The sequence below is a fragment of the Hyperolius riggenbachi genome, chromosome 5 (genome assembly GCF_040937935.1).
Source record: "Hyperolius riggenbachi isolate aHypRig1 chromosome 5, aHypRig1.pri, whole genome shotgun sequence".
Classification (NCBI taxonomy): domain Eukaryota; kingdom Metazoa; phylum Chordata; class Amphibia; order Anura; family Hyperoliidae; genus Hyperolius; species Hyperolius riggenbachi.
In genome coordinates, this window is record NC_090650.1 from 164,261,235 (window position 1) to 164,333,323 (window position 72,089).

The following is a 72,089-nucleotide window of genomic DNA, read 5'->3' on the forward strand; positions in this document are numbered from 1 at the left end:
GCCCGTGGAGAGTGATGAGGTGTGGAGGTGCTTGAGGTGCTGTTCTGCATGTGCTGCGAGTGTGCAGGGCTCATACCTTGTTTCTGGTGTCTTCCCGCGTTCTGCAGCCGGCTACCTTTCGCACTGCCCGGGGATGGGGCTAGGCTTTGAGTACCAGGACCTGATTCGTCGTTAGTATGGCTGTTGCCAATTGGTGTCTGCGCGCCTTTCGGAGAGCTCTGCGGGGTGAGCTTCGGTGACTTTACTCCCTCGCGCCCATTTTGGGAACCTGGTGTGAGGCGGTTCGTCTTGCTGGGAGACGCTTCTATGGGGCCGGAGTGTGTTGGCGGCTGGTTCTCGTTACCGGGAGAGGGAACGGAGCAGTGGGGGACACCATCCGGATCATAAGGAGGAGATCCGTTGTCCGCGGCGCGAGGGCCTCTTTTTGTAGATCCGCTTGGCGCCTCAGCCATGCTGTCTGCCTCCTGTTCTTGGAGTCTTCTTTCGAGCGGGCGAAGGAACCGTCTGATCTGGGAGTGAGACGGCTTAATCTTTTTAGCTTTGCTTCCCTTCTTTTTGCTGCTGCCCATTAGCGAGTTTGGTTCGGGTTTGAGCTGTATAGCGCCGTTGTGGTGTCAGGGCTGCGGGAGCTCTCAGTGGAAGCGTCCTCACACGGCCATTAGCAAGCCACGACCCTCTTTTTTTTTTATTTTTTTTTTTATATCAATTAAGGCCCGTGTGTCACCTCTGAAACATTACAACCAAATACTACCAATATAAGTGTACTAAAAGAACATGCCTCCTATGTGTTTTGTTCCTATTACTTGACCTTATTGCTAATCCTGCCCTATTCCAATAATCTACACACCCTGAAGTGAAAAACCTGCCCATTATAGCTGTCATACTTCTTGCCCCCTAATCATCTGCTATAAAACAGTTTAAATCTAATTCTATATTTAACCCCTCAGGCCTCATGGTCCTCATATTAAAGATCCATTTGGTTTCTAGCTTGGAAATTTCCCTAATCTTGTGACATCCTCGCCAATTGCTGGATAATTTTTGGATGGCACTAAAGTGCATAACTGCTGGGTTAGACCCATGTACTTCCATAAAGTGTTTAGATACACTGTGACCCATCACACCTTTTTCTATATTTTTCACGTGTTCATTTATCCTGGTTTTTAGTGAAAAATTCCCAATCAAAGATTTCATTACGTGTGGAAGTACCCATGCGGTCTACCTCATTTGGTGTCCGTGCAGACTCCAGTATATCGGCCGCACCAAAAGGATGCTAAAAACCAGGATAAATGAACACGTGAAAAATATAGAAAAAGGTGTGATGGGTCACAGTGTATCTAAACACTTTATGGAAGTGCATGGGTCTAACCCAGCAGTTATGCACTTTAGTGCCATCCAAAAATTATCCAGCAATTGGCGAGGATGTCACAAGATTAGGGAAATTTCCAAGCTAGAAACCAAATGGATCTTTAATATGAGGACCATGAGGCCTGAGGGGTTAAATATAGAATTAAATTTAAACTGTTTTATAGCAGATGATTAGGGGGCAAGAAGTATGACAGCTATAATGGGCAGGTTTTTCACTTCAGGGTGTGTAGATTATTGGAATAGGGCAGGATTAGCAATAAGGTCAAGTAATAGGAACAAAACACATAGGAGGCATGTTCTTTTAGTACACTTATATTGGTAGTATTTGGTTGTAATGTTTCCGAGGTGACACACGGGCCTTAATTGATATTAAAAAAAAGAGGGTCAAAAGAAAGGGAGAAATTTTTTTCACCATGTTCACCGGGTTATTAGTAAGGAATTACATGGGGTCAATATTACGACCTATAGGGCCATGGGCAATCTATTTATCATAATTTGATAGAATGATGCTCGTCTGTCACTTTGGGAACAATCATGATAACAGAGATGAATTTTGGGTAGGGGGAATAAAATTGTATAAAATTGTACAGAATGGGATAATGGCCAATATGAGGGATAAGGGGTTGTAGTCTGCCTCCCATTAGGATTCACATTTTTGTTCTTATTTAATTGAATTGAATTTTCACAATTCTAGGTATGTAGAGTAAACTTGTATGTAAAGTATAGTAATGGAGATGATAGGGTATGTATTTTAACAATAATTGTTATGGTGGATCTATACTGGGGGAATTTTAGATATATGAGCAAGGTTTTTAATTGACACACCCCCGGGCCCAGCAAATGATTCAGGACATTAGGGCTGTGTAATGGCGCACGACCAATTGAATAAGACTGCCGCTAAAGCCTATTGGCAAATGGTGGTGGATTAAAGTTCAATAAGAAAATTGTCCACGGGAGGACGCCATGATGCCGGAGTCCGATAGGGCGACGTCACCAATAGCCGCGAGAATACCGCCAGTCTCCAGGAAATATTTGCATAGGAGAGGTATATAGCGTCACCACACCCGACCAATGGCATGCCCCTGATGAGTCTTATGACGAAACCGGTAGGGCGGGGCCTCAGGCGCGGAGTGTGGAGACGCTAAAGGAGGAACACGGCGGTGAGGACGTCCTATTTTATTATATGCGCATTGAATCTTTTACATTGTAAGTGCACTACTTGTGATTTTATTTTTTATTAAATACGGAGTTCTGCTATGTTGGCATGTCTCTGAGTCTTAAAGGTATCACCATCCCGGTCACCAAAGTGATGAAAATGCCATACTAGCTGGTCAGCATGAGGATCAGCCATTACGGTTGGTGAGCGAGCAATTTATTCATTTCTCACAGAGGTGTGGACACTTGTGGGGAGTCACACGTGGAGTTTGTTCTGGTATATGGGCTTGACCAGTCAAAGCAGTATCACGCTATGTTATCTTTATGTCTCTGAGCTTAATCCAGGAGGAGGTTGTCTGGATGTGAGGAGCTACAATCATACTATGCCCATTTGCTGATCTGTGATTCAATTAGCTACGATTGCTGGTAAGAGTATTCTAGCTGGAGGAGTGATCAAGGGAATAAGAGGAACAGTCTCTGGAACTTTTTGTATTATAAGGATATTTTAGCCTGACAAGATACAAGATACAAGATGGATTTATTCGCCAAGTACGGTGGTGCCGTACTCGGAATTGCTTGTGGTACACACGGCTTGGACACGTACATAATGACAGTTATACATTTTACATATACACGGTGACAAATTACACATACTAATAGCATTTACAATACATTAGGGGCTACAGTATCACATACTAGCAGCATAACAGTACGATAGCATCTCTGAGATATTGTGTGTTAGAGTGCAGACGAGAAGGCGGAAGAGCAACACTGAGGCAAGTATGCTGGATTCAGGCTAGGACGGAAGAGTCAGGGGTCGGTGTTGTTGAGCAGCAGAACTGCCTGGGGGAAGAAAGAGTTCCTGCGCCTGGTGGTCTTGGATGGGATAGTTCGGAAGCGGCGGCCGGATGGGAGGGGCTCGAAGAAGCGGCTGCCAGGGTGGGCGGGGTCGCAGGAAATCCTGGTGGCCCTCTTCCTCATCCTAGCCGCGTGGAGGAGATCGAGAGGTGGCAGGGGCGATCCGATGATCCTTTCCGCCTCCCTAATGATTCTTTGCAGTTTATGCCTGTCACTGGCCGTTGCACGGGCGTACCAGACGATAACTGAGGAGCAAAGAATAGACTCCGTGGTAGCGATGTAGAAGCTGGTCAGCAGCTCCCGAGGCATGCCAAATTTTTTAAGTTGGCGCAGGAAAAATAGCCTCTGCTGTGCCTTCTTCTGAATTTTGATGGTGTTCTGTTCCCACCTTAGATCAGTGGATAAGGTTGTGCCAAGGAACCGGACCGACGATACTCTGGAGACTTCGGTCTCGCCTATGTAGACTGGTGGGTGGGGGGGGAGGGTTCCTCCTGAAGTCAACAATCAGCTCAACAGTCTTTGTTGCATTGAGGACCAGGTTGTTGTTCTCGCACCACTTGCAGATTCTCTCTATCTCCCTGCGGTATTCCCGCTCTCCGTTTCCGCCGATGAGACCGATGATTGTTGTATCATCAGCAAATTTGATGACCTTGATGGAGTCCAAGGCGGAAGTGCAGTTATTGGTGTACAGGGAGAACAGAAGCGGGGACAGTACACACCCTTGAGGTGCCCCTGTATTGGTAGTTCTCACGCTGGAGGAGCAGTTACCGAGCTTGACCTGTTGTGTCCTGTCTGAAAGGAAGCTCTTGACCCATGCGTGAAGTGTGGGATCGACGCCGAGCTGCGCCAGATTATCGACCAGGGTGTCTGGGCAGATCGTGTTGAAGGCTGAGCTGAAATCCAGGAACAGGATTCTGGCATATGAGCCAGGCTTGTCAAGGTGCTCCATGATGTATGCCAGGCTGATGTTTATGGCGTCCTCTATGGACCTGTTGGCCCTGTATGCGAATTGGAATGGGTCTAGCAGTGCATCAGTGGTGCGTTTGAGGTGAGCGAGGACTAGCCGTTCTAGAACCTTCATAATGGTAGGTGTTAACGCCACGGGTCTGAAGTTGTTGAGGTCTGTGTTACCTGGCTTCTTTGGGACTGGTATGATTGTGGACCTCTTGAAACAGGAGGGGACAGTACCTTCCGCTAGTGATTTTCTGAATAGAGTGGTGAACACTGGAGCCAGCTGATCCGCACATGTTCTTAGGCAGTTCGATGACACTCCATCCGGGCCTGAAGCCTTCCTGGGGTTGAGCTTGCGAAGCAGCATGAGGACTTCTGGTTCTTGGACTGCAACCGGTGCAGTGATGCCTTGGTCTCCCAGTGAGGAGGGTGCCGCTGTCGTCACCGCTGTCATCACCGACCCCCAGGCCCCTAGTTGTTCGGGCTGACGCTCGAACCTACAGTAGAACTCGTTCAGTTCCTCAGCCAGCTGGGTGCTCGGGGTCACCAGTTGAGGGGGGGGTTTGAAGTTAGTGGCCGCTCTGAGGCCTTGCCATACCTCCCTCGAGTTGTTGGATTGGAGGCGGAGACCCAGCTTGTCAGAGTAGGCTCTCTTTGCAGCGCGCAGTTCCCGTTTCAGGGCATACCTGGCCTCCTTGAACTCTTCTTGGGAACCAGACTTGTGCGCCTGCTCTTTGCGTTTTCGAAGCTGGCGCAGCTTGTTGTTGAACCAGGGCTTGTTATTGGGGTAGGCCTTGAAGGTCTTAGAAGGGATGCACATTTCTTCGCAGAAGCTAATGTAGGAGGTGACATTCTCTGACCACTCATCAAGGGTGGGTGCCTCCAAGGATGACCAGTCAGTGCAGTCAAGGCACGCCTGCAGCTCCCACTTGGCCTCTTCCGTCCACTTCTTGACAGACTTGACAGTAGGCTTAGCGGTCTCCAGGAGCCTCGTGTAGGTGGGGATTAGATGGATTAGGTTGTGATCGGAGTTCCCCAGTGGGGCACCCTGGCTGGCCTTGTATGCATCCTTGTGGACTGTGTAGCAGTGGTCCAGGGTTTTGTGATGCCTGGTGGGGCAGGTGATGTGCTGCTTGTAACGGGGCTTCTCCTGGCGCAGGTTCGCGTTGTTGAAGTCGCCCAGGATGATGATGAGGGCCTCTGGGTGGGCGGTCTCCCACCGTGAGATGCTGTCGCTGAGTACTCGCAGAGCATCCTTGGTGCTAGCGTCGGGTGGGATGTAGACTCCGACAAGAATAAGAGATGAGAATTCCCTTGGGGAGTACTGTGGTCTGCAGATGACGGCTAGAAACTCAACTTCCGGGGTGCAGGCCTTGCTGAGAATGGAGGTGTTGGTGCACCAGGTGGTGTTGATGTAAAAGCAAATGCCCCCTCCTTTCTTTTTCCCAGAGAGCGTAGGGTCGCGGTCCGCGCGGAGAAGGTCGTAGCCTGGTACGCTCAGGGAGAGGTCGGGGACACATTCACTCAGCCAGGTCTCTGTGAAGCAGAGGACCGGGGTGCTCCTACCGATCGAGGATTTGCTGCTAAGTAGTAGGAGCAGCTCATCCACTTTGTTGGGCAGAGAGCAAACATTCGCTAACAGGATGGCAGGAATGGAGGAGCGGAGGCCCTTCCTCTTGAGTCTCACGAGTGCTCCTGCTCTTTTTCCTCTGTAACGAAATTTGTTTGGGGCATCTACGGCTCTGTTCGTGAGATATTTGATGTGTTCAGTGACTATGTCCCACATGGGCTCGCCCTTTGGCAGGATGTTTCCGATGATGGGTTCCCATTTCAGGATCTCCTCTCTAGTCAGGGTGGTGGTGTTCTGTGAAGCTGACTCCCCTCCCATAGCTATGAGCGCTGTGGCCTTAATGGTGGTTCAGGGCACAATGGGGATGCAGCGCCCGTCAGGGACAGGGAGCCCTGGCAGGGAAGGTGTGGGGTGCCCTGACTAATAGCAGGAAAAGTGCAGCTGGGTTCCTAGGGGCCGACAGGTTGGGCAGCGGGGCACAGTTGTGTGACCTGGCAGAGCTAAGGGCAGCACGTGAAGGAGGAGGGACACAATATACAGCAAAAGATCAAAACACAGCAGTTATGCAGGCAATAGCTCAGGGAACATAGCAGTTACACAGCAACAGTCCAGCAATAGTTCAAGCAATGGATTGAGGTATGTAGCATTATGCAGCAATAGATCAGCGGATTATGCGGCAATAGATCAGCAGTTTTACAGACAACGGAGCATAGGTTGTAGCAATTATGCCAGCAGAGGATCAAGGCAGACGTGCAAGCGGTAGTTCATAGTGTGCAGCGGTTGCCTAGGCTGTCTGTGCAGTGGTTTGCAGTAGTATAGGTTATTAGGAAGATTAACAACACGTGGCTTGATTGCATTGTGGTTTGCAGGGGAACACTTTGTTTGTTACTGCAGGGGGACATTGGATATCCTGTACATTGTGTCTGTTTCCACAGGCTCAAATTAATACATTGACCGAAGCTGTTAATCAGAGAGTTGTACCACCGGTGCCTCCCTCACCTGTCCGTGAGCCCAAGATGGCTCTTCCTGAAAAATTTTCTGGTCATAAGTCTGATTTTAGTAACTTTAGGAACCAATGTCTTTTGTACTTTGAAATGAAACCCGTTTCATCAGGTTCAGAGTCACAACGGGTCACTTTCATTAACCCCCTTGGCGGTATGAAAAATACCGCCAGGGGGAAGCGCAACAGTTTTTTTTAATTTTTTTTTTTTTTTTATCATGTAGCGAGCCGAGGGCTCGCTACATGATAGCCGCTGCTCAGCGGCATCCCCCCAGCCCCGCCGATTGCCTCCGGCGATAGGCGATCAGGAAATCCCGTTCAAAGAACGGGATTTCCTGGAGGGCTTCCCCCGTCGCCATGGCGACGGGGCGGGATGACGTCACCGACGTCAGCGACGTCGGGACGTCATTGGGAGACCCGATCCACCCCTCGGCGCTGCCTGGCACTGATTGGCCAGGCAGCGCTCGGGGTCTGGGGGGGGGGGGGGGCCGCGCGCCGCACCGGATAGCGGCGATCGGGCGCGCGGCGGCGGCGATCGGGGTGCTGGCGCAGCTAGCAAAGTGCTAGCTGCGTCCAGCAAAAAAAAAATTAAGCAAATCGGCCCAGCAGGGCCTGAGCGGCACCCTCCGGCGGCTTACCCCGTGTCACACACGGGGTTACCGCTAAGGAGGTTAAAACACTGTTAAGTGGGGACTCACAGACCTGGGCCTACAGTCTTCCTGCAGGTCATGAGGCCTTACCAACAGTACAGGCTTTCTTTGACGCAATGGCGGTCATATATGATGACCCGGATGTGGCCGCCACAGCGGAAAGAAAATTAAAGAGGCTCCATCAGAGGCATGGTATGGTAGAGGATTACGCATCTGCGTTTCAGAAGTGGGCGGTTTCTTCTAGGTGGGAACATTACGCCCTACTGGACTGTTTTCTCTCGGGGTTATCTGAGTCAGTTACTGACGTTATGCTCAGCCACCCCGAGCCAAAGACACTTGATGAGGCCATTTCTTTGGCTGTTAAGATAGACCGCAGGGTACGTTACCATAAACAGAATAGGTCTCGTACTGTCTCCAGAACAGTTTCCTCTGGTCCTTCGATTTCGACTACCTCGGATGAACCCATGCAAATCGGTCATTCGAGGTTGTCAGAGGCTGAAAGATCTAAGAGGAGGAAAGAGGGGCTTTGTTTATATTGTGGAGAAAAAGGTCATTTCGTGCAGAGCTGCAGCAAGAAGGCGGAAAACTTCTCCGCCTAGGGTTAGTTGGAGGTACTACCCTAGGCGAACCTGTTTTGCCTCCTAAAATTTTGAAAATCCTGTTACCTTGTACAATATCATGGGAGGAGCAAGTTTTTTCTGTTCAGGCCTTCATCGACTCTGGCTCTGCCGCTGACTTTATCGATTTTGATCTGGCCTCTAAGTGGGGAATCCCCATTCTTCCCATTAAGAGACAAATGTATGTTACTGCAATAGATGACTCTCCACTTCAGAATAAACAACCTCTCTCGCAGACTTCTCCTCTTACTTGTCATATTGGGGTACTACATAAGGAGGAAATGTCGTTTTATGTTTTAAAGATGTCCACCTCTATGATTGTTTTAGGGCTTCCCTGGTTACGCCAGCACTCACCTCAAATTGATTGGAACATGGGGCACTTATTGTCTTGGTCTCCTGCCTGTCATGATACCTGTTTGGAGAAAGTCACTCTGTGTTCCACTGGGGTATTGGTAGAAGGGGTTCCTTCTCCCTATGCAAATTATTCTGATGTGTTTTGTCCCAAAGTCGCCGACAAACTCCCTCCTCATCGGGAGTTTGATTGCCCCATTGATTTAAGACCAGGTACTATTCGTCCCTGGGGGCATCTACAGTGGGTTGCAAAAGTATTCGGCCCTCTTGAAGTTTTCCACATTTTGTCATATTAGTGCCACAAACATGAATCAATTTTATTGGAATTCCACATGAAAGACCAACACAAAGTGGTGTACACATGAGAAGTGGAACGAAAATCATACATGATTCCAAACATTTTTTTACAAATAAATAACTGCAAAGTGGTGTGTGCATAATTATTCAGCCCCCTTTGATCTGAGTGCAGTCAGTTGCCCATAGACATTGCCTGATGAGTGCTAATGACTAAATAGAGTGCACCTGTGTGTAATCTAATGTCAGTACAAATACAGCTGCTCTGTGAGGGCCTCAGAGGTTGTCTAAGAGAATATTGGGAGCAACAACACCGTGAAGTCCAAAGAACACACAAGACAGGTCAGGGATCAAGTTATTGAAAAATTTAATGCAGGCTTAGGCTACAAAAAGATTTACAAAGCCTGGAACATCCCACGGAGCACTGTTCAAGCGATCATTCAGAAACGGAAGGAGTATGGCACAATTGTACACCTACCAAGACAAGGCCATCCACCTAAACTCACAGGCCGAACAAGGAGAGCGCTGATCAGAAATGCAGTCAAGAGGCCCATGGTGACTCTGGACGAGCTGTAGAGATCTACAGCTCAGGTGGGAGACTCTGTCCTTAGGAAAACTATTAGTCATGCACTGTACAAAGTTGGCCTTTATGGAAGAGTGGCAAGAAGAAAGGCATTGTTAACAGAACCATGTGGAAGAAGGTGCTCTGGTCAGATGAGACCAAAATGGAACTTTTTGGCCAAAATGCAAAACGCTATGTGTGGCGGAAAACTAACACTGCACATCACTCTGAACACACCATCACCACTGTCAAATATGGTGGGAGCAGCATCATGCTCGGGGGGTGCATCTCTTCAGCAGGGACAGGGAAGCTGGTCAGAGTTGATGGGCGGATGGATGGAGCCAAATACAGGGCAAACTTGGAAGAAAACCTCTTGGAGACTGCAAAAGACTTGAGACTGGGGCGGAGGTTCACCTTCCAGTAGGACAATGACCCTAAACATACAGCCAGGGCAACAATATAATGGTTTAAAACAAAACATATCTGTGTGTTAGAATGGCCCAGTCAAAGTCCAGATCTAAATCCAATCGAGAATCTGTGGCAAGATCTGAAAACTGCTGTTCACAAACGCTGTCCATCTAATCTGACTGAGCTGGAGCTGTTTTGCAAAGAAGAATGGGCAAGGATTTCAGTCTCTAGATGTGCAAAGCTGGTAGAGACATACCCTAAAAGACTGGCAGCTGTAATTGCAGCAAAAGGTGGTTCTACAAAGTATTGACTCAGGGGGCCAAATAATTACGCACACCCCACTTTGCAGTTATTTATTTGTAAAACATGTTTGGAATGATGTATGATTTTCGATCCACTTCTCACATGTACACCACTTTGTATTGGTCTTTTACGTGGAATTCCAATAAAATTCATGCATGTTTGTGGCAGTAATGTGACAAAATGTGGAAAACTTCAAGGGGGCTGAATACTTTTGCAACCCACTGTATACAACCTCTCAGGTCCAGAGCAGCTAGCCATGAAGGAATATATTAAAGAGAATTTGGATAAGGGGTTTATCCGTCCGTCCAAATCCCCAGCAGGAGCAGGGTTCTTTTTTGTACAAAAGAAGGATGGTGGTCTCAGGCCATGCATTGATTACAGAGCCCTGAAAAACATAACCATTCCTAACCGTTACCCCCTGCCTCTAATTGACGATTTGTTTGCGCAAGTTTCTGGGGCGCAAAAATTCTTTAAACTGGACCTGAGAGGGGCGTATAATTTAATTCGAATTAGACAGGGGGATGAATGGAAGACGGCCTTCAACACACCCGATGGGCATTATGAGTACTTGGTAATGACCTTCGGGTTGTGCAATGCCCCCGCAGTCTTTCAAGACTTTGTTAATAAAATGTTTAGAGAAGTCCTGGGTCGCTTTGTTGTCATTTATCTAGACGACATACTGATCTTCTCCAAGAACCCCAGGGAACATAGAGAGCACGTCAAATTTGTTTTGGAAAAATTAAGACAGAATCGTCTCGACGCAAAACTTGAAAAGTGTTTATTTGAAGTGCCCGAGGTTGCTTTTCTGGGATATATTATCTCGGTAAACGGTCTCTCTATGGATCCCAAGAAAGTCGCTGCCGTTTTGGATTGGCCACAACCTGTGGGGTTGAAGGCTTTGCAGCGCTTTTTAGGATTTGCAAATTACTACAGAAAATGTATTAAGGGTTTTTCTACTGTGGTCTCGCCTCTTACCAACCTCAACAAAAAAGGGGCAGATTCTTACAATTGGTCAGAGGAAGCCTGCAGAGCATTTGTACAGCTTAAGACACTATTTTGTGCCGCTCATATTTTACATCATGTGGACGTGTCCCGTCCCTTTATACTAGAGGTAGATGCCTCTGAGGTTGGTGTGGGGGCTGTGCTGTCTCAGTATTCGGGTTCACAGGGTCAATTACACCCATGTGCGTTCTTTTCTCGCAAATTCTCGCCAGCAGAAAAGAACTATGACATCGGTAACCGAGAGCTGTTGGCTATTAAAATGGCATTTGAGGAATGGCAACACTGGCTGGAGGGGGCAGAACATGTAATTACAGTGTATACTGACCATAAAAACTTGGAGTATATTGAAAGAGCAAAAAGGCTCAATCCTAGACAAACTAGATGGGCACGATTCTTCTTTTCACGATTCCGATTCATAATTACCTATTAACCTGGTCATAAAAACATTAAGGCTGACGCATTATCCCGGTGTTTTGAACCTGAGACAGTTCAGCCCTCACTCCCAGTGAACATCTTGCCAGACAAAGTTGTGATTGCGGCCACTGAACCCTTTGAAGACTTGACTGCCACATTGCAGTCTTATCAGACCGATGCTCCTGAGGGTAGACCTGAAGGGGTATTGTTTGTTCCTTTGCATCTGGGTCTGCAGATTTTACATATGTTTCATAGCCATAAGAATGCTGGCCATCCTGGTATTGGTAGGACTGAAGAGTTGTTATCACGTAGTGTATGGTGGCCTTCGTTGAAAAACGATTGCAGATAGTTTGCAAGTTCCTGCACAGTCTGTGCTCGTAGCAACTCTGCAGTCCCTGCCTGTGCCCACTGAGCCATGGACCCATATATCCATGGACTTTGTGGGGGAACTCCCGGTTTCTGACGGGTACACAGTGATTTGGGTGGTCGTCGACCATTTTAGTAAAATGGTACATTTCATACCTTTGAAAAAGTTCCCTTCAGCCCAGGAACTAGCGGATCTTTTTGTTAAACATATTTTTCGCATTCATGGAATACCTGTTAATGTTGTCTCAGATAGGGGAGTACAGTTTGTGTCCAAATTCTGGTGAGCTTTTTGTCAACATCTGGGTATGACTCTATCCTTCTCCTCAAGCTATCACCCTCAGACCAATGGCCAGTCTGAAAGGATGAATCAGTCTTTGGAGCAATTCCTGCGTGCGCTGTTATGTGGCTGAATCCCAACACGAATGGGCCAGATTTCTCCCTTTCGCTGAATTTGCTCATAACAATCTCCGGAATGCATCATCAGAGTTGTCTCCGTTTCAGGTGGTCACGGGGAAGTCACCAAAATTTTGTCCATTGCCAGCGACCAATTCTCTTTTCCCTGCTTTGGAATCATGGCAAGTAGCATGTAAAAGAATTTGGGCAGTGGTAAAAATTAATCTGGAAAAAGCTTCACCAGAGTGGAGCTTTGCTCCAGGTGACATGGTCTGGGTTTCTACGAGACATATAGCTCTGAGATAGCCTTCTGCTAAGCTGGGACCTAAATACATTGGACCTTACCCTATTGCTGAAAAAATGAATGAGGTAGCTTACAGAGTAGCACTTCCAGCTATGATGAAAGGAGTAAAATCCTTTCATGTGTCTGATCAAATCAGCAGTGTATGCGGATTCCTCACAACAACCTCCCCCACCCTCCCCCGTGGTTATTGATGGAGAATCAGTATATGAGGTAGAGGTGATTTTGGACTCGCGCAAAGTGCGTAACTCTGTGCAATATCTGGTTCATTGGAGGGGTTAAGGGCCTGAGGAGAAGTCTTGGGTACCGGATCATTGTCTGCATGCAGAGGAGTTGAAACGAGAATTTCATGCTTTACACCCTGAAAAACCGTTCAAGGCATGTCCGGAGTCCATGCCTCAGGGGGGGTAATGTCATGCCGGATATGGATGCGGATAGCGGCGCGGCCGCCGCTTCCGCATCAGGCATCACGGCGTCTCCCGCCGTGGCGTCTCCGGGCCTCCCACCAGCATCTGGGAGGTCCGGTCTGAAAGGTGGTGTGAGCGAGCATCAGGCTCGCGTGTGCACGGACCCCCACCGCACTTATGCATTGAGGAAGCGTGTCAGCTGACCTGGGGATCAGCTGACAATTCGCTGCTTCCTGATTGGCTGGGCTTCTGGGTGGCGCTGGTGAGTGCTCCTCAGTATTTTAGGAGCTGCCTGTCATTTGCTCCTTGTGTGCTGTTGCGAATACATTGTGTTAGCGCTCAGACCTTTGATAGCTGTAACTAGTAGCATTCAATACCATTGTATTACTTATTGTGTTTTGATCTCTGCCTGTTATTCTGACCATTCTTCTGCCTGCCGATTCTGTACCCTGCTTATCTGATCCGAATTCCTGCCTGATACCCTTGATTCTGCTCTCTGTCTCTCGATTTTGTACTCTGCCTATCTGATTGTTGCCGACCCCGACTCTGATATTGCCTCCTGATTCTGTACTTTGTCTGACCGACCCGTTGCCGACCTCGCTTGTACGACCACTCTCTCCCTGGTGATAGCCTCAGTTTCCAAAGGCTATCACTAAGGGAGTTCTCCTGATTATTGTTTGCACCAATCACTACACCAGTGCAATAAAGTTTACATTACCTGTTTTGTTTGTCTGCATTATTGGTGATACTGCAGATCACCACATAATCAGATATCTGTATACTTGCTGACACTACATCGTTACATGAAGCATGTAGACAGTGGAAAGTATGCTTCACTGCCATTGTTAATGCACACATTTTGCAGTAACACACTGCATGCAGTGTGTTGGGATGCTGCACACTGTTAGTCCACACCCCACTAAACATTGTATAGGTTTTACATTGCAATGTGATCTTCCATGTTATGGTGAATCCATTACATCTCACTGCATTGCCACACTGTTAATGGGGCCTTGAATAAAAATAGGGACAAATTTCTGTCCTCTCAATTTAGTTGATTGGGTTTTTCTTTGAGTGTGCATGCACAATGATTTTTTTTAAACATGTTTTCTTTAAATAAGATAGGTGGGTGGGAGGCTAAGCAGAAGCTTAACAAGGGTGGAACACGGGCACATGCATCTATGGAGCCAATGGCAATGATCTGAAAGTGTTTTTTTGGATTGTACAGAGATCCATTTGAGGAAAGTAAAGGTTGAAAGAAAAATAAATAGAAATTAAAATAAGTGGCCTCTTTCTGCCTAATAATCCTCAAGTTGGATAGTAAACATACTTGGAACACAGGAGACCGAGCTCTTAAAGCGGACCCAAACCAAACATTTTTTAAATTCAAAATATTTCGTTGCACCACTCTGACACATACAAAGATAAATAAACACTCCTTCAAGCCTATGAGCATTTCAGTGCATGCTTTTCACCCTTCTCTTTACATAACTAGGGTTATACAGGTGGCAGCCATTAGCAATACCTCCTTTGCCTGACACCTGCTACTCCACCAGTTTGCCGGATTTTGTCCCAGCAATATGAAAGGAAGGGAGGGGTTCCTTCAATAAATGTAAAATATTTTACATCTGTCATCATGCAGCTGAAAAAAAGGCTGCTATTTATTTTATTATTATAATTTAGAAAATAGATTTTATTTCTGAAATTATTTTTTTTATTTCTGAAAATATTTTTAATTTGGGTCCACTTTAAGGGAAACAACATTATGATTTTTATTTCCATGAGACTTCAACCAAAGAAAGGTTAACCTAGATAGAAGGAAAGTAGTTGAAAAGATTACAAAAAAAAAAAAAATTAAAAGAAAGAAAAGAATGAGAACAATAAGAAAAATAAGGTCCTGGATGACAGAAAAAAACCCCCAACAATAGCCCCTTGATCTTTACACTTTAGATGTTTATGTTTATAATTATAACTGATGTTTACACTTAACCCCCTTGCCGTTTCAATTATGTCGGCAAGGGGGCGGCGCAGCACTTTTTTTTTATTTTATTTTTTTAAAATCATGTAGCTAGCCTAGCGCTAGCTACCTGATGGCCGCTGAGCAGCGGCATCCCCCCACCCCCTCCGATCGCCTCTGGCGATCAGCGCAAGCAGGAAATCCCGTTCAGAATGGGATTTCCTGCTTGGCTTCCCCCGTCGCCATGGCGATGATCGCGATGATGTCACCGACAGATGGAGTCCCAATCCACCCCTCAGCGCTGCCTGGCACTGGTTGGCCAGGCTGCGCAGGGGTCTGGGGAGGGGCGGCTTGGCCCTGCGGGTGGCGGCGAATTGGCAGGTAGCGGCAGCGATCATGTACTACACACAGCTAGCAAAGTGCTAGCTGGGTGTAGAAATTTTTTTTTTGAAAATCGACCCAGCAGGGCCAGAGCAATCCTCCTGCGCAGGTTACCCGGCAAGGAGGTTAATCAGTTGCTCTCAGTTATAATTGAAAGAGAACTGATTTTCAAAGTAATACCCATGTTTTCCTATGGCACCTTTCACACTTAAAGAGAACCCGAGGTGGGTTTGAAGAATATTATCTGCATACAGAGGCTGGATCTGCCTATACAGCCCAGCCTCTGTTGCTATCCCAAACCCCCCTAAGGTCCCCCTGCACTCTGCAATCCCTCATAAATCACAGCCACGCTGCTGACAAACAGCTTGTCAGAGCTGGCTGTGTTTATCTCTATAGTGTCAGTCTGCTGCTCTCCCCGCCTCCTGCAGAACTCCAGTCCCCGCCGGCATCCTTTCCCTCCCTGCTGATTGGAGGGAAGGGACGGGGGCAGGGACCGGAGCAGGGACCGGAGCTTTGCAGGAGGCGGGGGAGCAGCTGAGACTGACACTACAGATGTAAACACAGCCTCACAGCGTGGCTGTGATTTATGAGGGATTGCAGAGTGCAGGGGGACCTTAGTGGGGTTTGGTATAGCAACAGAGGCTGGGCTGTATAGGCAGATCCAGCCTCTGTATGCAGATAATATTCTTTAAACACACCTCGGGTTCTCTTTAACGCGTTTTAACTGAAATCTTTTTCACAATGCACTGCTATGGAGAAGGAAAAAAACGCGTATCAACTGATTAAGTGTAAACGGGGCCTAAATGGGCCCTTGGTTTAGTGCCTTGTCATAAGTCAAGATTGCAGTTTTAGCAGCAAGTAAGTACAACACCAATTTTCTTTTCAAGAGTGTGGTGACTGTTACTGAGTAACCAGTAGTGGAAAATTACTGATTGTGTTGCCTTTTGCAAACCAGTGATCTCAACCTTAAAGGAGCGGCAGGAGGGTAAGAGCTCAAGGAAAATCCAACATGGCAGACTGCATTTAATGTTACACTAAAACATTAGTATTAACTCTGTTAGAGTCGTAGAATAAAGTATGCATTACCTTGTCAAACTAATGAATGAATTAATGTACCGGTATGTCCAAGTAGGGTTTTTTTAGGTGACGGATATTGTTTTAGTAAATAACATTTTTAATGAGAATGCCAGGAAAAAATAAAAGGAAGAAAGTGGTGTATTGTTCACTGAAACTCTTACAATATAATAAAATAAAAAACATATTTGTTTCTAAATTATTACAATTTATGATTATAGTTTAAATATATTTTATATTAGTAGTGCATACTTTTACAAATCATGCACTTAAATCTTGAGCCTCTGGTTATTAATATAAAACTAATGTTTTCTGATTTTTAGAATGTTGATTTCAGTTTCTGGCACTGCAGAAGCATGGTCAGATTCTGTTTACTTTCTCCCTGGTAAAAAAAAAACCTGAATATAAATTAACCTATAAATTAAAATATAATATATTACTGTGTATTCTTCAAATCAGCAATATACAATGTACGCAAGTGTTTCCTTGTGACATCTCCAGATCATGAAAGCTTCTGCTGTTCCCGGGGTATGATGAGAGTGAAGACCTATCTCAAATTGGTCTCAGGGGGATTGGTCTTGCCCAGTCAATTATTGTATGCTCTTTATTACCCCCTGATCCCTTTGATCTTCTACCAAAAATACATTTTTTAAGACTCACTTTGTTGCTTGTATAGACACTTGGTATCAGTTATATGCTGCCACCCTTTCTTGAGAGGAGTGTTTTATTTAGTAATTAACAGTGTATAGGGAAGAGGTGCTGTCATGTTGCTTCTTAAGCTGGAGGATGTGATGAAAGATGATATCAGCGATCCCATCCTTTTCACTTGTTTAGGATTGTCAGGATGAGAAATGTCAGCATTATGAAAGCACAGCTCTGCTCTTGATATGATAAAACCTTTCAAAAGCCAGCTCCTACCTATCCTTGTCCTCTTTTTCTTTTCAGCCCAACCCCCCCCCTCCCTTTCTTTTTCCTTTTCGCCAGCATTTTATTTATTTATCCAGTTTTATTAGATGGCAGTAATCGTTTTTTTTCCTTTTCTCCCTATTATGAGCCACAATTTTTGTTTTATTATATGTTTCACAACCTCTAATGCTCCACTGAAAATTACCTTGTTAAATGACAGCATTTCAAAGCCATGAGTTCTTTCCACCATCCCCTTTGAGGCTTGAAACAGCCAACAGACTGTAAAGAATAAATAATAAAAAAGTATTGATTATTTTGATGACTGTGAGATTCAATTAAGTATTAATTTTGCCCTCCAGTGGACCTATCAAGGTATTCAAACGGTAGTATTCGACTCAGCTAAATGCATGCTGAGTGCTCTAGTCCTAAATAGGGAGAAAATGTGTTTACCCACAGTATTTCAAGAGGAGTGCACTGATGCACAGAGTCCAATATTTAAGTGCTGTGCAAATTAAGCCTCAGTGACAGTGACATTGTTTGCAGCAATATAAGTATTGACTAAAGAAGTGCATTTGATGACAGCTTAAACTATTTGTATTGATTAACATTTTCATAGATTATCATGTGTCATATCAAATTCAGTTTTCAGCAATGAATATATTACAGAACCCACAGACAAACATCGACCAATGCGATGATGGGGCATTAGGAGCTTCCTAGCCCACCTCCTAACATGCTGTTCACCTGTTCCCTACATAAAAGTCATTTAGGCATGAACTAAGCAATAAATAGCTGGCCGATAACACTGCAGGGTCAGTTGTACTCTTACTTTTATTCAATTGTTGTTCGTATTAGTAATATAATATTTTGGTTTTATGTAGCTATTAAGATAGGTAAAACAATATAATGCACAGGAATTCAATATAAAATCTGTTTTCTGAAAAAGCCTGTGACCTCATGATGGCCTTTGATTGAGATGACCAAAACATTCTTTTTTGGGGGTGCCTGATCCCACCACAATAAGAACATTTGCTATAATTTTGTAAGTATGATTCTTATTCTAAAGAATTTTTTTGTAAATTCATTTCTGCATGCACATAACTGTAATATGGTAAATTTATTCTAGTCATGAATTTTTTTTCATATAACCATTAGCTAAGAGATATTTTATTAGTATTGTATAAAAAGCACCAGTATGATTATAAAGTTTGTACACAGTAAAGAATTGTTTTTGCTGGATATTTGTAAGCAGATTTAATTTTATGCTTCTGATTATTACATATAATCTGCTTCTGGTTGGAACAAGATATTAAATGTGTTTAAACTATTGTCTTAAAAATATGTATCTTTACTTTAGGATTTGTTCACATGGTGTCTTTGCTTAAAATGCTGTGTGTTGTTAAGGTGCAAACACAGTCATTCTAAACTCTGTGGGCTGCACAATACTCAAATGACCCTTGCAAAGGGAAGCTGACCCCTTCAGTAGGCTGCTGTCCAATTCAATAGGCTGCACTGGTTTCAATAGGCTGTTATCCCTTTCAGCAGTAAGCAGAACTCAGACAAAAAACGATACAAGTTTCTAATGATTCTGATATTCTACAAACCTCCCAGAGACATTCAGTGTATAATTTAACTAGAGATACAGTCTGAACTAATTAGACTTTCAATATGTAAATTTTTCATAATTGATGCTATTTGTTAATAGCAATGAATAATGCAATAGTTTTCAGTAGCTAGAATGCTTAAGCATAATATAAAAATTGCAAAGGTGTTCAGGGGGCACAAATATGAAATATGCTAAGGATTGTTTCCTGTGACCAGAGGTGCCCTGCTGCCATATAGTGGAGTAAAGCATCAACACAGCATATCATACATTTACACATAGGATTGTAAGCATGTATTCAAAGAAGTTCTCTTTCTCAAAAACATTCGGACTCTTTCACATGATAGTTGAGCTTTAATAGGGTGGGGTGTAATGGAAAACTCATTGGATCTGTAATAGCTCTTCACTTGACTGCAGCCAGCAATAACAACAGGAGCAGCTGGGGAGATAAGAGAGAGGAGTGTGTGTGTGTGTGTGTGTGTGTGTGTGTGTGTGTGTGTGTGTGTGTGTGTGTGTGTGTGTGTGTGTGTGTGTGTGTGTGTGTGTGTGTGTGTGTGTGTGTGTGTGTGTGTGTGTGTGTGTGTGTGTGTGTGTGTGTGTGTGTGTGTGTGTAAAGGAGAGACAGAGAGGGGGAAGGTGTTGGAAAGAGTATACTAGGTCCATCACTAAAACATTGACTTTACTTCTTTATTTCCCTCACTCTTATTTCCCCCCATCTGTAGGATCCAATGATAGCTGGGAAAGTCAGTAAGCCTCTGCTGCAGCTTCAGAGTGAGATGAACACAGAGTCGAGAGGTGAGGACAAGGCAGCTACTTCAGACAGTGAGCTGAACAAGCCCTTGCTTGCTCCCTTGGAATCAAATGATGGTGAGGACACTCCCAGCAAGCTCTTCGGTAAGTCTGTCTAGGTATTTAATCTCACTCCTACCATGCTGTCCAAATCATCAATGCCCCCCTCTTATTAATATGCATGTTTTTTTCTACTACTTTGTATGTACTCCAGATTCAAGCCATTTCAGCTACTTAAAATGACATGATGAGGTATCAAAGCTTTCTGTATAAATTATGGCAGTTAATAAATAAGGGATAGCCTTTTAACTAATGTCTAGCTGGAATGGCCTACAATATTTTAGTTACCGCTTCCCTCTGCAGATGAATAGAGGAAATTATAGTGGCCATTAAATATTAAACACATATTTTCACTTGTCACTGCAGTTCTTGTACTGTGATGATTTGGCTTGATTACTGTTTTTTTTTCCCTCTCTTCTATTTGCAAGTACTGTACACAGAGTTAGCACTCAAAATTAGCAGACAGTTGATGAAGAGTAAATTCATCTACAAGCAATTGTAAGTGATAATGAAAAAAACTGAAAACCACAGATCTAGTGATTTTCCTTTAAATAAGCATGTAATGCTGCTATTGCAGGCAGCATGGCAGGGCAGAGTGCCCTTTATTCTACTTTTCCACAGGCATTTGTCATTCAAATAGATAGCCTAGAAGAAGTCCACTCTAGCACCTGTGATCTCCAATTACAAAGAGGAGCAAAGGCTAGGGTGAATGATATTGCTCAGACATGCTGTATCAGACCTCAAGGTCTTATTTTCAGTTGGGATGAGGTAATCAAAAAGCATTTTTTTTTCTGTTCCTTTATTTCTTTACTGGATTGAAAACACACAAACACACACACATACATACATATACATATATATATATATATATATATATATATATATATATATATATATATATATATATATATAACATATATATATATATATATATATATATATATATATATATATATATATATATATATATATATATATATATATATATATATATTTAGCACTAGCATTTACTGCACTTACCAACTGAAGTTGAACATTGCTGTTATATGCTATAGTGATGTTAAGCAAATCAACTGAATTTTTTTACGTTATTGGTTTACAAATAATTGTATTATAATTTTTGTTATTATTATTGATTTATAAAGCGCTAACATATTCAGTGGCGCTGTGCTAAGTAAGAAACGAACATGGGGTAGATAATAATACAGACAATGGTGTACACCAATATACAATGTACAATTAGTGACAAAATACCAAAAACAATACAGAATACAAAATACAGAATTGGTAATGACAGTGATAAAAGTATGTTTAAAAAATGTATAATAATTTCAAGACACAAAAGGGGGAGAGAGCCCTGCCCTTGCAAGCTTACATCTAAAGGGATTGGGAGGGGGGGGGGGAACAAGAGGAGAGGTAGTATACAACAAACATATAGAGGCAGTGCGTTTTAGGATACCTAGTAGGAGTCCAACTGAGTTAAGTTTAAATAAAAAATAACTTTGCATAAATGTGAAAAACTAGTACATTAAGTACACTTGCACTATTAATGTGGTAGAACATTTTCTTTCTCACCATTCTGTTTTATATTTATTTATTTTTGTTGACATGACTGTATGTTTTCTTTTGTTCATGTTTCTATCTAGTAAATGTGTACTTTACATTTAGTACACATAAAGTGCATAGGTTTGGCTGTCTATATTTATTTCCACAATTTTAGGTTTACTTCTTTTTTAAAGAATGAAATACTGTAGCGTGTTTTCTTGAAATGTTAAGAAACAGTCATTAATATGTTTTGCCTTATAAAGCGAATGTCAAATGTATTGATTCCATATATATTTAGTCTATTTAGATCACTTTTTTTAGTTTCTTTTCTTTGTTATTGATTTTGCCCTAAATCTAGTTTTAAGCAATGCAAATATAGGATTTAAATCTCATAGCCTTTCCTTTACATTTTCAATAATAAAGTTTCATAATCAATAACTACAGCTTGCTTTCCACATATTATTTATGCCCTGAACCTCTTACTAGTACTAGTTTTAAAGAACAGTCAAAACAAGTTTAGGATCCTAGTAAGATGAAGTATTTGGTTTGTTGCCTTTGCACGGATGGATATTTAAGTATATATTTTTAGAATATAATTATTAAAGGAAGTATTCATATTTAAACTTTTTTAACATGTCCATCACCACAGTATTTTTATCCACTATTACAGTTTTTGGTCACTTAAAGGCTCCATTATGTGAAAATTATTTTGTAGAATGTAGTGAAAATAAATAAAACAATAAAAAAGTTTTTAAAAGTAAAATAAAGTCAGTGCATTGTGATCACGAAAGAGTGCATGATAAATCTGAATGGTGAATTTACTGCTACTGAAATTAAACTAAATATAATTTCATGTAATCATGTATCACGTAATCATGTATTGCAAGGTGTATTAATAAAATATAATGTAATTACAATGTTAGTTTGAGTTGCCAGGAGACAGAAAATCTTATGTGGTATACTGTATGTTAGACTATGGATAACTGAATAATATATACCTGTTTACTGCAGTAGCATATACAGATCTGGCACTTTTCCCAGCTATCCTGTCAGATAAGATTAATTTACATGTGCATTCAAATTTTTTTTAAAACATCTATATAATTGTTGTTTGCCATTTTGTTTTTGTTTTTCTATACTTAAAAATAGAGGAACATTGTTTCAGTGTAGTGATGTTCTCTTTTTTTTTTGTACTACTAGTATTACAGTTAGCTACCTTCTAGTTGATGTTTTTCTTCCTTGATTAACGAGAAACAGTAAAACAGTTACAACTTTTAACACAGGTGCTCCAAAAAGTTGTCACTATCATTTTGTGACAAGAGCACCCAAGTTTAGTATACATAAGGCCCAGACCTGCCTTAGTCAGCAATCACAAATTTACTCATGATCTGCTTTTGGTTTTCATAATACAAATGACTCTAAAACAATTTTAATATTTTGTAGTCAAAACACAGACACAAAATGTAACTGAGGCATTTACTGAACAAACTTTGTAATGGAGATTGTAAGATAATTTTTAGATTATCAGCTGGAGTTTGAAATACGGTAGTTGTTTTTGCTGCACACACTAACCAAGCAGATTTTCAGGGGAAAAAGTAAACTTAAGGGAGCTCATTGTTCATAAATTGCAAATTGAAAGGGCCTATTGATTCATAATACTTTTAAAGGACTTACGAGGCCAAATTCTGCCCCCAAAACCTAAAAAAAGTTAACTACCTGCATGAGTTTGTATGGCACGGAGGACGCCGTCCGCGCCCTCCGTGCTGTTGCGCCTGGTCCCCTCTGCGCAATAGCCCCCCGAAAGGCTGCGACCCCACGGTCCGGGTCGGGATCTGCAGCCTGAAGAAAGATGGCCACCGGAGCTGGCCACAGCTGCGCAGTCCGCATAGCCGCTACTGAGGCTGCGCAGCTCTAGGGCCAACCCTCCGATCCACGCTGCCTTTTACGTGGATCGGGGGGTTGGCCCTGGAGCTGCGCAGCCGCAGTAGCGGCTATGCGGACTGCGCAGCCGTGGCCAGCTCCGGCGGCCATCTTTCTGCAGGCTGCAGATCCCGACCCGGACCGTGGGGTCGCAGCCTTTCGGGGGGCTATTGCGCAGAGGGGACCAGGCAGAACAGCACGGAGGGCGCAGACGGCGTCCTCCGTGCCATACAAACTCATGCAGGTAGTTAACTTTTTTTAGGTTTTGGGGGCAGAATTTGGCCTCGTACGTCCTTTAATAAATGTCTGTTCATCACCAAACAGTTGCATGCTTATTGAAGTTGTTATATATGTTTAGCTTTTCATAAATGTATACTGGGAATACACCATGAGATATTTTGGCAGATAAATAGTTCAATAGATAATTTCCGACAGGTCCAATCTTATTTTCGATCATTTTTCTGATCGATTTCTCATAGGAGTAAATGGAAATTGATAAGAAAAACGATTGGACAGTAAATCTACTGAAAAATCTCATTGTGTATTCCCAGCATAACATCCTTTTTTGCTATTTTCTAATGTACAGTATATTATAACTGAGTTTGTCCTAAATAGGACAAAAGCTTTTCAGCTTGTAATGTGGTTCGGTTTTAAAAAGAGAAATACTTTTCAGTATGCAATGGACAGGTTTCTTATTTGAACATAATGCTGCATTATATATTATATTTTTTTTAGGGACATATACATTTATTTATGAATAACTATATATGAATAAAGTGAATTCAACTAACATTATATAAGTATAAGTTTTATATATTTCATGAAATTGGTATGGTTATTTTCACTGGTACATTTGCATTTCAGTGCATTTTTTGATGATTAATTCCATATTCCAGCATTCAATATTATAATAATGTTACATGGCAAAGGCACACGGACTCTATTGCTAACAGATATAGTCAGACGTATGCATGGAGGATTGAAGAAAAAATACCAGAAAGAGATTTGCCATATATTACACATATTATATGGGATCCAACATACGCATTACTGGAATGCAGTAGGTCCTATTATAACTGTGTGGTATTCTACTCCAATAAAAATCATATATTCCATTCAGAAAACGTTGCAAATACATTGCAACAATTATCAGGGTCAACCTCATACTTACATAAACTTAATTCCAGGAATCATGCTGTTTCTTAATAATCTTAGCTTTATATACTCTTTAATCTTCAGCCTCTTCACATCTATTTTGTAATATTTTACACTATTCAGACTTACAGAGCGTGTGTGGAGCTTACAACAAAATTTGTGTGTGTATAACCACAGTTCCCACTTTTCTACCTATGTGTCCATTCCTACAATATCTTAGTAAAGTTTAGCGGTAAGGTTGTGCAACCTTTGGGGCGACTAAGCAGCCTAAAATGGAGAAAAAAAGTGCTTTTATTTAGTTTAACAAAGGGAAAATTCAGGAAAATACTACGGTGAAGTTCTGAAGGTGGGACTAGCAGAGAACGTGTGCTCGCACGCAGAGCAGGGACAAGGTCCTTCAGCACCCAAGGCTGAGACACCAAAGTGCGCCCCCCATCCCTCCCACCCCAGCCATCACACTGATTGCTACTAGACTAAGAAGCGCCCCAGGGCCCCCAACACCTTAATCTCTAGTTATCTGACTTGAAGTCACTGCTATGTATCCCCTTTTCCTATTTCTTTCTGCTTCAAACACAATTGGGAATGACAACTGAATGAATTGTGCGCCCCCTCCTACACTGCGCCCTGAGGCTGGAGCCTCTCCAGCCTCTGCCTCGGCCCGGCTCTGCTCGCACGCGCACCCATTCCCTGTGGCTATAAACAGCTGGGATCCGCTATCAGCCTGCCAGCCACGATCGGAGCTGGCAGGCTGCACAGTAAAAAAAAAACAAATAAATATTTGACCGTACAGTGCTGCGATGTAGCGCATGCACTGTACAGGGGACAGCGCTGTCTCTTGACTGTCCATCTGATTGGCTCACAATCTAATCCAAATCATAGGCTGATGCCTATGAGAGTGGAGCGTAGTGTACGGATCGCAGTATAGGACCAATTTAAGAGGGAAGGGGGGGGAATAAAAGTAATAGTTAAAAAAAAAAACATTGCAGTAGTAATCAGATCCCATCAAAACAAAGCTCTATTAGTGGGAAGAAAAGTAGGTAGCATTTATTTGGGTGCTAAGTTGTATGGCCGTGCAATAAACCGTTAAAGCTGCGCAGTGCTGAATTGTCAAAAATTGCCTGGTCACTAGGGCGGTGTAAACCTGTGGTCCTCAAGAGGTTAACCGCTTGCCGACCGCGTCATGCCAATGGGCGTGGCCGCGGCAGCAGACCCAGGACCAGCTAACGCCGACTGGCGTAAAGTCCTGGGGCAGCAGTTTGCAGGAGATCGCTCGTACAGCGCTGCGATCAGCAGCAGCGCTGTACTGGGGACAGCCATGTCACACGGCTGTCCCCCTGGGGGGCAAGAGAATGATCGGCTCTCATAGGCAGAAGCCTATGACAGCCGATCGCCATGATTGGCCGGCTGGGGGGAGGAAGGGATACAATTTAAAGCAACAGGTTTTTTTAATTAAAAAAACAAACAAAAATATTTGTAAAAAAAAATAAACATGGGGGGAGTGATCAGACCCCATCAACAGAAAGCTCTGTTGGTGGGGAGAAAAGGGGGGGATCACTTGTGTGCTGTGTTGTGCGGCCCTGCAGCTTGGCCTTAAAGCTGCAGTGGCCTATTTTACTAAAAATGGCCTGGTCACTAGGGGGGTTTAGCACTGCAGTCCTCAAGAGGTTAAGGTTGCTACATCCAGGGGTGCTCACCCGGACTCCGGATATCTGGGTAACCCGGATATCCGAACTTTTTAGGCCTATCTGACCGGATTCGGATTCCAGATAGCTGGGCCCAAATCCGGATAGCTATCTGCTGATAGTTGGGCGCATAATCCGGATATCTGCGGGTATCCAGATCCAAAATACTGTAACTAAGGTGATGACGTCCTGGAGCCAATCAGAGGGCTCCCAGCAGAAGCCCTAGCAACCAATCACAGAGGGGAACCCTGGCCAGCACCACCTGTCCTCATTGAGCCAATCAGAGGCCTTCCAGCCTAAGCCCTGGCACCCAATCACAGAAAGGAACACTGGCCAGCCCCCCCTGTATAATAAGGAGGGCTGCCATGGTGAGACAGATCGTCCTGGCTTGCTGAATGCACCCTGAGAGACATGCTCCAGTGCTGGTGCCCTACAAAGGGCTGTACAGAGTTATAAACCTAAAGCTATTCATTGATTAACCCCTTCACTATTATCACTATAGTTAAATCATGAATTACCTTGATTGATGTCTTATAGTGGGACAGTTAGAGTGTGTGCTGCAGTGCTGCTGGGCCAAGGCCTGTACACAGTGATAAGCAGTTCAGTGATTAACCCCTTCACTATCACTACACACTATAGTTAAATCGTTAAATAGCTTGATTGATGTCATAGTGTGACATTTAGAGCGTGTGCTGCAGTGCTGCTGCAGCTGCTATGTGTCTGTGCGTGTGCTGTGCACACACCAGGCCAGCTGCTGCCTGCCACGTGCAAACAAGTGCAAAGTGCCACGTGCAAAGTGCCAAGTGAAAACACGTGCAAAGTGGCACGTGCAAACACGTGCAAAGTGCCACGTGCAAACATGCGCAAAGTGCCATGTGCAAACACGTGCAAAGTGCCACGTGCAAAGTGCCACGTGCAAACACATGCAAAGTGCAAAGTGCCATGTGCAAAGTGCAAAGTGCCATGTAAAAACACGTGCAAAGTGCAAAGTGCCACGTGCACAGTGCCAAGTGTAAAGTGCAAAGTGCCATTTGCAAACACATGCAAAGTGGCACGTGCAAAGTACAAGGTGCCACTTGCAAAGTGCAAGGTGCCACGTGCAAAGTGCAAACACGTGCCACGTGCAAAGTGCCACGTAAAAACACGTGCAAAGTGCAAACCGCCACATGCAAAGTGCCAAGTGCAAAGTGCCATTTGCAAACACGTGCAAAGTGCAAAGTGCCACGTGCAAAGTGAAAACACGTGCAAAGTGCCACATGCAAAGTGCCACGTGCAAAGTGCAAACACGTGCAAAGTGGAAAGTGCCACGTGCAAAGTGCAAAGTGCCACGTGTTAAGTGCTATGTGCAAACATGTGCAAAGTGCCACGTGCAAAGTGCCACGTGCAAACACATGCAAAGTGTAAAGTGCTATGTGCAAACACGTGCAAAGTGCCACGTACATAAAGCCACGTGCAAAGTGCAAAGTGCAAACACGTGCATAGTGCAAAGTGACACGTGCAACGTGCAAACACGTGCAAAGTGCCATGTGCCACCTTGCACGTGTTTGCACATGGCACTTTGCACATGGCACTTTGCACGTGGCACTTTGCACGAGGCACTTTGCACACAATGTGGGCTGCACGTCCGCTGTCTGGAACCTAGGCCTGATGTTAATTGACAGCCATTTTTTTGAGGGGGGGATTTTAAGTCCCCCCATCATCAATTAGTGTTCCGCTTTGCAAAATAATGATGATACATGCCTCATTGACCCTAAAAACCCCTTTTAAAGCAATTTAAAGGGCACTTCCGTTTTTTCTATCCAGATTTATTTATTTATTATTTATTTATTTGTTGTATTTATAAAGCGCCAACATATTACGCAGCGCTGGACATTAATTTAGGTTACAGACAATATTTAGGGGTGACAAACAGCAATATGACAATACAGGAATACAAGAAAACCAGATCACACAGCACAGTATGAGTACAAGGTAATGCTTAGTCAGTCACTGGATGGGAGCATGGAGTTAGGCAAGTTAGGTTCACTCAAATGCAAAGCATGGGTGCACAGTAATAGAGGTGCATGATCAGGTAGGACACAAAAGGAGTGAGGACCCTGCCCAAAGGCTTACAATCTAGAGGGAGAGGTAGGGACACGAGAGGTAGGGGACCAGAGTTCGGCTGGGTTTAGAGCAATTGTGAGGGGTGGTAGGCAAGAGTGAAAAGGTGAGTTTTGAGGGCCTTCTTGAAGGTGTTGAAGGAGGGGGCTGCCCTAATGGGTGGAGGTAGGGAGTTCCATAGTGTCGGAGCGGCTCTTGAGAAGTCTTGGAGGCGTGCATGGGACTGGGTGATGCGGGGGACGGTCAGGCGAAGTTCATTGGAGGAGCGAAGTGAGCGGCTTGGTGTGTATCTCTGAGTAAGATCAGAAATGTAGGTTGGACAGGTTTTGTGGATGGATTTGTAGGTCAGACACAATATCTTGAATATGATTCTGGACTGGATAGGAAGCCAGTGGAGGGATTCACGGAGGGGAGCCGCCCTGGTGGAGCGATGGGAGGAGTGGATAATTCTGGCAGCCGCATTCATGATGGACTGCAGTGGGGCTATTCGGGTCTTAGGGAGTCCAGACAGAAGGGCATTGCAGTAGTCGAGGCGGGAAATTATGAGGGCATGGATGAGGAGTTTGGTGGTGGCAGGGGTCAGGAAAGGGCGAATCTTACAGATGTTACAAAGGTGGAAGTTGCAGGACTTTGTGAGGTTTTGGATGTGGGGAGTGAAGGAGAGTGCGGAGTCCAGGGTGACACCCAGACAGCGGGCTTGAGAGGTAGGGTGAATAGTAGTGTGGTTAACAGTGACCTGCACATCTGGGAGGTCCAGGGATGACCGGGGTGGGAAGATCATAAATTCCGTTTTGTCTAGATTTAGTTTTAGGAACCTAGCGGACATCCAGGAGGAGATGGCAGATAGGCAGGAGGAGACCTTGTCCATGGTAGTGGTGGAGATGTCAGGGGTGTGGAGATAGATTTGGGTGTCATCTGCATACAGATGATAGTTAAAACCCATGGAGGAGATAACCTTGCCAATGGAGGATGTGTATAGGGAGAACAGTAGGGGGCCAAGGACCGAGCCTTGGGGGACTCCCACTGAGAGGTGGTTGGGGGTGGACGAGGACTCATTGAAGGAGGTCGTGAAGGAGCGGTTGGAGAGGTAGGATGAAAGCCAGGTCAGGGCGAGATCGTGAATGCCCATGGATTGGAGGGACTGGAGGAGTAGGGGATGATCTACTGTATCAAAAGCTGCTGAAAGGTCAAGGAGGAGGAGAATGGTGTATTTACCTTCAGCTTTAGCTAAGGCAAGGTCATTGACCACTTTGACCACCAGATATCCGAATCCACCCGGATATCCCGGATACTGGGTCGAATATCTGATTCGGATCCGGATTGAAAAATGTTGAACTCGGATATCCCACCCGGATCGGATATCTGGGTATCCAGATTCGGATCCTACCCGGATTTTGAAAAGTGGTATCCGAGCACCCCTGGCTACATCTATAATACACATATTAATTGACTAAAAAAAAATAAACATTGGATATGGCAGAAACATTGTATTAATTAGCAATGCAGATCACCTGATCCCTCCCACATTTCCTTTTGCTGAGAGATAGAATCTTTGTGGAGACTGTTACAGCTCAGTTTAATAAAAAAGAAAATCTGCTGTAAAAAGTTAAAAGTGTAAGTTGTAGTGCTTGCCATAAAGAGTTAATCTTTTATCAGCACTGAGAGTAGCTGGAGAGTGAGAGTTGTTCTCTAGCTGTGAAACTCCCACTCTGCTGCCAGCACCATGCTTTCTGGAGAGAACTTACTTATGCAGGGGCGTAACAATAGACCCTGCAAGGGATGCCTCCGCAGGGGGGCCCAGAAGCCACAGGGGGCCCGTGGGGGGAAAAGTTTTAGAGACTAAAGGACATGGAGATAAAAAAACGTATTCTGCTCTCGCACCATTGTTATATTGACTGCATGTGTCCACCACACAGATAAGGACTGATACACACTCTGGAATTTGTACACTGTCCCTGCTAACTAGGGTTCGTAAAAACATCTGTCTCTCACTTCTGCAAAGCGTGGATGAGTTCTTATACAACCTTAAAAACAAAGGAGTCACATTTTGAAAAAAAGTTGCAGAGGTTCCCCTTTTCACTCTGAAAGGACTCCTAGATTCTTATCAGTGATCAGGCACGCTAATGACCTTATTCCCTCGGATTACTTTTACATAGTGTTGGGCGAACAGTGTTCACCACTGTTCGGGTTCTGCAGAACATCACCCTGTTCGGGTGATGTTCGAGTTCGGCCGAACACCTGACGGTGCTCGGCCAAACCGTTCGGCCACATGGCCGAACTAAGAGCGCATGGCCGAACGTTCCCCGAACGTTCGGCTAGCGCTGTGATTGGCCGAACGGGTCACGTGGTTCGGCCCCGAACGCGCTCTGATTGGCCGAACGGTCACGTGGTTCGGGTAAATAAATACCCGAACCACGTCATATCTCCGCCATTTGTCTGTGGGTTTAGCTTTGGGTAGGCAGGCAGGGTAGTTCGCTCTCCAGCCACGCTAGCCAGGGTCCCCCCCAGTCATTGTGTGTCGCTGCTGGGAACAGTAGTACACCGCTCGCTCAGCCACACTATATATAGCATTGTTTACTGCCACTGTGTACCTCGCTCAGCCACGCTATATATATAGCATTGTGTTTTCTGACACTCTGTGTACACGGCTTAGGCTAGCCTGACTAATATAGCATTGTGTGTACTGCCACTGTGCACCTCGCTCAGCCACGCTATATATAGCATTGTGTGTACTGCCACTGTGCACCTCGCTCAGCCACGCTATATATAGCATTGTGTGTACTGCCACTGTGCACCTCGCTCAGCCACGCTATATATAGCATTGTGTGTACTGCCACTGTGCACCTCGCTCAGCCACGCTATATATAGCATTGTGTGTACTGCCACTGTGCACCTCGCTCAGCCACGCTATATATAGCATTGTGTGTACTGCCACTGTGCACCTCGCTCAGCCACGCTATATATAGCATTGTGTGTACTGCCACTGTGCACCTCGCTCAGCCACGCTATATATATAGCATTGTGTTTTCTGACACTCTGTGTACACGGCTTAGCCTGACTAATATAGCATTGTGTGTACTGCCACTGTGCACCTCGCTCAGCCACGCTATATATAGCATTGTGTGTACTGCCACTGTGCACCTCGCTCAGCCACGCTATATATAGCATTGTGTGTACTGCCACTGTGCACCTCGCTCAGCCACGCTATATATAGCATTGTGTGTACTGCCACTGTGCACCTCGCTCAGCCACGCTATATATAGCATTGTGTGTACTGCCACTGTGCACCTCGCTCAGCCACGCTATATATAGCATTGTGTGTACTGCCACTGTGCACCTCGCTCAGCCACGCTATATATAGCATTGTGTGTACTGCCACTGTGCACCTCGCTCAGCCACGCTATATATATAGCATTGTGTTTTCTGACACTCTGTGTACACGGCTTAGCCTGACTAATATAGCATTGTGTGTACTGCCACTGTGCACCTCGCTCAGCCACGCTATATATAGCATTGTGTGTACTGCCACTGTGCACCTCGCTCAGCCACGCTATATATAGCATTGTGTGTACTGCCAGTGTGCACCTCGCTCAGCCACGCTATATATAGCATTGTGTGTACTGCCACTGTGCACCTCGCTCAGCCACGCTATATATAGCATTGTGTGTACTGCCACTGTGCACCTCGCTCAGCCACGCTATATATAGCATTGTGTGTACTGCTACTGTGCACCTCGCTCAGCCACGCTATATATAGCATTGTGTGTACTGCCACTGTGCACCTCGCTCAGCCACGCTATATATATAGCATTGTGTTTTCTGACACTCTGTGTACACGGCTTAGGCTAGCCTGACTAATATAGCATTGTGTGTACTGCCACTGTGCACCTCGCTCAGCCACGCTATATATAGCATTGTGTGTACTGCCACTGTGCACCTCGCTCAGCCACGCTATATATAGCATTGTGTGTACTGCCACTGTGCACCTCGCTCAGCCACGCTATATATAGCATTGTGTTTACTGCCACCCTGTGTACACCGCTCAGCCAGACAATATACCGTTGTTTACTGACACTCTGTGTACACCGCTCAGCCAGACTATATACCATTGTTTACTGACACTCTGTGTACACGGCTCAGCCTGACTATAAAGCATTGTGTGTACTGCCACTGTGCACCTCGCTCAGCCACGCTATATATATAGCATTGTGTTTTCTGACACTCTGTGTACACGGCTTAGCCTGACTAATATAGCATTGTGTGTACTGCCACTGTGCACCTCGCTCAGCCACGCTATATATAGCATTGTGTGTACTGCCACTGTGCACCTCGCTCAGCCACGCTATATATAGCATTGTGTGTACTGCCACTGTGCACCTCGCTCAGCCACGCTATATATATAGCATTGTGTTTTCTGACACTCTGTGTACACGGCTTAGCCTGACTAATATAGCATTGTGTGTACTGCCACTGTGCACCTCGCTCAGCCACGCTATATATAGCATTGTGTTTTCTGACACTCTGTGTACACGGCTTAGCCTGACTAATATAGCATTGTGTGTACTGCCACTGTGCACCTCGCTCAGCCACGCTATATATAGCATTGTGTTTTCTGACACTCTGTGTACACGGCTTAGCCTGGCTCTATAGCATTGTGTGTACTGCCACTGTGCACCTCGCTCAGCCACGCTATATATAGCATTGTGTTTACTGCCACTCTGTGTACACCGCTCAGCCAGACTATATACCGTTGTTTACTGACACTCTGTGTACACCGCTCAGCCAGACTATATACCATTGTTTACTGACACTCTGTGTACACGGCTCAGCCTGACTATAAAGCATTGTGTGTACTGCCACTGTGCACCTCGCTCAGCCACGCTATATATAGCATTGTGTTTAATGACACTCTGTGTACACGGCTTAGCCAGACTATATAGCATTGTGTGTACTGCCACTCTGTGTACACCGCTCAGCCAGACTATATAGCATTGTGTTTACTTCCACTCTGTGTCTGCTGGGCCTGGGAACAGTAGTACACCGCTCACCCGCCACTGTATAGCATTGTGCTCTGTGTCGCTGCTGGGAATAGTGGTACTGTATAGCATTTCTGTACTGCCACTGTACTGCTGCCAGTCAGCGTGTACTGTAAGGATAAGTGAAATGAGGAAGAAATCCGGTGAAAGAGGAAGGGGCAAGGGAAGAGGTGTTTCCCCTGACGGTTCACGTACAGGCCACAGGGGAGCACCCAAGAAAACCCACTCAATACCGCCCATGTTGTCCAGGACAACAACCCTCACAAATCCAAAAGAACAGGACCAGATAATTACTTGGATGACCTCTCAAGCGTCCAGCAGTGGGTTAAGCAGCACCAGCACATCACGCACGAGGTCCGAGTCCTCAGCCAGTTACAAGGAGCCAGTGGGCACAAAGCTGACACAACCGGCAGCGACACCACGCACACAACTGCCAGATAACCAGTCCTATGAATTACCTCAGGACACAATGGGGTATTCGCAGGAGCTATTCCCAGCCCAACAAACTTCCACCTATGAAAGGTCAATGGAGGAACAGCCAGAAATGTTGTGCCCGGATTCACAACCATTAACTGTGGGAAATGCACCGCGCACTGAAATACAAGGCGAGTCCGAGGAGGACTCGGAAACCCAAATCCCAGAGCAAGTTGGGCAGGAGGGGTTGCAATTGCAGGAGGTCGGCCGACAAGATCTGGAAGACGACGTTGGAGTGAGCTGCGCAGAGGTTGTTCTGGGGAGCTCTACTCCACGGCGGCGGCCCCCCACAATGACATATGACGAGTTTGAGGAGATGGAAGAGGAGGGTATGGACAATGTGGACAGAGACCCAGATTTTATTTGTGAACGAGAACATCGCCGTCGTAGCAGCAGCACAGATGAGTCTGTTGAAGAACCCACTGCTGCACGAGTTCGCCTTGTGCCACAAGGTAGGCGGCGCGCAATTTCAGGCACCACAAGCGTGGAAGTTAGAGTGAGAGGCAAAAGAGGAGGAAACAGAAATCGCCAGCAAGGAGGCAGGTGCTCCAAAGTCTGGGCTTTCTTTGAAGACTGCACTGAGGATGTTACCATGGCGATTTGCAAGGTGTGCAAGACTCGCCTGAGCAGGGGGAAAAGTATTAACAACCTCTCCACCACCAGCATGAGCCACCACATGCTATCCAAACATCCCACTCTGTGGGCAAACGCGGCAGGACAGGGTACCAGCAACACTGCCTCCCTTGGGTTCACCAGACTCACCACCAGACCCGCCTCAGCAGCAGCAGTAGCCCAGCCATTGCGTGGTTCACAACATTCACAAACATCAGACGACGCTGACACTGTCACTTTCCGGAGTAGTGCTCTTGAGGTCTCCCAGTGTTCATCAAACACAACAACCAACAGCCCTTCCGTGTGCAGCGCTACGGTTCAGTTGTCTGTGTCGGAGATGTTTGAGCGCAAGAGGAAATTGCCAGCAAATGACCCCCGGGCCGTGGCAGTAACAGCCAGCATAGCCAAGCTTCTGGCCTGCGAAATGCTGCCATATCGAGTGGTGGAGACAAACAGCTTCAAGGGCATGATGTCAGTGGCCATCCCACGTTACGTGGTTCCCAGCCGCTACCACTTTGCGCGCTCTGCAGTGCCTGAGTTGCATGAGCACGTGGTCAGCAAAATAACCCGAAGCTTGAAGAATGCTGTTGCCTGCAAGGTTCACCTCACCACTGACACTTGGACGAGTGCGTTCGGCCAGGGTCGATACATCTCCCTTACCGCGCACTGGGTGAACCTTGTGGAGCCTGGCAGCGATTCCTCACCTGCTACGGCGCGGGTGTTGCCCACGCCGCAAACAGCTGCACCGCCGTCCCTCCCACTGGATAACAACAGCAGCACCTACCTCTCTGACTCCTTCTCCTCCAACGCATCTCAAAGCTGTACCTCATCCGGAAACGCTAACCCAGCAGCAGTAGGATCGTGGAAGCAGTGCAGCACAGCTGTTGGCATGCGTCAGCAAGCGTTGCTGAAGCTGATCTGCCTTGGGGATAAGCAGCACACAGGGGAGGAAATTTGGAGGGGAATAAAGGAACAGACGGATTTGTGGCTGGCACCGCTGGACTTGAAACCGGGCATGGTTGTGTGTGATAATGGGAGTAATCTCATTCGCGCTTTAAGGTTGGCTAAGCTGACACACATCCCTTGCCTGGCGCACGTGATGAACCTAGTAGTTCAGCGGTTCCTGAGGACATACCCAGGCGTGGCCGATCTTCTGTTGAAGGTGCGTCGAGTGGCCAAACATTGTAGAAATTCCAGTACTGCTTCGGGGGCACTCGCCAAGATGCAGGAGCGCTTCAATCTCCCCCACCATCGCTTGCTGTGTGATGTCCCTACGCGCTGGAATTCTACGCTGCACATGCTAGCACGCTTTTGTGAGCAGAAGAGTGCAGTGGTCCAGTACATGACGGCGCAGTACCGAGGCGCATCCGGCCAGCTGCCAAGCTTCTGTGGATCCGATTGGGCCAACATGTTGGACCTCTGCCAAGTCCTCCAAAATTTTGAGCAATCCACGTTGCTTGTGAGCAGTGACAACTCTTCAGTCAGCATTACCATACCACTGCTGTGTTTACTGAAGAGGTCAATGTTGAAAATCAAGGAAACAGCTGTCATGATGCAACTGGGGGAATCTGAAGGAGAAAACGATCAGCGTGATGGTACCAACATCAGGCCATCTGCCTCAGGGAACGCTGGCCCCAGCAGCTATGACGAAGAAGAGGAGGAGGAACAGCTGGAGTTGGAGCAGGAATTTCATGCCACCACTGACGAGGGCCAGAGCGGTGCACGTTGGACTTCCACAATTCAGCGCGAATGGTCAGCAGAAGCAGACCAGGAGGAAGGTGACGACTATGATGCATCACAACAACTATCACAACGCTCACAAGAGGATGATGAGGATTCTGGTAGGACTCTTGCACACATGGCTCAATTCATGCTAGACTGCATTGAACGCGACCCACGCATTGTGCGCATTCTGGACAACACCAATTACTGGGTTTATACCCTTCTGGATCCACGGTACAAACACAATGTTCCAAAACAATCCATCTGCACCCTTCAACTATTGGGTATCGAAGCTAGACACCTGGCACGAACTGGCAATGTACGCAATAGAGGTGCTGGCTTGCCCGGCAGCCAGCGTTATGTCGGAACGCTGTTTCAGTGCTGCCGGAGGCATCGTCACAGATCGGCGTATCCGCCTCTCCACAGAAAATGCAGACCGTCTGACTCAAATTAAAATGAATCAATCCTGGATTGGAAACGACTACGCAACACTCCCGGACCCCAACCAAGTAACATGAACAATGAACATCTGTGATGGGTTAGCGTTTCCGGTCCCTGTTTATTGAACCTCTCATCTGTATTAAATTTATGACTGCATGGCGGCAAAAAGCATTGCTGCTATATCCGCACGCTTTTTGTCCTCATGCAAGGCCTGGGTTGTTGTGTCTCACAAAGCGTGGCCTTCTCCTCCTGCGCCTGCTCCTGTTCCATCACGTGTGCTGCTGCTGCTGCTGGGTTAGCGTTGCCGGTCCCTGTTTATTGAACCACTTATCTTTATTACATTTATGACTGCATGGCGGTACCTCATGCAAGGCCTGGGTTGTTGTGTCTCACAAAGCGTGGCCTTCTCCTCCTGCGCCTCCTCCTGTTCCATCACGTCTGCTGCTGCTGGGTTAGCGTTGCCGCGTGGTTCCTGTTTATTGAACCACTTATCTTTATTAAATTTATGACTGCATGGCGGTACAAAGCATGCTATCCGCACGCTTCTTGTCCTCATGCAAGGCCTGGGTTGTTGTGTCTCACAAAGCGTGGCCTTCTCCTCCTGCGCCTCCTCCTGTTCCATCACGTCTGCTGCTGCTGGGTTAGCGTTGCCGCGTGGTCCCTGTTTATTGAACCACTTATCTTTATTAAATTTATGACTGCATGGCGGTACAAAGCATGCTATCCGCACGCTTCTTGTCCTCATGCAAGGCCTGGGTTGTTGTGTCTCACAAAGCGTGGCCTTCTCCTCCTGCGCCTCCTCCTGTTCCATCACGTCTGCTGCTGCTGGGTTAGCGTTGCCGCGTGGTCCCTGTTTATTGAACCACTTATCTTTATTACATTTATGACTGCATGGCGGTACCTCATGCAAGGCCTGGGTTGTTGTGTCTCACAAAGCGTGGCCTTCTCCTCCTGCGCCTGCTCCTGTTCCATCACGTGTGCTGCTGCTGCTGCTGGGTTAGCGTTGCCGGTCCCTGTTTATGGAACCTCTTATCTTTATTACATTTATGACTGCATGGCGGTACAAAGCATGCTATCCGCACGCTTCTTGTCCTCATGCAAGGCCTGGGTTGTTGTGTCTCACAAAGCGTGGCCTTCTCCTCCTGCGCCTCCTCCTGTTCCATCACGTCTGCTGCTGCTGGGTTAGCGTTGCCGCGTGGTCCCTGTTTATTGAACCACTTATCTTTATTAAATTTATGACTGCATGGCGGTACAAAGCATGCTATCCGCACGCTTCTTGTCCTCATGCAAGGCCTGGGTTGTTGTGTCTCACAAAGCGTGGCCTTCTCCTCCTGCGCCACCCTCCTCCTGTTCCATCACGTGTGCTGCTGCTGGGTTAGCGTTACCGGTCCTTTTTCCTGGAACCTCTTATATGTATTACATTTATGACTGCATGCCGACAAAAAGCATGTTACCTGTGCAAAGAAAACAGACATTTCCCGCATTGAAAAGACAGTTTTCCCTTTGAAACTTTAAAATCGATTTTCTCAAAAACTATAACCTTTTTTTGCTAAAATTTTTTTCCCTCTTGTACCCACTCCCAAGGTGCACATACCCTGTAAATTTGGGGTATGTAGCATGTAAGGAGGCTTTACAAAGCACAAAAGTTCGGGTCCCCATTGACTTCCATTATGTTCGGAGTTCGGGTCGAACACCCGAACATCGCGGCCATGTTCGGCCTGTTCGGCCCGAACCCGAACATCTAGATGTTCGCCCAACACTACTTTTACAGCACAATGGAGTGGAGATTGATGTCTTTACTGTTGCTGCTTTATTGAGAGCTTGTTAATGAAGTCAAAGATCTTGTAATAACATTATCAATCAGTGACATTCTAAATGTTTTGCCAAATGCTTGGTTTACACCATACAATTTTAGATTCTTCTGTTAGATTTTTCTGTTAGATTTTCTGTTAGAATGCATAATTAGATTATTTTCTGTAGCGACTGATCATTATCTCTGGTGCATTGTCTTCTGTTTATCTCCTGCTGAGTAGAACAATGCCTAATTGCTCAGCAGATAGATCGTAAGATAGATACATTTCCAACATGTTAAACTTTATCTATTTGGCAGGTAAATCTAACAGAAAATTGTATGGTGTAAACCTAGCATTAAGGGGCCCATACACTGAGCCGATTTTCTGGCCGACCGATCGATCCAGATCGATCGATCGATTGATCGATTGAAAATCGGTTGGCCAATCGACCGATCGATGGCCGATTTTGATCGATTTCGATGGATTTCTGTCGAACTGGCAGGATGGAAAATTTAGGTCGATCTGATGAGATTGCTTATCAGTTTGCATTGGCCTTAATGGAAATCTGATGGCAAAAAAATGCCATCAGATCGAATTTCAATAGATTTCAAACTGAAATCTATTGGAATTCTATCCTGGTAAAAAATGTTCTAAAAACGCATCAGATAGATCATCAGATGCATTTCTTATCTATCTGCTGCCAATCTGACGAGTGTATGGGCACCTTTACAGTGAATACTATGGGCCTGATTCACAAAGCGGTGCAAACTGTTTAGCACGGGTGTGCTAAACAGTTAGCACGTGAAGTCCATTCGCGGACTTTTGCACGCGCAAAGTGCAGCGACTCGTGCGATCGCGGACTTTTGCGCGCGCAAAAGTCCACGATCACGCGAGTCGCGGCACTTTGCGCGCGCAAAAGTCCGCGAACGGCACTTCACGTGCTAACTGTTTAGCACACCCGTGCTAAACAGTTTGCACCACTTTGTGAATCAAGCCCTATATCTTATGTTCAGCATGTCATTGTTGTTCCTCCATATAGCATGTGCTCTCATGTAGTAAAATAATACAGCTGTGTGTGTGTATGTATGTATGTATGTACTGGAAGCAGAGCTGCAACAAGGGACTTGTCAGCTGCAAGGGGCTGGAGGAGTCCCCAGGTAAGTAGATCTGGGGGTAGCATAGATTGCCTGACATTTCCTTTAAGTCTAAGTGTTTTTATCTGCATGGGGAAAACACATTGGTCCTCAGTTTTCCTGTGCAGAAAGCGAGGGGGGCCCCATCCAAAGTTTTTCAGGGGGGCCCAGTGATGTCTAGTTACGCCCCTGTACTTATGTAAAGGGAATTTCTCTGGAACATCTGAACCATGTATTAAAATTGTCCAAGGACATGCAATTTGTCAAAACACAAAAAGCTGATCGAGATAATACTTTTAAAGTGTTCATATTTTCTTCTAAGATTCAAACTCATCTAATTCTGTATCATTGCCTGGAGAATCTTAAAAAAAACAAAACAAAACTAAACAAAAACAGCACACTTACAAGAAAACTAAGTACAGTTACTAATTGAAGGTATTACCTAAATCAACTTATGATATTTTTATGTTTTTGGATCAATTCCTTGACTAACAAAAGATCATGGCCCATAAGTGATTCATTTTTTCTCCTGAGTTTTCTCCTAGGTGAAATTTTTACATCCTGTCAATAAAATGCCTTTTTCACCACCAGTAAGCAAGAACATACTCAAAATGATTTTAAAGATTATTTTTCGCCTACTTTTTGTACTTTTTCCAGTGCAAAGTGCTGAAGAGTTTTTTTTTTTTAAAAGAAGTTTAAAAATGATCTACTAGGAGAAAACTCAGTAGAAAAAGTGAATTGCATATGGGCCCATACCTCTTACGGATATTGGCTCATATGCGATTCAGTTTTTCACCTGAGTTATCTCCTAGGAGATGGCTTTCATCTTCTCTTTAACCTCCCTGGCGGTATGATTATTTTCAGATTTTAGGGTCTGAAAGCTGTGCAATATTTTTGCACACTTTTAGACCCTAACACTGGGGAAAAAAATCATGCTACTACAGAGCTTGCAGCAGCCCCTGCACTTACTTACCTCCCTGGGATCCAGCATTGCTGTTCTCACTCCATCCTCTGGGTGGCACTGTAACCTTGTAGTGAGGTCACCAGCTATCAACATGACAACAGATTACGATCACACCAGAGGGATACAGAGCCTCTGAGGACAGGAAGGAGAATGGTTGCGGGTGTTTGGATCCTAAGTGTGCAGAAAGCACTGCTCAAGCCTCCGGCAGCTATCCTGAGTCAGGCTCGGGATTACCGCTCCTGGCTTCTTTTTTCCACTAGAGCTTGACTTTGAGATACCGCCAGGGAGGTTAAATCAACTGTTCAGCCTTTTACAATTGAAAAAGCACTTAAAAGTTGGTGAAAAAAATGCTATAACATTTATTTTGAGTATTTTCTTGCTTGCTGGTGGCTTAAAAGTCATTTTATAACAACTTGTGAAAAATATCACCTAGGAGAAAACTCAGGAGAAAAAGTGAATTGCATATGGGTCATTGTGTCATTAAAGGATACCAGAACTGACATGTGACATGATGAGATAGACATGTGTACTGTATGTACAGTGCCTAGCACACAAATAACTATGCTGAGTTCCTTTTTTTCTTTCTCTGCCTGAAAGAGTTAAATATCAGGTATGTAAGTGGCTGACTCAGTCCTGACTCAGACAGGAAGTGACTACAGTGTGACCCTCACTGATAAGAAATTCCCCTTTTTACCTCTTTCTTGCTCTCAGAAACCATTTTCTGCTAGGAAAGTGTTTTATAGTTGGAATTTCTTATCAGTGAGGGTCATACTGGAGTCAGGACTGAGTCAGCCACTTACATACCTGATATTTAACTATTTCAGGCAGAGAAAGAAAAAAAAAGGAACACAGCATAGTTATTTGTGTGCTAGGCACTGTACATACAGATGTCTATTTCAGGCAGAGAAAGAAAAAAAGGAACACAGCATAGTTATTTGTGTGCTAGGCACTGTACATACAGATGTCTATCTCATCATGTCACATGTCGGTTCGGGTATCCTTTAATATCATTCAGCTTAATGAGCAAACAAAAATTATGGCAGGAAGGACATGGGTTTCAAGGTCATTTATAACCTATAACTTAAAGTGCACCTGAGCTACATATATTGCAGGAATTAATAGCAACCTTTATTTTAGTTTGCATACGTGTAAGCATGTAAAATGCTTGAGAAATGCATAGTGGAAGGCAGCACAGGATTTATTATTTGTACAGTGATAGCAGAGTGTTCAAATTTGCTGCCAGACAATAAATAAGTGTGGAAAATACAGTGTGCAACATGGGGGGCATAACATTTTGAGGATGTCCGTACTCGACAGGAGAGCACAGATTCTAGCAGTAAAGTGTAATTTCAACTTCAATTTTGAAAATTTACAGAACACTGCAAATTAATGGAAAGGTTACTATTTAATAAAATGGAATTACAAAAAGTATTGTGGAGCATTAATATACATTTGAAGCAATTTTATAGGTAGAAAAAACAAGGCTTTTTAAAAGTAACACCTTTTAATGGCTGATAAAGTTAAATTATGCAAGCTTTCAGGGATCTAGTCCTTTTCTTCAGGCATATTTCCAAATGTTAGCTGAACTAAAACATTGTACACAGGTAAATAGTAAACACAAAGATAACATTTGTACTGGTTACAATTTAGCAGTAGAGATGGCCCGAACCTCCGATTTTTGGTTCGCAAACCGCAAACTTCCGCAAAAGTTCGGTCCGCGCGAACCGCAATAGACTTCAATGGGGAGGCGAACTTTGAAAACTAGAAACACTTATGCGAGATTGCTTTTCCTCAGTGATATCAGGTAATGTCTGACTGCCTTATCAACTTTCGATGGTTCTTTCTCTACCATTGTTAAAGCTTACACCTATTTTTTTTAAATTACATTTTCTGCTGGCTGTTCAGTACCTGTAACGAGAATCTGTTATGGTGGGCAAGTCTGCCATTGTGACCACGGGTAATGGCCGAGGAATCAATGTTTGATTTCGGTCCAGAGTGGGAGCCTGAGAACCGGCTACCACCACCATACATCCAAGTAAGGACCCATTTGCTGTATAAGTAATGTACCTGCCCTGACCGTGCTTTGCAGACCAGGCATCTGTGGTCAGATGGACCCTTGACATAAAGCTGTGTGCCAGAGATGACACCACTTGCCTTTAACGAGAATCTGTTATGGAGGGCAAGTCTGACATTCATTTAACTGTGTGAAACTTTCGATGGTACTTTCTCAGTAGCATGGTGACCACGGGTAATGTCCGGGGAATCCTGGTTCGATTCCGGTCCGGAGTGGGAGCCTAAGAACAGTCCTGCTCGGATACCACTTTTCACTATCTGGATCTAATTTGGATCCGGATACCCCTATATCCGATCCCGGTTGGATATCCGAGTTCAAAATTTTCCGATCCGAATCAGGATCGGATATCTGACCGCAACCTCCGACGGATTCGGATATCCGGATAGAAAACCGGAAGTGGCCTTTAAATTGCTTTAAAAACGTTTTTTAGGGTATATGAGGCATGTAGCATCATTATTTTGTAAAGGGGAACACTAATTGATGATGTGGGGACTTAAAATCCCCTCCCCTCCCCCCCCAAAAAAGGCTGTCAATTAACATCAGGACTAGGTTCCAGGAAGCGGTCGTACTGCCGCAGTTGGGGCCTCCCCACAACTCGGACAGCACAGACACCTCCAAAAAAATTACACAGCAATTGTGTTCAGAGAATCGCTATGGCACCTAGTGTTGGTACCACGGCACAGGTAAAACATTAAAAAAGGAGAGGTTCCAGGAAGCGGTCGTACTGCCGCAGTTGGGCACCTCCAAAAAAAATTACACGGCAATTGTGTTTAGATAGTTCACCATGCCACTTTTAGGTACCACGGCTCAGTAACAAAATTAGGAGAGGTTCCAGGAAGCGGTCGTACTGCCACAGTTGGGGCCTCCCCACAACTCGGACAGCACAGACACCTCCAAAAATATTACACAGCTATTGTGTTTACATAGTTGATCATGGCACTTATGGCCCATACTCACGGGCTACAATTGTCGCCGCAACACGCGGGGCGCGCGTGTTGCGGCGACAGATCGCCCGTGAGTATGCGGCGTTGCACGCGCGCGCACCCCGAGCTGTCGCCCGTCGCTGATGTCGCCAGACGATTGAAAGTTTCAATCGCATGGCGACTGTCGCCGCCGCAACTGTCGCTAGTCCGCGTGAGTACGCGGACTAGTGACAGCAACCTCCATGAAGTATACGGAGCTTCCGGCGGGGGGAGGAGGAATGTCGGCGACAGCTTCCGTTGCACCGCTGGTCCCTGTGCCGCGTGTGTACGCGGAGGAACCTGCCGACGAGCTGTCGCTGGCCTGTCGCGCACACGCTCACGTGTGCTGGCGATAGGCCACTTTTGCAGCCCGTGAGTATGGGCCATTAGTGTGTTGGTACCACGGCTGTGAATTTTTTTTTAACCTGGCTTAATCAAGGTGGAGTCAGGAGGTTGTGGTGGTAAAGGGTGGTGAAGCAGGCATAGTGATTGAATATATATAAGTGATGGTAGCGCTCGACAGGTCTTCAATGTAAATCACCAATTTGGGTCTGAAACCACAATTTCCTACTGTACACTTATATGGTATTAAAAGCAAAAAATAAAGATTATACACATGCTCTATTGTCCTATTCTCCTAAAGAGAAAAGCACTCTCAAACCACTCATGAAGTTTACAATTGCCTGTATGGAAAAAAGGGGGTTTTTACAACACTTTCCTATTGATCTTTTCCTTGAATATAAAGTCCACACTGGTGTCTTATAGCTGAAACACCTATATCATGTAAATAGGCAAAAGTCCTAGTTATCAAGTCCCAAATGTCAGAGTTGCTTATAGTCGAGCGAGATTTCTACATCAACATGCTTTATCCTCATATAGATAGTAGACGTGCTCACCAGATACAAGTGCCAATCACAACAGTTGGCAATAATCGCGTTTGGCCCAGCCTGTTTGGACAGATCCAATCTTCCTATATCCTCAGCCGTATTCTCAATGGTATATGCAAGGAAAAAAAATATACGCACTATGGCATAGTATGTCTGAGATTTTTTCACCCAAACGTGCACCACACACAGAACGACTGACGTGACCCAGCACCTCAATTTCCTCCTCGTGTGAGGGCTATTTAAATGTCCTAGTCTCTTACCATGTGCTATGGCTGACCCAATCTGACCAGCATGCTCGCTTGTATTACACGTTTTGCCTTGACTCCATCCAAGTAGTAGTAGTGCCTTAGACTCAAAGAGAGGCTAACATAGCGTAATATTGTTTTTATTCCAGATAAAAAAGGTTAAAATTTACACTCACAATTCTGCAGATAAAAATGCGCATATCAAGTTACATAGTTACATAGTTACATAGTTATTTTGGTTGAAAAAAGACATACGTCCATCGAGTTCAACCAGTATAAAGTACAACACCAGCCTGCTCCCTATTTATTAGCATTCACTACCTCATAAAAGCTGAGCATGTTAGTCAAACAGGACCTGTCTTTAGTAAACCCATGTTGATGCTGAGAAATAAGATTATTTTCTACTATGAAGTCATGTATAGTATCTCTTAGTAACCCCTCAAATAGTTTGCATACAACTGATGTTAAGCTTACAGGTCTATAATTTCCTGGATCAGATTTTTTGCCCTTCTTAAATAATGGGAAAACGTGGGCTGTACGCCAATCCACTGGGACTCTGCCAGTTGCAAGAGAGTCACAAAAGATAATATAAAGGGGTTTATCTATAACTGAACTTAATTCCCTTAGGACCCGAGGATGCATGCCATCCGGGCCAGGTGCCTTGTCTATTTTTAATTTATTTAGTCTTGCCTTCACTTCTTCCTGCGTTAAGTATTTAATATTACAGTTAGAAGATTGAGACTCTTCCGCCTCTGTAGTTTGCAACAGTGCTGTTTCTTTTGTGAAGACAGAAGCAAAGAAAGCATTTAATAACTCTGCCTTACCTTGGTCATCCACCATTGAGTTCCCATCCTCATCCTTTAGGAGTCCTATACAGTCAACCTTTCTTTTTTTAGAGTTAATGTACTTGTAAAACTTTTTTGGGTTAGATTTGATATCCTTAGCGATTTGTTTTTCAGCTTCAATCTTTGCCTGCCTAATTTCTTTTTTACAATTTTTATTGCACTCCTTATAATTGCTTAGTGCAGCCTCGGTCCCCTCCTGTTTTAAGACCTTATAGGCATTCTTTTTCCTCTTCATTTTATCTTTAACCTTTCTATTCATCCATAGAGGCCTTTTTTTATTCCTAGACATTTTGTTTCCATATGGGATATACATACTACAGTATTGATTGAGTATAAGTTTAAAAGCTTGCCATTTCCCTTCAGTGTCTTCCCCTTGTAGTACATTATCCCAGTTCACCAAACTTTTTGTTTTTCTTAACATCTTAGTAAGGGGGCTTTTAGGACCATTGTAGTCCCTTACACACTCCAATGAGTTCTGGGTCACCATGAGCTTGCTGGTTAGTCTGTACCTCTCGGTTTACAAGCCCTACTCCATAGAGCCAGATTAATCCATGCCATGCACTGATGAGGATCAAACAATCCGAAACAGTCTGTATGCATGTTGGATTATTATGGCTCTGTACAATTTAACAAGCTGACACATCATTGCATTCCAGCGGTTCTGGAGGTGTGTTTAGCTTCTAAGGGTACAATGGTTAATTTGCATATATTCAGCAGTGGTGCTCTGGGAGACATCTCGAGCTCACTCCAACCTGAATTATCGCAAATTCTTTCTGTTTTAGGAAAGCAAATTTTTGTTTTTCTTAACATCTTAGTAAGGGGGCTTTTAGGACCATTGTAGTCCCTTACACACTCCAATGAGTTCTGGGTCACTATGAGCTTGCTGGTTAGTCTGTACCTCTCGGTGTACAAGCCCTACTCCATAGAGCCAGATTAATCCATGCCATGCACTGATGAGGTTCAAACAATCCGAAACAGTCTGTATGCATGTTGGATTATTATGGCTCTGTACAATTTAACAAGCTGACACATCATTGCATTCCAGCGGTTCTGGAGGTGTGTTTAGCTTCTAAGGGTACAATGGTTAATTTGCATATATTCAGCAGTGGTGCTCTGGGAGACATCTCGAGCTCACTCCAACCTGAATTATCGCAAATTCTTTCTGTTTTAGGAAAGCAAATTTTTGTTTTTCTTAACATCTTAGTAAGGGGGCTTTTAGGACCATTGTAGTCCCTTACACACTCCAATGAGTTCTGGGTCACCATGAGCTTGCTGGTTAGTCTGTACCTCTCGGTTTACAAGCCCTACTCCATAGAGCCAGATTAATCCATGCCATGCACTGATGAGGATCAAACAATCCGAAACAGTCTGTATGCATGTTGGATTATTATAACTCTGTACAATTTAACAAGCTGACACATCATTGCATTCCAGCGGTTCTGGAGGTGTGTTTAGCTTCTAAGGGTACAATGGTTAATTTGCATATATTCAGCAGTGGTGCTCTGGGAGACATCTCGAGCTCACTCCAACCTGAATTATCGCAAATTCTTTCTGTTTTAGGAAAGCAAATTTTTGTTTTTCTTAACATCTTAGTAAGGGGGCGTTTAGGACCATTGTAGTCCCTTACACACTCCAATGAGTTCTGGGTCACCATGAGCTTGCTGGTTAGTCTGTACCTCTCGGTTTACAAGCCCTACTCCATAGAGCCAGATTAATCCATGCCATGCACTGATGAGGATCAAACAATCCAAAACAGTCTGTATGCATGTTGGATTATTATGGCTCTGTACAATTTAACAAGCTGACACATCATTGCATTCCAGCAGTTCTGGAGGTGTGTTTAGCTTCTAAGGGTACAATGGTTAATTTGCATATATTCAGCAGTGGTGCTCTGGGAGACATCTCGAGCTCACTCCAACCTGAATTATCGCAAATTCTTTCTGTTTTAGGAAAGCAAATTTTTGTTTTTCTCACCAAACTTAGTGCCTGCCTAATTTGAGTGAACTTTGTTTTTCTAAAATTCATAGTTTTAGTGGTCCCGCTGCCCCGTGGCCTATCAGTCACCAGATCAAACGTTATCATGTTGTGATCACTATTTCCCAAATGTTCTTGAACCTGCACATTTGATACATTATCTGGTCTATTAGACATGATCAGATCCAGTAACGCATTCCCCCTAGTTGGTTCAGTTACCATTTGAGTCAAGTAATTGTCCTGTAGTGCTGCCAGAAATCTGCTGCTTTTACCAGAATGGGTAGCCTCAATACTCCAGTCAATGTCTGGAAAGTTGAAGTCGCCCATAATTATGACCTCATTTTTACCTGCAGCTTTTTCAATCTGCTGTAGTAATCGCAGTTCTGCAGCTTAATTAATAAGAGGTGGCCTGTAGCATACCCCAATAAGCAATTGGCAACTTTTATTTCCACCATGAATATTTACCCAAACGGACTCCACATCTTCGCAATCTTCCTCCATCTCACCGTTGAGGACAGCTGTAAGAGAATTCTTAACAAAGAGACAAACCCCTCCACCTTTTTTCCCTGTTCTATCCCTCCTAAACACATTGTATCCTTTTAAATTAGCTATTCAGTCATGGCTTTCATCCATCCATGTCTCGGTTATTCCCACAATGTCATAGCCTTTGTCATTCAGAATGAACTCTAGTTCGTCTATTTTATTTGCAAGGCTCCGAGCATTGGTTACCATGCACTTTATATTTTTACCACCACATTTACCAATTTTGTTTACATGAAATGGGCTACTTGTATTTTTACCAACCTCCTTAATCTTTACACTGTCCCCACCCCCCTCTCCACCCTCCATAATGATAGGTTCCCACTGTCTTTTTACCTCATCTTGTCTACGTATTGAGACTTTATCCTCCCGCCTCCCCCCAGATCCTAGTTTAAAATCTCCTCCAACCGTTTAGCCATCTTCTCCCCCAATGCAGCTGCACCCTCCCCATTAAGGTGCAGCCCATCCCTGCTGTAGAACCTGTAGCCGACTGCAACGTCTGCCCAGTTCTCATGCCCCTGATGAGTCATCATTGACGAAACTAGTAGGGCGGAGCTTTAACACGGAAGGAGATGCCAGGCCACGAGGATTTTACTTGATATGCGCATTTTTATCTGCAGAATTGTGAGTGTAAATTTTAACCTTTTTTATCTGGAATAAAAACAATATTACGCTATGTTAGCCTCTCTTTGAGTCTAAGGCACTACTACTACTTGGATGGAGTCAAGGCAAAACGTGTAATACAAGCGAGCATGCTGGTCAGATTGGGTCAGCCATAGCACATGGTAAGAGGCTAGGACATTTAAATAGCCCTCACACGAGGAGGAAATTGAGGTGCTGGGTCACGTCAGTCGTTCTGTGTGTGGTGCATGTTTGGGTGAAAAAATCTCAGACATACTATGCCATAGTGCGTATATTTTTTTTCCTTGCATATACTATTGAGAATACGGCTGAGGATATAGGAAGATTGGATCTGTCCAAACAGGCTGGGCCAAACGCGATTATTGCCAACTGTTGTGATTGGCACTTGTATCTGGTGAGCACGTCTACTATCTATATGAGGATAAAGCATGTTGATGTAGAAATCTCGCTCGACTATAAGCAACTCTGACATTTGGGACTTGATAACTAGGACTTTTGCCTATTTACATGATATAGGTGTTTCAGCTATAAGACACCAGTGTGGACTTTATATTCAAGGAAAAGATCAATAGGAAAGTGTTGTAAAACCCCCCTTTTTTCCATACAGGCAATTGTAAACTTCATGAGTGGTTTGAGAGTGCTTTTCTCTTTAGGAGAATAGGACAATAGAGCATGTGTATAATCTTTATTTTTTGCTTTTAATACCATATAAGTGTACAGTAGGAAATTGTGGTTTCAGACCCAAATTGGTGATTTACATTGAAGACCTGTCGAGCGCTACCATCACTTATATATATTCTATTGCTTTCAGGGTCTACACCCCTGCTGATCATAGCGCACCAGGCAACCAGGACCGAAACTTATTAAATCTAGCTTGTGATCTGAGGAGCGCACTGGTTACCCCAACCCCAAATACTAGGCATAGTGATTCCCACTCAGCCACTTTATTTCCCCCTCTTGCCAACAACAGGGGCCAGGAACTCACCAACCGCCCAAGCCTGGTTCATTTTTAAAAAAGTCAGTCTGTCCACAGACTGGCTGGACAGACAAGAGCACTTCTCAGTGACCACGCCACCAGCCGCACTGAAGCACCTTTCTGACATCACGCTGGAGGGCGGGCAGGACAGCACTTCCAGGGCATATTGCGCCAGCTCGCTCCAGATATCCAGGTGCTTGACCCAGTACTCCAAGAGGTCCACAGGGGTGTCGGTGTCAAGCCCGCTGTAGGACCCCATATAGTCGGCCACCATCCGGGTCAGTTGCTGATTCTGGCTTTGAGAGCCGGATGCTGTTGCAGGTACCTTCTCTGTAGGCAGCGGTACTGGCGTGGCATAGAGACAGCAAGTTTGTTGGGTGCCTGCTGCTGCTGGATGCAGGCACTTGCTGTTGTGCTGGCTGGACTGTGACAGCAGGGGGGTGGGAGTCTGGGGGAAGGCTTCCTCCAAGCGCCGAACCAGAATCTGCTGCAAGTCCCTCATTCGGCGCACAAGGTCTCCTCCTACAGACAGGAACTGAGCCAGCTTCCTCTTCAGCCGTAGGTCCAGCATCAGGGTGATCCAGATGTCCTCCCGAGCACGTATCTGCTTGGGTCTTTGTGCAGGCACTGCAGCATGTGCACTGCCATGGGGAAGAGGGCTGCCATCTCTGCTGACCCATCATCTTCTGGCCTGCTGAGAGTGCTGTCCTCCTCCTCTGATTCCGGAGCCTCATCTTGCACTCTCCACCCCCGCACTACTGCAGCTGCACTCCACTGTGCCCCCTCCTCTTCAAGGTCAGGGACCTCCAACTCCTCCTCCTGTTGCACAGAGATGGACTGCGAAGGTTGCTGCTGCTGCTCCTGCTGGATTAAGGCTTCCTCTCCCACTTCCAGCAGAGCATCGAGGGCCTTTTCCAGCATGCACACCATCAGGGCAGTTTCTAGGCTAAAGTTCACCTAGTGCGAGGGTGTAAAAATTGCCCCCCCCCCCCACGGACTTGCGAATCCATACGGACCAAATATAGGTAGTCAGGTATGGGTGCCCCAGTATTGGTGGCCAGGTGACATAGGTGTCACCAGTATAGTTAGCCAGCTGCAGATGCCCACAGTATAGATAATAACATAATAATAATAGCAAACATTTATATAGCGCTTTTCTCCCGTCAGACTCAAAGCGCTCAAGAGCTGCAGCCACTGGGACACGTTCAAAAGGCCACCCTGCAGTGTTAGGGAGTCTTGCCTTGAACTCCTTACTGAATAGGTACAGACCCTAGCCAGGATTCAAACCCTGATCTCCCATGTTAAAGGCAGTGCCCTTAACCAGTACACTATCCAGCCACTAGTGTGGGTTAGCTAAGTATAGGTACAGCCAGTATAGGTTAGCTAGGTATAGGTGGAGCTAGTATAGGTTAGCTAGGTATAGGTGCAGCCAGTATAGGTTAGCTAGGTATAGGTGCCGCACACACACACACACACACACACACACACACACACACACACTATTGCATAAACCTACACAAACACACACACTATTGCATAAACCTACACAAACACACCACACACACAGACAGAGACAGACAGGCACACACACACACACACACGGTCAGTCTCACACACACACACACACACACACACACACACACACACACACACACACACACACACACACACACACACACACACACACACACACACACACACACACACACACACACACACACACACACTATTGCATAAACCTACACAAACACACACACTATTGCATAAACCTACACAAACACACAATACAGCACTACACTCAGCAATATATATGAACAATACAGAAAGACAAACATTCCTCCAGACTTCTCCCCCCTCAGCACACTTACTCAGACAGGATAATGGAGGCTTTTTGGCTGCTGCTGTGTGTATGCTGAAAGGCTGGCTGCAAACAGGTCTCTCTTCCAGCTGAAGGGGACACATGCTGGCTGCTGCAGATTCAGAAAGCCTGAGGGAGGAGGGAAGGAAAGTCACATGACTGTATGATGGAGGCTGTCAGAGCAAGACAGCCTCCCAAAAAAGTGTCCTCAGCGCAAGGAGGCTGTGGTCTCCTTGCCATAGACAATGCCTACAAAACCGGGCTACAAAAACATGGCTGCCACTGCTAGGCAGATTGCTCTGTAGTGACAGGAGTTTCACTGTGCAGTCCTGTCATGTCGGAGAAGTCTGCCTGGAGAGAGAGGCTAGCGCTTGAAGGACCTGGGGGGTGCCCCTGCTTTAGGGCTGACGTCAGAAATAGCACTAGAGTTGGTAAATCCTAGCCAGCCGCTCATATTGCGCTGATTATGTCTGTCACCCTAGGCCATGCCCACAACCTCGGAACTCTTATTTGGTATTCAGCCCTGACTGCACCCACGTCCCTCACAGCGCTCAGGGCTGTCGCACGCTTGGCACGCCCCTAGAAACAGGTCTGCACTCCATGGTCACCCATTCGCACAGCGACGCATGGTCCCGGCTGACCATGCTGGAGGGCTCCAGGTAGGGTGCCAGCACCAAGCACACCAGCTGCATTTTTCCTCAATCAGCACTGAGGATGATGTCCAGGAGGTGGGTGGTGCCGGTCCCGGACAAGTTGGCCTCCAAGGTGGCTTCGGCCAGGTAGAGGTTGACACCTCTGTTCAACCAGATGTTCACACATTGCCAGGGTGGAATTTTAGCGTGTTGGAACTTCTATAATGAGCCAGTGCCGTGGGAGGTTCAGCTCCAGCTACACAGCTTCCAGGGACGCTGTGGCACCACACGAGCGGTGAACATGACCCACCGTTTTCCTTTCCGCTCCCAAAAGACTGTCCATCCCCTGGTAGGTGCGCAGTAATTTCTGCACCACCAGGTTCAGGACGTGGGCCAGACAGGGGATGTGGGTGAGGTTTCCCCGCTGGGTGGCGGCAACCAGATTTGTCCCATTGTCGGCCACCACCTCTCCAACTCTGAGGCCTCTGTGGGTCAGCCAACTCCCCTCCTGCTCTCGGAGCTTGGCCAGGATGTGGTCTGCCGTAAGCTTGTTCTTCTCCAGGGTGACCATCTGCAGCAGCGCTTGGCAGTGGTGGGCCTTTACGCTGCTGCTGAGGTGGGGGTGTTTGGCGGTGGATGGAACTGAATCAGAGCTGGAACCTGATGCACTTCCTCTGACCCTGCTGCGGGGTGGCACCACCCACTGGGGTGATGATGCTGCTGTCCCCTCCTCACCCCCTTCCACCAAACTGACCCAGTGTGCGGTGAAGGGCATATAGCGTCCTGTCCCGAACCGGCTGCTCCATGAGTTCATTGTCACATGGACGTGCACACGCACCGCATGGTCAAGCCCACGTTCCACGTTGGCCTTTGCAAAGCAGTGCAGTGCTGGGATAGCCGTGCGTGCGAAGTAGTGTCGGCTGGGGATTGGCCAATCCGGTGCTGCGCACTGCAGGAACGCACGCATCTGGCTCCCCTCCTGCACAAACGAGTACGGGAGGAGCTGGGAGGACATGGCCCGTGTAAGCATGTCGTTCAGCTGGCGTATGCGACGGCTGCTGGAAGGCTGAGCCCTGACCACAAAAGAGTCACTCAGCAGGGTCTGGTGGTGGTGGCATTTTAGGCTTGCACGGGAAGCCGAGGAGGGAGCAGAGGAGACCACTGAGGAGGACTGGCTGCCTGAACAGGCCTCAGTGTCAGCAGGAGTAGCAAAGGGGTTATGGTGCTCTGACCTCTGCAAGGGCCAGCGCCAGCTTCCTTCAGCCTCTTGAATTCCAAATGCTCTGTTTGGTGTTTATTGGCCAGATGGTTGATGAAGCTGGAGGTGCCATAAGTGGAGGCGTTAGACCCTCTGCTCAGCTTCACATGGCATACATTGCAAGTTACAAACTTGCTATCAAGTGAGGGCAGATGGAAAAACTGCCATATTGGGGATTGCAGTTTGCCCTTACGTCGCTCTGAATGGGATGCTGATGCTGATTTTCTCCCAGTTGTGGTTGGGGCCTGGGGTTGAGTGGTGTGGCTGGTGGTAGTAGTGCCACTGGCAAATGCAGCAGCAGGCTGTGGGTCATGCATTCCATGCCCACTGCTGCTCCTGCCAATCCCTGCAATGCTGATCCTGCGTGCCAGACCCACTGAATCCTCCTCCTCAGAGTCAGAGCTGACATCCCCCTCCGGTCGCTGGTAGTCCGGGTCCTTCACCTCATCATCAACATCAAACTCCCCCTCCTCAAACAACTGCTGGGATGATGAGCCCACCTCAAACTCCTCTTCTGCTGACACATCATGGACGGACTACCCCCAACAATTACTGTCAGCATCTCAGACTCTTCCGCAAAGCAATTTTGCTCAGAAAGTTTTCTCTAGGGCTGGTGGTGGTCTTTCTCCTCCAATTTGCGCCGCTGACCCTGCTTGAAAATGTCTGCAACACGCTGCTGTGTCTCTCCAGCGTGACTCCCCCTAACAGCTGGATGGCCAGTGGGTAGCGGCGGAATGGATACTGATGCGGCAGAACTGCTGATGGAGGCCGCAATGTTGCTTCCTTCCACAAGATGGCGCCGTGAGGCTGCCTCGGCTCACAGGGCTCCTGTGTTTTTTCTTAATTTTCGCTATTTTTAGGTTTCTTTTTGTTTCTTTTTGTTTTAGTTTTGCTTAGTTTAGTTTAGTTCGTTTTGGTTCTGTTTAGTTTTTAGTTTTGGAAGCACCCTGCTGCCTAGGATTGCCTCCAGCCTCGTCCCGAGCCGCGCCTGGAGGGCCCAGCCCGGCAGCTACTCGTGGCCAGATCTCGACCTCCCACGTGGTGGGTGCACCTCGGCATCGGTCATCGCCGCTACCAGCACGGATTTGACCGACCACGCAGCCCATCCCCGCTCCTCGCAGCCAGCACGGATCTGCCTGCACCTTGTCCAGAGCACCTCCTCGAGCGAGCACCTCCTCAGACCTTGCCGAACAGAGAGCAGAGCCATTTCCCGGAGCACAGGGGTCCTCCTAGCTATACTACCCCTCCGGCTCCTCCACCGCCAGCTGTTTTCCTCACCTGCCATATCCCGGTCTGCTCCATTCCTCCCCACCGCCTCCAGGAACTTTGAACCAGCCGGGTCTTTCTGCTCCAGCTCTCCTCCCCGGGCCAGGCCACGTGGAGCACTCACCGCCAAGTACATCGCTACAGCCGGGTCCTCTGGTCCAGCTCTCCCCACCCAAGACGGGCCACGTGGAGCACTCATCAACTCCACCAAGAACATTGCTCCAGCTCTCCCCACACTGAGCCAGGCCACAAGTAGCACTCAGCATCTCAGCTGCTGCCGGGAACGAGTCCTACAAGTCCCCAAACAGTGAAGGTTCAGGCTCCAGGTGAGGTCCCTGTTTTCTTGCTCTTCCTAGCTCCGTGCCTGTTTCTCCTGCAATCCAACTGACTGTTTTTTTGCCCTGTACCTGCTGCCTGCCTTACTGCTGCTAGGTAGCCATCACACAAGCTGCTTGCCTGCTTTTCTACTGCGGTGTAGCTATCACCACGCTGCCGCCTGCTTTTTTTCTACTGCTGTGCACTTGTGTAGCCATCTCCTCGCTGCTGCCCGCTTCTTGACTGCTGCTAGTGGCATGATCTGCATCACGCTGCCACTGGAATGGGTCTGAGTCTTTTAAAGGGACTATATGCTGTGCAAATGGACTGCGTTGCAACACACTAAAAGGACTGTGTTGCACTAGCACTAAACGGACTGTGTCGCTCTGTAACCGTAGTGAAGTTCATAAAATAGGCTGTGCTGAAATGCTACTGGAAGGGGGTAATATGGGGGTCTGTATGTTGATCTATGGTTGCCCTTCAAGCCAAATTACTGCACTACCTTGACAACTTCTGCACACTATCATGCCTCACGTGCCACCCCACCCCCCTCGTACCACCTACACCAGGTCACAGCTCCTAATATGGGAATCAAACGCAGTCTCGCACCCTTTAGACAGGCTCCTGTTTGACTCTGTTTGGAGCCATGTCCAAAAAATCACTTCCCCTGCGTCAAGGACCCGCGAAAGCCATCGCAAGAGAGGCTGTAGGGCTGGTGCCCGTGTGAGGCTGTGGAGGAAAGGACTGCGATCAGCCATACCTGCAATCCTCCTTGCTAATGTCTGCTCCCTCCCTAATAAGCTAGATGAACTGCGGCTCCTCAGCAGCAAAAGAGAACTTGGCAGCAACACCCCAGTCTTCTGCTTCACAGAAACGTGGCTGCAGGACAGTATCCCTGATAGCGCCCTGCATCTCCCAGGTTACAGCCTCATCCGAGCAGACCGAGACAGCTTGCTCTCGGGAAAAATGAAAGGTGGCGGCACCTGTTTCTATGTCAACTCCACCTGGTGCCCGAACACCTCCGTACTAGCCAAGATATGCTCCCCGGAACTTGAACTCCTTATTGTAAACTGCAGGCCGGCCTACTCCCCCAGAGAGTTCTCTTCCTATGTTCTCGTTGGCGTGTATATCCCACCTGATGCTGACGTCAGATCTGCCCTGAATGTCCTCAGCGACACTACCACGCAGTGGGAGACAGCCCTCCCAGACTCTCTGTTCATCATCTTGGGCGATTTTAACAAAGCCAACCTCCGCCAAGAGCTCCCACGCTTCCACCAACACATCACCTGCCCCACTAGGAACGCCAACACTCTAGACCACTGCTACACGGTCATGAGGGACGCATACAAGGCCGTCCCATGGGCAGCACTAGGCTCATCCGATCACTGCCTCATCCACCTAATACCCACCTACAGGAGGCGCCTGGAAACTGCAAAACCGGTCCTAAAATCCAGCAAAGTATGGTCAGATGATGCTAAACTACAACTCCAAGCTTGCTTTGACTGTACAGACTGGAAGGCCCTGGAAGTGCCTGATTTAGACGAGTGGGCGGACAACATATCCTCGTACATCAGCTTCTGTGAGGACCACTGTATACCAACGAAGACTCGCAAGCACTTCCCGAACGACAAACCGTCTTTTTCTAACAAATTACGGCACCTGAGGAGGAGCAAGGAAATGGCGTACAAGTCTGGGAACCAGGACGACTACAGGAGGGCAAAAAACATCCTAAACAGAGAACTGAGAGCCGCGAAAAAGAACTATGCAGCAAAACTAGAACAGGACCTCTCCTCGAGAGACTCACGAGCCGTCTGGAAGGGGCTTAAAGCCGCTACGAACTATAAGCCCCCCCATCAACACACAACTCCCAGCACCGAGCTTGCTGAGAGCCTCAGTGAATTCTATTGCAGAATCGAGAACCAGGCGGCACCCACTGGGCCTCCTACCACCTCCTCCGAATTAGACGTCCTGCTCCCAAACCCACCTCCCCTGGCTGTGAATGAGGACGACATCCTCAAGCACCTGTCGAAAATGAATGCGAGGAAAGCCTCAGGCCCAGATGGAGTGTCACCAGCCTGTATGAAAACTTGTGCACGGCAGCTAGCCCCTATTCTCTCCTCCATCTTCAACAAATCCATCCAGGAAGGCAAAGTTCCAGCGTGCTTCAAGAGGTCCTCCATCATCCCTGTCCCCAAAAAGCAGGGTGTCTCTGACCTCAACAACTTCCGGCCGGTGGCTCTTACATCCGTCATCATGAAAACCTTTGAAAGCATGGTTCTGCCCCTCCTAAAACGTTCCACTGAGGCACAGCTGGACCCATTCCAGTTTGCATACAGAGCGAACAGGTCCACCGATGACGCCATAAACATCTGCCTGGAGCTCGTTAACGAACACCTTGACAAACCAAACTCCTACGCCAGGATCCTCCTACTCGACTCCAGCTCGGCGTTTAATACTATCAGCCCCCAAATACTCCAGGATAACTTGGTTGGCCTCGGTGTCCACCCCACCCTACGCCATTGGATCACAGACTTCTTGAGCAACAGATCCCAGGCCGTCAAGCTGGACACTATCATCTCGCAGCCAAGGACCACCAATACAGGTGCCCCTCAAGGATGTGTTCTGTCCCCATTCTTATTCTCCCTATACACCAACAATTGCAGGTCCACGGGGGACTCTGTCAAAGTCATCAAGTTTGCTGATGATACAACAATAGTGGGCCTCATCTCCGGAAATGATGAGCAAGAATACCGCAAGCAGGTTGACAGAATCTGCCTCTGGTGCAGGGAAAATGGCCTAGTCCTCAATACTGCAAAAACAGTAGAGATGATTGTGGACTTTAGAAAACGTGCTGCCACCCCTCCTCCAATCTGCATCGATGGTATGGAAGTGGAAAGGGTGCCCTGCACACGCCTTCTAGGCACTACAATCTCCAAGGACCTAACTTGGAAAGCCAACACGTCCTCCACTCAGAGGAAAGCCCAGCAGAGGCTATTCTTCCTACGGCAACTGAAGAAGTTCGGGATGGCCCGGGAGCTTCTGACGAACTTCTACACAGCCACAATTGAATCTGTCCTCTGTTCCTCCATCCTTGTCTGGTACGCTGGCGCCTCCGCCAGCGACAGGCACAAATTACAGAGGGTCATAAGATCAGCTGAAAAAATCATCGGGAAATCACTCCCCCCACTAGACCAACTCTACAACTCCAGACTTTGCTCCAGAGCTCTGAGGATCGTCAATGACCCGTCCCACCCAGGCTTCCGCTTCTTCCAGCGGCTCCCCTTGGTCCATCTACACCAAGACTGAAAGACACAGGAATAGCTTCTTTCCCTCAGCTGTAAACTCTTTGAACTCTACGAACTTCTTACCTGCCCCATTCAAGTAGCATTCGGTAGCACACGACATGACTGCACTGCCGCACATCTTACACCTTACTTCTTGAGCTCTAACTTGTGTCAACATGTATGGTTAATCGCTGTATCTGTATTGTTTACTGTATTGTTTTCTTTTTGTACTGTATTATATTGTATGTTTTATCCCACACATAGCCCTGTACATGCCAAAACCAATTCCGGGTTCGACCTAGTCGTGCTTGGCGAAATAAATGATTCTGATTCTGATTCTACTCTTGGCCTTGCTGCCCCTCCACCGGCTGCCAGTGCCAGACATAGTACAAGACTGTTGATGACGTCACAGATGATGTGTGGGGTACTTGTACTTTATTAGCAGTGGCGGGCTTGGACTGTGAATCAGCACGGAGTGACAGACAGGAGCAGAGTACAAGAAACACTGACACACTGACACACTGACACTGCTCAGTCAGCAGCACAGAGCCGGATCACACACTGATTGCTATTGACTAAGAGGCGCCACAGGGCCCACAACCTCCCCAACACCTTAATATCTAGTTATCTGGCTTGCAGTCACTGCCATGTATCCCCTTGTATTATTTCTTTCTGCTTCAAACACAATTAGGAATGACAGCTGAATGAATTCTGCGCCCCCTCCTACACTGCGCCCTGAGGCTGGAGCCTCTCCAGCCTATGCCTCGGCCCGGCCCTGAGCACAGCAGCTGCAGCACTGAAATAATCTGTAGTAGCAGGCTAGCAGCTAACACAGTAGTAGTACTACTCTCACTCTAACAACTAATAGCACTGCAACTACACAATATAACACAGTAATACTAACTACCTAACTACTAAGGCTAATAGCAGGCCAGCCAGCGGCAAGGAGCCTGGACTGTGTGGACACACAACAGCACACACAAAGACACAGGCCCTAACTAGCAGGCACAGGCAGCTGCTGCAGCTGAAAGACTGACACTAACAAACTATACACAGACTAGCTAACTACAACACAGTAAAACAATAGTGTAGAGACGGTGTTTAAGTGTAAAAACGCTTGGTTTATCACTCAGATAATGCACTTGCTTCAGCCAAACACACTGGAGTTGTCTCCCAATGTGCAGTCACAAAGCAAGGACGAAATTCTCATCATGGCCCCCTCCTTATAGACTGGAGGGACTGGCCAAGGTTCCCCTCTGTGATTGGTTGCTTAGGCTTAGGCTGGGAGCCCTCTGATTGGCTGAATAACGTCATGGACGTCATCTCCATGGTAACAGTACCCGGATCCGGACATCCGCATGATATCCGCGGATATCCGGGCATGCGACCAACTATCCGCAGATAGCTATCTGGATTTTGGCCCAGGTATCCGGAATCCAAATCCGGTCGGATAGCTGAAAAAGTTCGGATTATCCGGGTTACCCGGATATCCGGAATCCTGATGAGCAGTAATTATACCACCAAGGGGCCAAAGGCCAGCTGCGACTGATTGGGCTGTATATAATGCAAGTGGACCAAAGAAAAAAAAAATAGATCACAAGAACAAGAATAGCTCTCAAAAGAGTTCTTGTGGGGTGCTTTTTTAGCAATAAGAATCAGCATGGAGCAAGCTAAGAAGCCTACAAGAGCCTAACTAAGCTTTCCCTATAGCTCTCTCTGCACAGCAGCTCTCCCTTCTCTAATTACTGCAGGGCCAGGCACACGAGTGAGTGAAAAGCCTGAAGCTGCCTGCCTTTTATAAAGGGGGGGGGGGGGCTCCAGGAGGGAGTGTAGCCTGATTGGCTACAATGTGCCTGCTGACTGTGATGTAGAGGGTCAAAGTTGACCCTCATGATGCACTATGGGGGCAGACCGAACTTCCGGAAAAGTTTGTGGTTCTCTGCGAACGCAAAACATGGAAGTTCGCCAGGAACCGTTCGCCTGCGAACCGTTCGGGCCATCTCTATTTAGCAGTTAGGTTTCACATGGTCAATAGGCTGGAGCCAGTGAGCTCATACTTGAATATATATGAAGTCCACCAGGATTTTGAAGATCAAGAAGTCAAGTCAATCATGTTAAATAAGGTACATACATTACAGTACAAGACTAACCTGCTGCAGTTCCACACTGCCCTTGCTCATGCAAAGCAGGAATACTTTAGCAAACTCATCGAAGCACAATCTTCCAATCCCTGGCGTCTTTTTGCCACTCTCAACTCCCTGCTTAAACCCACCCCCCACCCTCTGTTTCCTCCCTCTCTGCCACAGATTTAGCCACCCACTTCACCAACAAAATTGTCTCCATCCGTCAGGAAATATCCAATCTTCAATCCTCACTTATCACCCCCTCCCAACCCAATCCTCTCCACCCGATCCTCCCCTCACCTCCTTCACTCCTACTACCACTGAGGAAGTCAACCACCTACTGCAGACTTCCCATACCACTACCTCCCCCATGACCCCATCCCTTCTGATTTACTTCAGCCTCACTTCACGGATTTGGCCCCAGTCCTCACTACCCTGTTTAACCTCTCCCTATCCACAGGCACCTTCCCCTCAGACTTCAAGCAGGCCACAGTACTGCCCCTGCTCAAGAAACCCTCCCTCGACCCCTCGCTACCCTCCAACTACCGACCTATCTCCTTCCTCCCCTTTGCCTCAAAACTCCTTGAGCGTCTGGTTCACAAACGTCTCACCCAGTACCTCAATGACAACTCACTGCTAGACCCACTGCAATCTGGATTTTGGCCCGCCCACTCAACCGAAACTGCTCTCACCAAAGTGGTCAATTACCTTGCCTTAGCTAAAGCTGAAGGTAATTACTCCATTCTCCTCCTCCTTGACCTTTCAGCAGCTTTTGACACAGTAGATCATTCCCTTCTCCTCCAGTCTTTCCAGTCCCTGGGCATTAACGATCTCGCCCTGACCTGGCTTTCATCCTATCTCTCCAACCACTCCTTCAGACCTCCTTCAATGAGTCCTTGTCCACCCCCAACCACCTCTCTGTGGGAGTCCCCCAAGGCTCGGTCCTTGGCCCCCTACTGTTCTCACTATACACATCCTCCATTGGCAAGGTTATCTCCTCCATGGGTTTTAACTATTATCTGTATGCAGATGACACCCAAATCTACCTCCACACCCCTGACATTTCCACCACTACCATGGACAAGGTCTCCTCCTGCCTATCAGCCATCTCCTCCTGGATGTCCGCTAGGTTCCTGAAACTAAATATAGACAAAACGGAATTTATGATCTTCCCACCCCAGCCATCCATGAACCTCCCAGATGTGCATGTCACTGTTAACCACACTACCTTTCGCCCTACCTCTCAAGCCCGCTGTCTGGGTGTCACCCTGGACTCCGCACTCTCCTTCACTCCCCACATCCAAAACCTCACAAAGTCCTGCAACTTCTACCTTCGTAACATCTGTAAGATTCACCCTTTCCTGACCTCTGCCACCAAACTCCTCATCCATGCCCTCATAATTTCCAGCCTCGACTACTGCAATGCCCTTCTGTCTGGTCTCCCTATGACCCGAATAGCCCCACTGCAGTCCATCATGAATGCGGCAGCCAGAATTATCCACTCCTCCCATCGCTCCACCAGGGCGGCTCCCCTCCGTGCATCCCTCCACTGGCTTCCTATCCAGTCCTGAATCAGATTCAAGATATTGTGTCTGACCTACAAATCTGTCCACAAAACCTGTCCAACCTACATTTCTGATCTTACTCAGAGGTACACACCTAGCCGCTCACTCCGTTCCTCCAATGAACTTTGCCTGACCGCCCCCCGCATCACACAGTCCCATGCATGCCTCCAGGACTTTTCAAGAGCTGCTCCAACACTTTGGAACTCTCTACCTCCAACCATTAGGGCAGTCCCCTCCTTCAACATCTTCAAGAAGGCCCTCAAAACTCACCTTTTCACTCTGGCCTACCACCCCTCACAATTGCTCTAAACCCACAACAGAACTCTGGTCCCTACCTTCATGTCTCTACCTCTCCTTCTAGATTGTAAGCCTTTGGGCAGGGTCCTCCTCCTTTTGTGTCCTACCCGATCATGCACCTTCATTACTGTGCACCCATGCTATGCACTTGAGTGAACCTAACTTGCCTAATCTCCATGCTCCATCCAGTGACTGACTAAGCATTTCCTTGTACTCATACTGTGCTGTGTGATCTGGTTTTCTTGTATTCCTGTATTGTCATATTGCTGTATGTCACCCCTAAATATTGTCTGTAACCTAAATTAATGTTCAGCGCTGCGTAATATGTTGGCGCTTTATAAATACAATAAATAATAATAATAAAAGGTATCATGAAACCCGTTCCACAATGTAAACCTTCTGTATATGTCTTGAACATTTAATACATTTGTATGTAAAAATTTTGTATTTAGAAATGTTTCTTGATTGTTCATTTTTTAAATTACCCTTGAGAATAAGTGCTTTCAGATCTTGCATGCTGTTGTCCTGGTTCACAGAACTGTTGGGCCTCTGGTGTGATCATTTTACCTTCACCGATTTTAAAGTGGTGATGGTTTATTCTTGTACATAGTTTTTGTCCTGTTTCTCCTACACTTAACCTCCTTGGCGGTAACCCCGCAGGAGGTTTTCTCCGGCCCTGCTCGGCCGATTTGTTTAAATTTCTTTTTGCTAGCTGCGTCAGCACACTGATCGCCGCCGCCCAACGGATACCTCGATCGCCGGTATCCGTTGTGATGCTCCCCCCCCCCCCGCAGACCCCGTGCGCTGCCTAGCCAATCAGTGCCAGGCAGCGCTGAGGGGTGGATCGGGACTCCCAATGACATCCCGACGTCGGTGACGTCATCCCGCCCTCCAGGAAATCCCGTTCTTTGAATGGGATTTCCTGATCGGAGATCGCCGAAGGCGATCGAAGCGGGCGGGGGGATGCCGCTGAGCAGCGGCTATCATGTAGTGAGCCCTGGGCTCGCTACATGATATAAGAAAAAAAACAAAAAAAACTGCTGCGGTGCCTCCTGGCGGAATTTTTTAGACCGCCAGGAGGGTTTTTAAAGGGGACTTGAGCTCAGAATGTCCTCTCTGCTCTAAAAGATATGCAACAGCTTTACAACCTTTAAATAAAAAAACATTTTTGTGTTACAGCTGATACAAATCCTAAAATAAATTTGCACTGTTCCTACTTCCTAATTCATGGAAGCAGACATATTCTCAGGGACGGATTGGGGGGGGGGGGGGGGATTGCCACAAACAGGGGGTCAGTGTAAATTGCCTCCCTTGGTGGGGAAGAAGGGGGGGATTGCAACAAAGGGGGGGGAGGGTCAGTAAATCGCCACCCTATTTCTAGGTTTATATGTGAGGATTGAGTTCTCGAATTATGTATAAACTGTAGGGATAAGAGCATAGGCACCAAAACCTGACCTTGCCCCAGGCGCAACTTGGTCTAGACCCATCCCTGCATATTGTTAACAGCCTGTGCTTTCAAATGACCTTATCTGCCTTATATGCCGTGGCAGTCATGACACAGGGGAGTGATCAAATTATAACTTGTGATTAGACACAAATGAGATGGGAATGAGATGGGAATTAAACAGGCTAAACTCTCTAAATACATACAGGGTGCATTTATCTGTTGCTCCTTCTGTCCTGTGCGATATTTCAAGTCCACTTTAAAGAGACTCTGTATTAAAAAAAATGCCACTGTACTCACCTCTGGAGGGAGAAGCTTCTGGATCCTATTGAGGCTTCCCCAGTCCTCCTCAGTCCCGCGGTGGTCTCTGTCTGCCCCTTGGAATGCACAGCCAACAATTTGTCAGGCTGTTCAATATGTACCTTCCCTGGCTCCAGTGGGTGGCACTTTGCTGGCTCTCCGCTCCGAAATAGTCGGAAATAGCCGATACTAGTCACAGTAGAGTGGTCCGGACTAGGATCGGCTATTTCCACCTGTTTCGGAGCCAAGAGCCGCTACTGCACTTGCGCTGGAGCCGGGAAGGTAAATATTTACATCCCTGCCGTTCGGGGGGCTATATTGCCGCCACCATGGGATAGAGGAGGATGAGGGAAGCCTCAATAGGATCCAGAGGCTTCCCTCTCCCGAGTTGAGTACCTCCGAGGGGCTTTTTCCCTTAATACAGATTTTCTTTAAGGGGCATTTTTCAAGAGGAATCTATGTAGGAGAAACATAACAAAAACTTTGTCACCGTAGACCATGAGGGGGTTTTGACCAAGAACTCATTACTCTCCACTGTTAGAAATTATGTCAAGCCACTATAATCAGTAAGAGTCTGAGCACACTAGTGCACCTCTGTTCACGTTTTTCTGCAACATATACCAGTCTGTAACATGCTTGTGTTACTAAAATCAACACAGAAGAGGACAGAAGCATGTTAGTGTGTTCAGGCCCTAAAGGCCATTTCACACTACATCTGTTGCATTGTAGAATAATTCTGCATGCCGACTCACTGGCCATTCAATTCTATGGAGCTGTTCACACTTCTTTGTTATAACAGTTTGCGTTATTCTAGCTAGGGGTACCCATTGTTTAGATCACAATCTACCGGTAGGCTGCAAAAGACTTCATGGTAGATCCTGGCCGCACTACATTTTCTATTTTGTATATAAAACTGTGCTCCTATAAGTGTACGTAGATCAACTTGACTTGCTAATTTTTAAAGTAGCTCACAAGCTAAAAAAACGTGGGCACCTCTGTTCTAGCTCGTCGAATTAACCACTTAAGGACTGCAGCCTTAAATCCCCTTAAGAACCTGACACTTTGTTTCCATTCAGACCACTGCAGCTTTAACGGTTTATTGCTCAGTCATACAACCTACTATCTAAATGAATTTTACCTCCTTTTCTTGTCACTAATACAGCTTTCTTTTGGTGCTATTTGATTGCTGCTGTGATTTTTAGTTTTTATTATATTCATCAAAAAAGACATGAATTTTGTCAAAAAAAAGTTTAACTTTCTTTGCTGACATTTTTCAAATAAAGTAAAATTTCTATCTACGGGTTTGTCTAAATTTATTGTGCTACATGTCTTTTGATTAATAAATAGACATTTATTAAATTTTTTTTTGTTTGGGTAAAAGTTATAGCGTTTACAAACTATGATGCAAAAATTGAATTTCCCCAGTTTGAAGCATCTCTGACTTTTTTGAGCACCTGTCATGTTTCATGAGGTGCTAGAATTCCAGGATAGTATAAATACCCCCCCAAATGACCCCATTTTGGAAATAAGACATCCCAAAGTATCCACTAAGAGGCATGGTGAGTTCATAGAAGATTTTATTTTTTGTCACAAGTTAGCAGAAAATGACACTTTGTGACCAAAAAAAAAAAAGTTTCCATTTCTGCTAACTTGTGAGAAAAAAAAAATAAAAATCTGTCATGGACTCACCATGCCCTTCTCTGAATATTTTGGGGTGTCTACTTTCCAAAATGGGGTCATTTGTGGGGTGTGTTTACTGTCCTGGCATTTTGGGGGTGCTAAATTGTAAGCACCCTGTAAAGCTTAAAGGTGCTCATAGGACTTTGGGCCCCTTAGCACACCTAGGCTGCAAAAAGGTGTCACATATGTGGTATCGCTATACTCAGGAGAAGTAGTATAATATGTTTTGGGGTGTATTTTTACACATACCCATGCTGGGTGGGAGAAATAGCTCTGTAAATGACAATTTTTAGATTTTTTTTTTTTTACACACAATTGTCCATTTACAGAGATATTTCTCCCACCCAGCATGGGTATGTTTAAAAATACACCCCAAAAAACATTATACTACTTCTCCTGAGTACGGCGATACCACATGTGTGACACTTTTTTGCAGCCTAGGTGCGCTAAGGGGCCCAAAGTCCTATGAGTACCTTTAGGATTTTACAGGTCATTTTGAGGCATTTGGCTTCCAGACTACTCCTCACGGTTTAGGGCCCCAAAAATGCCAGGGCAGTTTAGGAACCCCACAAGTGCCCCCATTTTAGAAAGACAACACCCCAAGGTATTCTGTTAGGAGTATGGTGAGTTCATAGAAGATTTTATTTTTTGTCACAAGTTAGCGGAAATTGACAGTTTTTTTTTTTTTTGCACAAAGTGTCATTTTCCACTAACTTGTGACAAAAAATAAAATCTTCTATGAACTCATCATACACCTAATGGAATATCTTGGAGTGTCTTCTTTCTAAAATGGGGTCACTTATGGGGTTCCTATACTGCCCTGGCATTTTATGGGCCCAAAACCGTGAGGAGTAGTCTGGAAACCAAATGAATCAAAATGACTGTTCAGGGGTATAAGCATCTGCAAAGTTTGATGACAGGTGGTCCATGAGGGGCCGAATTTTGTGGAACCGGTCATAAGCAGGGTGGCCTCTTAGATGACAGGTTTTATTGGCACTGAAGTGCAGGAAGTGCAGGATGTTCTCAAATTGTGACCTGGGCATGGCAGCAGAGAACATGGGCATGTGATGTATTGGGTGCGTAGACCAATAAGACCGCAATACATTCTTTTTGACTAGACCCATGTTAAGGAGAATGCCCCAAAAAATGTTAAGTTTGGAAACTTGGAGTGGTTTCCACCGAAAAGTCTGGGCATGGTAGATTCTCGGATTGGTGGTTGCGTACAGGGCCGGATTTGTACTTTCCAGCGCCCTAGGCCGTCTGTCACCAACCGCCCCCCCCCATTCTGTCCAACTCTGACTAGTTTGAACGGGCCCCCCTCTGTTTTGCTGCTTTGCCCCGTTCAACAAAGAAGCAGTGCATGCTCTGTCCACTCCATGTCATTTTGCACTCCTGTCTGCATGCACAGCAGGCGATAGTGTTCTGGGCTTGCATACTTCAGAAATGATGCTCATGTTTGAGCACTCAGCAGCACTTGTCAAGTACACATACCCATAACACTCCCTCGGCTCCTGTGCACATGCATACAGGAGTGCAAAATCACAAGTAGCCCCAGTGGACAGCGCTGCTTCTTTGTCCTCTGTGCTACTTGCTGCCGTCAGAGCCACAAATAGGGGACAGTGTAGCACAATGCAGAGAAGCCCATCCAAAACAGAGAACAGGTAAGTAGAAGGATCCGACACTACACACGCTGGCATAGATGTAGTGTAATGCTAGGTACACATGATGCATTTTTCTGACAGATTTACTGTCAAGTAGATTATTTCCATCATGTCTGATCTAATTTCAATTTTTCGATCAATTTGCTTTTTACTTCTATGAAAAATCATTCAGAAAATTGATTGGAAAGCAGATCGGACATGTTGGAAATAGTCGATCTGACAGTAAAGCTGTCAGAAAATTGCATTGTGTGTACCCAGCATAAGCTCAGGTGTACTTTACACAGTGACAATTTAGCACTTAAAGGAATACTATCGATTCACATATTTTTTTCAATTGACACAGGAATTGTTTGGGAAGTGCTGCTAAGTACTGGTGTATACATTTTAGTAGCAACTTCTTTGTTTACTGTTAGCAAAATACATTCAAAGTTTACTGACGCCAAAACTGATGGCTGACTGAGCCATGAGGAGAGGGGAAATTCCCCTCACACTTGATCAGTTAACTCTCTCATGTGTAGCTCTGTGTGTGACAGAGAAGAGAGCTCCCAACAGCTGCAGCTGCCTGTGTCCTGTGTTTCTGACTGAAGTGTCTGAAGAGAGCAGAGAGAGGAAATGTAACTAATTGTCACAGCTTTTTTATATTGTTTTTGCTTTCAGAGTTTGAGATGTTTGATATTTGCTTTCTGTAGTCTGATATGCAACTCTGGCTGTGCATTGAAGCAGACACCCCTTCTGCAATTGATTTGTCCCAATATAGCTAAATCCTACCCTCAATAAATTACAGCTTTTGCCTCTGATATTTAACATGAATAGTAGGAAATTGTTTACACAGCTACTTAGACATTATTTGTACATTGTCATTTTAGAACACTTTGGTATCGATAGTATTCCTTTAAGACAGATTTTAAAATCAGTCAGCAGGAAGTTTTGTAACAGAATAACACTTTTTATTGGCTAACCAAAAGAAAAACAGTGAGCTTTTGGTTAATGAGCCATCTTCAGACTTTGTTACTGTATACAAGATGTTAGGTACATAGCTATATAAACAGTCAGCAGGAGATGCATTGATTGTTTTGTAAATATAAATAAATGTAACACAGTTGTCATTCTGTTTCAAAATATCCTGCTTTCACTGACGGTCAACACAATACTTTGCTGGCAAAAAAAGCCAGGAAAGAGTTAAACTGTAGAAAGAATGTTGTTGGCATTCTCTAGGAGGAAAAAAAAGCCATAAATTCAACAGATCTGAGGTCTTTAACAGCACTGACCTACTAGTAATAAACTAACAACAGTCAGGGAGGGGAAGAGCTGCTAATTCCTGCCGGTGAATGCGTGCTGCATGAAAAAAACTAATCGGAACTCAAGAGTTCTGTTCCTTGAGCCCATATATTTTTCTTCTCACAGCAGATTGTTTGTCCCCTCTCATCATACAGGTGACAGCAGATGCTGACTGCAATAACACACACTTTGCACAAGTAAGAGAGATGCAGGGATCTCTGGAATTCAGGCAGACCAGAGCAAAGCAGGAGTGGTGATTTACTTTGACATGTGACCTCTTATCTCTCCAAGTCCTGCGCCCTGCTAATTTTTATCGCCCTAGGCCATTGCCTCTGTGACCTTGCCAGAAATCCGGGCCTGGTTGCGTATAGTGTGGCATAACGGTTGGTCTCAGCCACAATTAAGTCGTAGAGATCCACGGTGCAGAACAGATGAAAAAAGTCTAGGGCCAATACTAGATTATCTGTCTCCACCAGGTCTCCAGACTGGGCGGTGAAAGGGGGCAGTACGGGTGCAGCAGAACCAGGGGATTGCCAATCGGGATTTGCCAGCACCTCTGGGAAACTATGGGTAGCACGGGCCCCTATTGCTGCGACTCGGGTCTTAATCCACGTGCCACCGAAACCAGTTTCTATTACCATGCTGGTGCTCGCCACTTCACCAGGGTCTACGGTAGTACTGGTGCTAGGTCCAGGAGATGCTACTCTTCTGGTGCATGCCTCACCAAGAAAACTCTGCTGCCCTTGAGTCTGATCTTGCGGTCCAGTGACATAGGTCTAGCCGGGACCTCAACCTCATCATTATTGGTCAGACGAATCAAGCCACTGCTGTTCACCGGTTTGTACCCGGATGATTCATCGGATGAGGCTTCCCAATCGCACTCACCCCACTGGGACAGAATCTCGGCAGCCAATTCAGCGGAATACCCCTTTTTTGCCATAGTGGACTGCTAAATTTAGGGGGTATTCCTCTGAGACTACCCAGGAAAAAGAGCACCTACCTAGCAAAAGGGAGTACTTGTGAGGTAGTCACTGAGTTTTGATAAAAAAAATAAAAATAAAAACTGAACTCTACAGCGCCACAGTTATTGTACAGTGTTTTTTGCAGTGATCAGAAAAACAATTCTGTCACTGCGGTGGGGCAGGTGAGGGTTTGGCCGGGTGATCAGAAGCCCGCAGGGGGGCAGATTAGGGCCTGATCTGATGGGTAGGAGTGCTAGGGGGTGACAGGAGGTGATTGATGGGTGTCTCAGGGGGTGATTAGAGGTGAGAATAGATGCAATCAATGCACTAGGGAGGTGATTGGAAGGGAGTCTGAGGGGGATCGGAGGGTTTGGCCGAGTGTTTAGGAGCTCACATGGGAAAATGAGGGCCTGATCTGATGGGTAGGTGTGCTAGGGGGTGACAGGGGGTGACAGGAGGTGATTGATGGTGTCTCAGGGTGTGATTAGAGGGGGGAATAGATGCAATCAATGCACCGGGGAGGTGATTAGGGGAGGTCTGAGGGTGATCTGAGGGTGTGGGCGGGTGATTGGGTGCCCGCTAGTGTTGGGCGAACACCTAGATGTTCGGGTTCGCGAACGTTCGCCGAACATCGCCGCGATGTTCGGGTGTTCGAGCCGAACTCCGAACATAATGGAAGTCAATGGGGACCCGAACTTTCATGCTTTGTAAAGCTTCCTTACATGCTACATACCCCAAATTTGCAGGGTATGTGCACCTTGGGAGTGGGTACAAGAGGAAAATTTTTTTAGCAAAAAGAGCTTATAGTTTTTGAGAAAATCGATTTTAAAGTTTTAAAGGGAAAACTGTCTTTTAAATGCGGGAAATGTTTGTTTTCTTTGCACAGGTAACATGCTTTTTGTCGGCATGCAGTCATAAATGTAATACATATAAGAGGTTCCAGGAAAAGGGACCGGTAACGCTAACCCAGCAGCAGCACACGTGATGGAACAAGAGGAGGGTGGCGCAGGAGGAGAAGGCCACGCTTTGAGACACAACAACCCAGGCCTTGCATGAGGACAAGAAGCGTGCGGATAGCAATTTGCGTTTTATCGCCATGCAGTCATAAATTTAATACAGATGAGAGGTTCAATAAACAGGGACCGGAAACGCTAACCCATCACAGATGTTCATTGTTCATGTTACTTGGTTGGAGTCCGGGAGTGTTGCGTAGTCGTTTCCAATCCAGGATTGATTCATTTTAATTTGAGTCAGACGGTCTGCATTTTTTGTGGAGAGGCGGATACGCCGATCTGTGACGATGCCTCCGGCAGCACTGAAACAGCGTTCCGACATAACGCTGGCTGCCGGGCAAGCCAGCACCTCTATTGCGTACATTGCCAGTTTGTGCCAGGTGTCTAGCTTCGATACCCAATAGTTGAAGGGTGCAGATGGATTGTTCAACACAGCTATGCCATCTGACATGTAGTCCTTGACCATCTTCTCCAGGCGATCGGTGTTGGAGGTGGATCTGCACGCTTGCTGTTCTGTGTGCTGCTGCATGGGTGTCAGAAAATTTTCCCACTCCAAGGACACTGCCGATACCATTCCCTTTTGGGCACTAGCTGCGGCTTGTGTTGTTTGCTGCCCTCCTGGTCGTCCTGGGTTTGCGGAAGTCAGTCTGTCGGCGTACAATTGGCTAGAGGAGGGGGAGGATGTCAATCTCCTCTTTAAAGTCTCCACAAGGGCCTGCTGGTATTCTTCCATTTTGACCTGTCGGACTCTTTCTTCAAGCAGTTTTGGAACATTGTGTTTGTACCGTGGATCCAGAAGGGTATAAACCCAGTAATTGGTGTTGTCCAGAATGCGCACAATGCGTGGGTCGTGTTCAATGCAGTCCTAGGCCGAAGAGGTTATAGCCTAGGGTCACAAAAACCTGTTTATTTGGGCAATTTCAATGGTAGTGATGGTGACGTACATAAATCTTAGCCATGGCCGTTAGCAACGTCTGAATTTCACGAAATGTCTCATGCAGGTAGAAGACATATTGTTAGACTTGGATTCCAAAGATGGGGTCTCTACATCTCTGCAAACCAGAGTTACAGGGCTCCAAAATTGGTAAAATCCCCCATAGACTTTCATTGGGCCTCCTATCTACAGTTCCAAAATCTCACATCTTTTCAAAGGGCAAATGATCAGCAGTGGCAAATTTTCTAGCATTGTAGGGACCCTTAGGGGGAACATGACTGGTGAGTTTCGGGCCCCTAGGCCGAAGAGGTCATAGCCTAGGGTCACAAAAACCTGTTTATTTGGGCTATTTCAATGGTAGTGATGGTGACGTACATAAATCTCAGCCATGGCCGTTAGCAACGTCTGAATTTCACGAAATGTCTCATGCAGGTAGAAGACATATTGTTAGACTTGGATTCCAAAGATGGGGTCCCTACATCTCTGCAAACCAGAGTTACAGGGCTCCAAAATTGGTAAAATCCCCCATAGACTTTCATTGCCTCCCTATTTCACTTTCCAAAATCTCACATCTTTTCAAAGGGCAATGGCTCAGCAGTACCAAATTTTCTAGCATTGTAGGGACCCTTAGGGGGAACATGACTGGTGAGTTTCGGGCCCCTAGGCCAAAGAGGTCATAGCCTAGGGTCACAAAAACCTGTTTATTTGGGCTATTTCAATGGTAGTGATGGTGACGTACATAAATCTCAGCCATGGCCGTT